This window comes from Scyliorhinus canicula, chromosome 17 (assembly GCF_902713615.1).
Source record: "Scyliorhinus canicula chromosome 17, sScyCan1.1, whole genome shotgun sequence".
Lineage (NCBI taxonomy): Eukaryota > Metazoa > Chordata > Chondrichthyes > Carcharhiniformes > Scyliorhinidae > Scyliorhinus > Scyliorhinus canicula.
Genome location: NC_052162.1, coordinates 93,569,981 through 93,642,069, shown reverse-complemented (window position 1 = coordinate 93,642,069; position 72,089 = coordinate 93,569,981).

Below are 72,089 nucleotides of genomic sequence, written 5' to 3'. Positions count from 1 at the left end.
GAGACCAGTCATGTGACGTCTCTCCGATTGGTTGAGAGGCTGAGTTAACCACGCCTCCATACCGAGGTATAAATAGTCAGAACGCCCGGCGGCATCCATTTATTGCAGTCGACCGCAGGGCTAAGTTCTAGCTTATTAAAGCCTAACTTTTGTACAGCAACTCGTCTCACGTGCAATTGATGGCTTATCAGCCACTTAAGGGCCTCAATGAGGGTTAAGAGCAGAAGGCCATTACCCGTCCAAGTGCGAAATTGCAGAGAGGTTGTGGCAGGCGGGAATTTGGCAGCAAGGCCATCTGAAAAATGATCCGCTTATCCTCTGCCTCCAAACCCGTCAGTAGGGGCACGTAAAATTCTGCTCTATATTCCCTTATTTTTGATTCTCCGGCAGAGGGAATAATGGCCAGCATTCTCTGATCGTCAGGATTTTATTTTCCCGCTGGTGGTGCACCGCTACGGTTTCCCGAGGGCGTGGGATGGCTTCAATAGGAAATCCCATTGACAAGCGGCTGGAAGAGAGAATCCCGCTGCCAGTGAATGATGTGCTGCCAAGAAACACGGTACTGGGGGACGAGAGAATCTCACCTAATTTCTCAGTTTCTGCCCTTGTGAATCCTGTTAACATTTTAAACATCCCTCGATCAACCCATCTCTTAATCTCCTGTATTGATGGAATACAAGCCACACTTGGTTCTGATAAATTAAACCCTGAAGTACCAATATCATTTAGATAAACCCCTTCCAGAGCCAATATATCTTCCAGAGATATTGTACTGAAAATCCAGCGCACTGATCAAGGACATCCTTCAGAGGGCACTTGAGACATTGGTGTGAGACTGGTGTCAAATATATACCAGACCAGGTAATGAAAACAGGCTTCCTTTTGTGAAGGTGCTGTGGCGAAGATTTGAACTACGAGAGCATGGAATTACAAGTTCAGCAACATGGCCACTATGCTGCTGTAGCCCCTACCTCAAGAGGTCCAGGAAGTGAATCCTGCGTCTGGGAATTAAGAGGCCTATTTATTCACGAAAGTCTACATTTGAGTTTGAAGGCTGCCGTTCATCAGCACAATGTAAGATGTCAGCAATGCTTCAAGTCTCTGATTTCACATTTCACATTCTGCCCTCATGCAATAGATTTGATAAAAGTGTCTCAGACAGTAGTTAGGAACACCTAAACCAGCAAATTTCATTCTGCAGCTTTGAATAAGAAAATTTGATTAAGAACCGACTGTAAGTCTACATTACAAATGCCAACCACTCATAAATGTATAATTATAATTTATTTTAATAGGGTTTTGTTAGTCCTCTCTGGCTCTTCATACATCCTACTTTCCTCAGTTTGTTCAAATAAAGCTAGCTTCCTATTTTTGAATGACTTCACGGCATTTTAAATGAAAATCTAAATTCATGACACAAACTTTTCTCACTGTTGCGAACATCAGTAAAGAAAGAATGAACAACTTACCTATAACCCCTTTAATGGGTCCAGAGGCGGATTTAAAGTTTGTGGGCCTGACACTCAACTTCATTTTGGCCCCCACACCGCCTCTGCACCCCCCTCCCCCACCCCTCCCTCCTAATGGTCCCACGACCTCACGCCCCTCTCCACCCACCCTTGCCCCACAGAATGCAAAGACGAAAGCTGCAAAATTACACAAATTGGTCAATACACGACTGTGTGAATAAGTTCTGAATTGAAATCCAGGCTTAACTCTTGTCAGAATGACAGTAAAGATGGTCAATATTGCGGTGTAACAAATCAGAGATACCAGAGGCACGTTGGAAACAGAACCAGAGAAGATTAACAAAACCTTCAAGGCCTTCTACCAAGAGCTGTACACCTCAGAGCCCCCAACGGGGAAGGCTGGGATGAACCGGTTTCTTGACGGACTGAACATACCAGTTGTGGGAGAGGGCAGAAAACGGGATCTGGAAGCACCACTAGCACTGGGAGAGATCATGGACAGCATTAGCTCCATGCAGGCGGGGAAGGCGCCGGGACCGGACGGATTCCCGGCGGACTTCTACAAAAAATTTGCGACAGCGCTGGCCCCGCACATGCGGGAGATGTTCACAGACTCGCTAGCTAGGGGCACGTTGCCACCCACGTTAGCACAGGCCTCAATCTCGCTGATACCTAAGAAAGACAAAGACCCAACGGAATGTGGGTCATACAGACCCATATCTCTGCTGAATGCAGACGCCAAAATACTGGCCAAAATCCTAGCCAAAAGGCTAGAAGACTGTGTACCTGAGGTGGTCACAGAGGACCAGACGGGCTTTGTCAAAGGTAGACAGCTGACCGCGAACATCAGGCGCCTGCTGAACGTGATAATGACCCCCTCCGGGGAGAGAACACAAGAGGTGATCGTCTCCCTGGACGCAGAAAAGGCCTTCGACAGAGTCGAATGGAAATACCTCATAGAGGTACTGGAGCGGTTCGGGCTTGGAACAGGGTTCACCGCTTGGGTAAAGCTCCTGTACAACGCTCCCATGGCGAGTGTACAGACCAACAATACCAACTCCCAATACTTCCAGCTGCACAGGGGCACCAGACAAGGATGCCCACTGTCCCCGCTGCTGTTCGCACTAGCAATCGAACCGCTAGCAATCGCGCTCAGGGCAGCAAAAAATTGGAGGGGGATCCGAAGGGGAGGTAGAGAGCACAGAGTCTCACTCTATGCGGATGATCTGCTCCTCTATATCTCGGACCCACAAAGCAGCATGGACGGAATCATCGCGCTCCTGAAAGAGTTTGGAGCCTTCTCGGGCTACAAACTCAACATGAGCAAAAGTGAGATCTTCCCATTACACCCGCAAGGGGGGGGGGGGGGGCAGCACTAAAGGGGCTGCCGTTCAAACAAGCCCGACATAAATTCCGCTACCTGGGGATCCAAATAGCCCATGACTGGAAAGGGATCCACAAATGGAACCTCACCAGCCTGACGGAGGAAGTTAAAAAGGACCTGCAAAGATGGAACACACTCCCGCTCTCCCTCGCGGGGAGAGTTCAGACGATCAAAATGAACGTACTGCCCAGGTTCCTCTTCCTGTTTAGATCCATTCCGATCTACATCCCCAAGGCCTTTTTCAAAGCGCTGGACAAACTCATCATGGCGTTCGTATGGGGGGGTAAAAATGCTAGGATCCCAAAGAAGGTCTTACAAAAAACAAAAACCAGGGGAGGGTTAGCCCTCCCGAATCTACAATTCTACCACTGGGCAGCAACAGCCGAGCGAGTAAGGGGATGGATCCAGGAGCCAGAAGCTGAGTGGGTGCGTGCGGAGGAGGCCTCCTGCATGGGAACCTCCCTCCGGGCCCTCGCCACGGCAGCACTCCCATCCCCACCCAAAAAACACTCCAGCAGCCCAGTGGTGACAGCCACCCTCCAATCCTGGAACCAACTGCGGCAGCAACTTGGCCTGACCAAAATGTCGAACAGGGCTCCCATCTGCAACAACCATAGGTTCAAACCAGCACTGACCGACGCCACCTTCAAAAGGTGGAGGCAGGACGGGGGGACACTGACAGTCAGGGACCTATACACGGACGACAGGATCGCAACACTGGACGAACTGACAGAGAAATTTCAGCTAGCTGGGGGGAACGAGCTACGGTACTTGCAGCTCAAAAACTTCCTACGAAAGGAGACAAGGACGTACCCACAACCGCCACGACAGACACTACTGGAAGACCTACTGGACGCAAGTATCCTAGAGAAAGGGAACTGTAGTGACATGTATGACCGACTGGTAGATAGGGACGACACCGTACTGGACGCAACAAGGAGGAAATGGGAGGACGACCTGGGGATGGAGATCGGGTGGGGACTCTGGAGCGAAGCACTGCATAGGGTCAACTCCACCTCCACGTGCGCAAGGCTCAGCCTGACGCAACTAAAAGTGGTACATAGAGCCCACTTAACAAGAACCCGTATGAGTAGGTTCTTCCCGGAGGTGGAAGACAGATGTGAACGGTGCCAAAGAGGCCCGGCCAACCACGCCCACATGTTCTGGTCCTGCCCCAGACTCGTGGAGTACTGGACAGCCTTCTTCGAGGTAATGTCCAAAGTGGTGGGAGTGAGGGTGGAGCCATGCCCGATAGTGGCGGTCTTCGGGGTTTCAGAACAGCCAGATCTATTCCTGGGGAGGAGGGCGGATGCCCTTGCCTTTGCCTCCCTGATCGCCCGCCGTAGAATCCTGTTTGGCTGGCGGTCAGCAGCACCGCCCAGAGCTGCGGACTGGCTGTCCGACCTCTCGGATTCTCTCCAAATGGAGAAAATCAAATTCGCCATCCGAGGGTCGGACGACGGCTTCCACAGAACGTGGGAGCCATTCATGCAACTGTTCCGGGACCTATTTGTGGCCAATGTACAAGAGGAAGAATAGTCGGGGGAAGGTAGCGGGAGGGGGGGGGGGGGGCTACAGGTTCGTTACGGGGGTTCGATGGCTAGCTAAGGCCCAAAACCAAGCTAAATAAACATGTTGAGGGGGGGAGGGGGGGGGGGGGGGCGCAGTTACTACTACGAAGATGCTTACCTGTAAATATGTATGTTAATTTTTGCGTGTTTGTTTTTGTTTGTTTTTTTTTTCTCTCTCCTAACAATTTGTAATTTGTTCAATATAAAATACGAAAACTGAATAAAAACATTTATAAAAAAAAATATTGCGGTGTAAGTTTTTGGAACTTTCTGATGAGCAACTTGATGGAAAAATCAGCCAATTACATCACTGCAGCACAGTCCAGTGCAGGAGCAAATCCTCCATCAACAAGATGCACATGCTGCCATTCAGTATATTTCACAGATTCTCACTCAGCCTCAAAAGTTAACTTCCTTACTTCCTCTCACAATATCAAAGAAGTTATTACTATAAATTCACGTGAGTGGAGTGACCAGTGAGTCCAAATCCAATATCAGTGACACTGTCTGGCAGGGTTCTGTTCTTTGTCCTGTAAGAGATTTTCTGAAGGCCAGTCTTCAGAGCGATGGTGATTAGAATTACCAGCATGTGACCAGCTGCAGCCATTTGGATTGGATTGGATAGGATTTGTTTATTGTCATTTATACCGAGGTACAGTTAAAAGAATTTTTCTGCAAGCAGCTCAACAGATCATTAAGTACATAGGAAGAAAAGGAAATAAAAGAAAATACATAATAGGGCAACACAAGGTATACAATGTAACTACATAAGCACCGGCATCGGATGAAGCACACAGGGTGTAGTGTTAATGAGGTCAGTCCATAAGAGGGTCATTTAGGAATCTGGTAACAGCAGGGAAGAAGCTGTTTTTGAGTCTGTTCGTCTGTGTTCTCAGACTTTTCTATCTCCTGCCCGATGGAAGAAGTTGGAAGAGTGAGTAAGCCGGGTGGGAGGGGTCTTTCCCCAGGCAGCAGGAGTTGTAAATGGAGTCAATGGATGGGAGGCAGGTTCGTGTGATGGACTGGGCTGTGTTCACGACTCTCTTGCGGTCCTGGGCCGAGCAGTTGCCATACCAGGCTGTGATGCAGCCAGATAGGATGCTTTCTATGGTGCATCTGTGAAAATTGGTAAAGATTAATGTGGACATGCCGAATTTCCTTAGTTTCCTGAAGAAGTATAGGCGCTGTTACGCTTTCTTGGTGGACGTGGGTGGACCAGGACAGATTTTTGGTGATATGCACCCCTAGGAATTTGAAACTGCTAACCATCTCCACCTCGGTCCCGTTGATGCTGACAGGAGTGTACACAGTACTTTGCTTCCTGAAGTCAATGATCAGCTCTTTAGTTTTGCTGGCATTAAGGGAGAGATTGTTGTCGCTGCACCACACACTAGGTTCTCTATCTCCCTCCTGTATTCTGACTCGTCGTTATTCGAGATACGGCCCACTATGGTCGTATCATCAGCAAACTTGTAGATGGAGTTGGAACCAGGTTTTTCCACTCAGTCGTGTGTGTACAGGGAGTAGAGTAGGGGGCTAAGTACGCAGCCTTGCGGGGCACCGGTATTGAGGACTGTTGTGGAGGAGGTGTTGGTGTTCATTCTTACTGATTGTGATCTGTTGGTCAGAAAATCGAGGATCCAGTTGCAGAGTGGGGAGCCAACTCCTAGGTTTTGGAACTTTGACATGAGCTTGGCTGGGATTATGGTGTTGAAGGCGGAGCTGTGGTCAATAAATAGGAGTCTGATGTAGGAGTCCTTGTTGTCGAGATGCTCTAGGGATGTGTAGGGCCAGGGAAATGGCGTCTGCTGTGGACCGGTTGCGAAGGAACATATTGAGAAACGGGATTCAAACAAGAGAATATGGAAGACGGACCGATTTTGTAAAGGTTTTCTTGCTTTATCCCTTGTTGGCATGGCAATTTACACAGCTTTCATTCTGTACTTTTTCTTTTCAAAATCATCAATTACATCATTGTAGATAAAATCTTGTAATGATGCAATTTCAATTGTCAGTATTGCTGAAATTTTTAAATGCACCTGACTCATCGTACTTCTCAAAAATTTTGTAACTTTTTTCAATACAGAAAAAGAATGTTCACTGGAAGCATTTGTGACATGAATTGCTAAAACGAAATTCAGAATAGTGTCCACATTCGGAAAAGTTGCCTGCAAACCATCGTGTGCACATCTGTACAAATCAGCAAATGATCTTGAAACACAGAGCTCATCATCATTGATGAACTGAATGAATTGCCTCACTTCATTGTCAAAATGATTTGTGTCTATGTCCCCCTGGTAGAATTCCCTTAATTTATCACTTGGGTGACTTTTAGCAATTTCATCCAAACCTCTGGCAAAAAGTATGCAAGTAAATCAACAGTTGTCTTCAGAGATTCACTTGTACTCTGCAATTACCCATTATTGTGTCACAAATAACATTGGCAGTCTCAACAATGATCTTCTCTTTCCATTTTAAAGTGATTTCATTGTATCTAGTTTAATTGAAAAGTAACCTCCGGCGTCTTGTATGCTTCTCATCATCAGATAGAACTATATCTTTTGTTAATGTTAGTGCTTCTGTTTCACCGAGCTATAGTGATTTCAAACTTCCATGTCAAAACTTTTAACTGAAGCTAACAATTGTGCAGCATTCAATAAAGTTGTCACCACATTTTGCTGTGATTTGCTGATGGCATTAATTCTTTGAAGTAAACAGTTCCACCAAAGAGTAAAATCAGCAATATCGTACTTTTCAAACTTCTCTGCTAAGGATTCTGCTTCAGCTTTCTCCCGTGGGGCTGGATTCTACCCACGGGTGAGACGGCGACAATGGAAAAATCCATTAACTTCGGGCAGGATTCTCACCCGTGGTTTTTTAAAATTTGATTTGGCTATGTCTAATACAGTTTCTTTGTGTCAGCAAAGTTCAGGTTCAAAGCCAAAACAACATCTCGAGAGAGGACCACCTGATGTCACATATTATTTTGAGTCAAATGTTTTCCATTTGCTCTCTTCAAGCGTAATTGCTACATATTCCTCCGATGCATTGAAACCGAAAAAAAACAAACACATTTTGAACGTCACACAATTCATCTGCAGCATTGCAGATTAAATTTGAGGAGTGACTAGAACATGAGATGAATAATTCACAAGGGCCTTCGTTGTTCAGTCTTCATTATAGACCTGAATACTTACCTGCCATATTTGCAGCATTATCGAAACTTCACGTGACAATTTTTGATGTCCAAATCTAAATTTTCAATGATTTCCAAACCAGTTGTCTCCAGAAATTCAGAAGTGTGGGACTTTTGCTGGACAAAACAGAAAAATCGCTCTATAACTTCACCATCGCTGATCACATATCTTAAAATTAATGTTAATTGGTCCACATGACTCACATCTGGCATTGAATCAATTATTATGGAATAGTATTTGGCATCTTTTACTTCATTAGTGAATTGGTTTCTGAGCCACTCTGCCATAATAGTGATTGAGTCATCATACATTCTGGGCATTAAAATGTTGGTCTTCATTTAGCCACAGTATTTTTTTTTAATACATTTTGTGTACCCAATTCATTTTTTTTTCCAATTAAGGGGCAATTTAGTGTGGCCAATAGACCTAGCCTGCACATCTTTGGGTTGTGGGATTGAAACCCACGCAAACACGGGGAGAATGTGCAAACTCCACATGGACAGTGACCCAGAGCCGAGATCGAACCTGGGACCTCGACACTGTGAGGCAGCAGTGCTAACCACTACGCCACCGTGCTGCCCTTCATTGAGCCACAATATTGATAACTTTCAAATGCTCTTTGAGAAGCTTGTCAAATTCACTGAGAGAGTCAAGGCAGGTGAAAATAATACTTCTTCGAGTTGACAACGATAACTCACCTTGTCCTCTTCGAGGTAGTTCCAAAGAAGACAACACATCTCAGCAATTTCCCCCAATAAGAACACTTTTTCAATCTGTGCCGATAACACAAAATCAATTCTTCCAGGTAATTTGCATCTTTGAACAAATGCACACATAGCTTTAATAAGAGCTTTGGAAGTTTCATAATCAAAAATAATTCTTCCACCATTTTTCCGATCAGAGTCCCTGCTGGCAAATGCTTGTTTCCCTTTACTTGGGTCAGAGAATAATTTGCAAACATGACAGTAGACTGCCTTCGAGGCTTCCGAAAAATATAAACTAATTTCTAATTTCTGTCTTCCCACTTATCTTCACCCTCAGAAAATGAGACTTGCGAAGGCTTCTAAACTACTTTCAGCCTCCAACCTCCAACCTCAAACTCCTTATTTAAATTTTCCAAATGTCCTAGGTTGGATTCTCCAAAAATGGGGTTACGTCCCCATTCCAGCGTAAAAACGCTGGTGTTTCATGCCAAACTTTCCTTAAAAGAATTAAGACCTATTCACCTACCTGCAGGGGGCTGGCAGGGCCCAGGAGTGCTTCTCGCAGCTTTGGCTGCGTGAACGGGCACCCACACTTCCGGTGCCGGTTCCACGCATGCGAAAGCAATGGCGGACTTGGACCAACAAAGAAGGTCCCAACGATCTGCCCGCACTGCTCCATGTAACCCGCCCAATCTCCACCCCATTTGCCCATATGGCATCCCACAGTACTTGTTTCCCCCCCCCCCCCCCCCCCCCCGCCCACCAACAGGATGGCTGCAGACTGAGTTTGCAGCCGCGCGCGAGAGTCCCGACCGGCCAGACGTGGATGGAACCACGCCGTTGGGTATTCGACCGGTCGGGACCAGAGCATCGCTGGGAGGGCCTCTGGCAATGGCACCCCAGCCACGCCGCATAAATCGCACGTGGACCGGAGAATCGCAGGAGCGGCGCCGGGCCCGATTCGGCCGTTAAAGTGTACTCTCCGCCCCCGCGCCAAATGCGATTTAGGTGCGGGGCTGCGGAGAATCCAGCCCACCTATGTTTTCTGGTTTACCCGATGTGAAATATTCTTTCATACATATTGGAACAGGATTTGGCCATAAGGCAATGTCTTCAGGGTAGAAGTCTTCCCTCATTCAAGCAATACCTTGTAGTTCCATTTCCATTTCAAATTCCACTCCTTGTTCAATATTTTCAGGCAATGGGGTTCTCCTGAAATCGGCAGGTATAAGGGGTCAGACAATTCACCTACACGTTTGGTGGATGAGGACGAATGTGCAGTTTGTGCACCGTTCAATATTTTGAACTTTTTAAAGTAAAATGATAAACTGCTTTTTTCCCTACCTTCGACCTCTTGCATCGCCTTCAATTCTCTGATTTTTGACTGCCAGATTGATAGTGTTGCTTCACGTTAATAATTACATGTCAAAAAGAGCAGGCAGTCAATCCCACATTTTCATCAGTTTTTAATTCAAGCTCTGCAAAAATTGGATTAATCTTTTAAAAATATTTTTATTCAAGGCACTTTCATATATATACACAGAATCAGAGGAACAACCAACAATTCAATAAACAACCCTGTTCCACGATGCCAGCCTCTCCTCACATTCCGCCTTCCCATTTTAACCCCCTTACCCCCCCCCCCCCCCCCCCCCCCCGCCCTTGCTGACCCTTCAAACCTGCTTAAAGGCAACAATAAATGGTTTCCACCCCTGGGTGAACCCATTCGTCGACCTCCTCAAGGTAAACCCAACCTTCTCCAGCCTCAGGAATTCTGCCAGGTCACTCACCCACATCCCTGCTTTTGGCGGCTCTGAATCCCAGCAAAATCAATCTCCAGCTATCAGGGAGGTAAAGGCCAACACATTGGACGCAGCAAATATAACCTCCTCTGTACTCAGGGCCACCTCCACACCCAGCGCCTTGAACATATGTCCGAACCCCCTCAATCTTGGACACGGCCAGAACTTATGGACGTGATTCACCCCCCCCCCCACCCCGCGCACTGTCCATCCCTACCCTCTACCCAGGCAAAGAACCTCCTCATCCTCTCCACCATCACATGATCCCCATGTATCACCTTGAACTGGGTGAGGCTTAGCCTCAAGAACATTGGGCAAATGACCGCCCAGCCACAATGACGACGATTGTAGACAGAATGAAGGAGTCCATCGCAAACAGCTCAATGTCATAGGAAATCATGAGGAGGACATGCTTATCCATTGAGTGCCTAGATATGTGGAACATCAAATGAGTTTTTGCCATAGTTCTGTGGGCAATCAATGCCAACATATCTGCCACCCTCAATAGAACAACAATATTGCCGTAACAATTTCACACTAAAATGCTCACTATCACAGTGGTGGAATTGAAACATGGCTGGCTAGGGGAAAGATAATGGCAAAAAGTCGAATTAATTGGAGCTCCCTTCAAAGCACTTCCACTGCTTATCCATTCTCCCTTCGCCTCATCAGTTCTTGATATGCCAAGTCTGCCGCTGCACGTGTTAAGATGGACAGCGTTTGTCAGGGCCTTCACAGGCTGCAAAACCCAAAGGATGTCAACTGAGGGCATCTCAGTAGATAGAGCATGCCTCTACTGCCTGCCTCTACCTCTGCTCAAGTAAGAGGGGTTGCATCATGTATGAATATTATGGTTATGAATAGTGAGACCTCATGGTTGCACCGTGTTATGTTCATGGGTCCAAACTTCACCGTTGATTAATGTCGTACAGAGCACAACCATTCTGGAGACCCTCACTTGTGTGTACTGTAGGTCATCTCTAGAAATGTGCTGGACAGATAGAATGCATTGTATGGGCTTCTATACTCTGGCTTCTGACATGTATCAACAACAGAATTTGAGGGGGGTATTGATTCGAAATGTTAACCCTGTTTCTCTCTCCACTGATACTTCCAGACCTACTGAGTAATTTTCAGCATGATTTTCAGTATTGTACCTTGGTTGAGATAGACACCCCGGTCTCCAAGCAGCTACCCCTTAAGTTTGCTTGCTGGTTCAAAGACAACAGGGAGCTTGGACTGCCACAGGATGAAGGTTTCAAGGAAGCTCCCATGGGAATCTGGCACATCCCTGCAGAAATATTGCTTTGCTGCATTTTGGTGAAACTGGAAGCCCTTGCCATTGATGCACACTCCTGATTTTTATGGGGTAATGCAGATTATGACACCATTTACCTATGAGAAGCCAGCCAAAGATGTAGGGCGAAATTCTCCCAAAACGGGAGAAATCGTCAAACTGCCGTAAAACCCGGGCTGGTTTTACGGCATCGCGCCCCTTCCCGACGGGGGACCGATTCTGGTCCCCCGTCGGGGCTAGCAGCCCGACGTCGGAGGCCCCGACAAGTCGGGCTTAACGAAAATCGTTAAGCCCGCTTGTCGGACTTAGCGCCGGCTGACGCGTCATATGACGTCAGCCGCGCATGCGCAGGTGGGAAGACTCCACCCGCGCATGCGCGGGTGACGTCATCGCGTTTTTGCGCGAAACCCGCGCATGCGCGGTCCGGGTTGCCCCTCAGCCGCCCCGCGTATTGATACTGCGGGGCGGCGGAAGGACAAATAGTGCGCGGGCATCGGGCCCGCTGCCCGCGATCGGTGGGCACCGATCGCGGGCCCATGGCACCCTTGGCACGGCCGTGGTACTGCCGTGCCAATCGGTGCCATGGTTATTTTTTTCCAGGTGGTCACGACGTTTTTACGAATGGCAGGACCAGGTGTGTTTGCCATTCGTAAAAAGGTCGTAAAGGGCTGGGACTTCGGCCCTTCTAACAGCTGTGAATCGCTGCCGGCCGTAAAAAAACGGCGGCAGCGATTCGTGTCGGGATTTCGGCGGGGGGGGGGGGGGAGAATAGCGGGAGGGGCGTCAAAAAAGTCGGGAAGGCCCTCCCGCTATTCTCCCACCCGTCGTGGGGGGGGGAGAATTTCGCCCGTAAACCTTGGCTCTCGTTCATGACGTCCAGAATAATGACGGGCAAAGTTCACCAAATGGCCACCTCTGGCAAATCCGTTGGTCACTTGCCTTAAGCTTCTGTAGGCTGTCAACTGGGAGAACCTGGATATGCTTCTGACAGAGCCCTGAATGGATCCAGAGGTAAAAGCATTGGAGGAAATGATGACTTTAAAAATTTGTTCATCGGACGTGGGCATTACAGATTGGGCCAGAATTTATTGCCCATCCCTAATTGCCCTTGAGGGAGAAGTTAAGGCACTACGTTGTTGTGCATCTGGCGTCACATGTATGCCAGGCTAGGTAAGGATGGCAATTTTCCTTCCGTAAAGGACATTAGTGAACCAGATGGGATTTCACGACAATCGGCAATGGTTTCATGGTCATCGTTCGACTATTAAGTCCATATTTTTATTGAATTAAAATATCACCATCTGCAGTGGCGGGATTTGAACCTGGGTCCCAAGAGCATTAATCTGGATCTCTGGTTTAGTGACAATACCACTACGCCACCGCTTCTCCTAAACTCATGGTTTCTCATGGTTATGAGCACAAGCAGGGAGCAGGTCTTCCAGGAGGCTGTAAATATCTGCTACCGCCTGATGTGGCAACCTGAACCTCTGGAGACACTGCCGCTCAGGCAGAGCAAGGAAACATGCACTCCTCTGGTGCGCCCCTCTCTACAGTCCAGTTACAGGTCTGTGACCAGCAGGCTGGATACTTCTGCTGCTATCGGTCATGTTACTTCTCAGCTGAAGGCCAACCGAACCAAGCAGCCAAATCACAGACCAAGCTGATGTGATCGAGCAAAGCTGCAAAGTGCACAAACCTAACCCTCGGTAGGAATGCTGTGAACAAGCAGCTCAGAAAGATGTTGTGAATATTCCATACCATTATCATTTCCCCCTGAGGTTAATTCAACTGCTGCTGTCTGCTCACCTTGTTCTCACAGGCATGTTAATGGAAGCTCAGGAAACCCATCAACCTGCTGTTAATATTGGAAGTTTACATCAATACTGGTCTAATTGAGCAATTAACCTGTCTTAATTGGCACCTTGTTTCTCCCAGAAGAATTATGCATGCATAGCTTAAAACGGAACTGAAATGCAGAAGCTAATGGCTCGGACCTGGTTTTCTGATGTGCTGACAATTTCCTCTGATTTAACCACAAAACTCACATGTTCCGCCATTTTTAAATTCTCCCCATTTGGTTTCTTGATAACAAAACAACCTCAACATTTTAAACAAAGGTGTGTGGTTTCAGTCTCCCTATTGTTCATTGGTGAAGAGTCAGGCGGACTCTAAACATTACCTCGGTTTTCTCTCCCGACAGACGCTGCCGGAACTCTTGGGTTTTCCCAGCATCCTCTGTCCTTGTTCATCGGGAATTATTTGCCGTGTGACTTTGGAATGTCTTCTCCACTTGTTTGGACTGAGTAGGGAAACTGAGCCATTAGCTTTCAAATTCTGCCTTTGCCCCTGATGTCTTTAGTAATTCCCCCGATGCACAAGCATTCCTCGATCCCAGTGTTGCCAAGGCTGAGTGGGTAAGTGCATCTTGATATTCATCCCCTCTCAAGCACCTTCATTCCCTTAGTGATTATGATGGGAATACACAGGGCAGTGATTTGGTATAACACATTTCCGTCCTCCCCCTTCCCCCATCGCTCCCACCTCATCCCCCCCCCCCTCCCCCCACCACCACCCTGGATCAGTGAGAAAATTCAAACATGCACAGGTGACGGACAAGAGAAGACCAGCTGAGGGATCAGGTCAACATGCTTCCTCTTCATCACCAAAGCCAAGGTCATCTTCTGGGAGAAGAAACATGCTTGGTCCTTGGCTTAAAACCTGCTTCATGAATAATGTCATTTGTTTCCAAGTTCACAAACCCAAGGAGGGGCCTTGTAAAAATTATAGGGATTGGCTGGATGAGAAATACTCAAGGTCCATTGGGTTCACCTTCCACCATCCTGCTTACTACATGAAATCAACGCAATAGTTTCTATCTAGGAGTGATCAGCAGCTCCAGATGTTAGATGAGGGAAACTCCACTGGTGGAGAACTATTGGAACCATGGTTCCACAATAACTAGTTCCTTCTAAACTTGTGACAAGTCAGATCTCAAATTATTCATGACCAGTATCCCAAAATTGCTAGTTTCTGAAAGCTGTCCAGCTAATCTATGTTTGATTGAATCAATGCAATCTGCTCTCACCATTTCCCTGGAGAGACTGCTCCACAGATGGAGCACTTGTTCATTGAAATGCTGGGTGGAATATTCCCAATAGAATGGCAAAGTGTCAGGTTCTGACTTGAAAACCAATATATTTATCTCCAGAAACACAGGCCAGTTTTCTGTCTAGATCTTCTGACAATCTGTTAAAAAATAAATCAGGGGACAGGCTTCGCACCGTCACTCTCGTGGGCCGGGGCCTGATAGAGCAGGCAACACAGAGTTTGGGGCGCTATCTTTAAAGGATGCCCCGTCTGTGAGAAAAATATACTCCCTCCCACCCTCCCATTGCCAAGCTTCGGGGTGACCCCCCCCCCCCCCCCCCCCCCCACCAAGAAGTATTGGAGGGCTCTTGCTCCCCTGCTCCCCTGTCTCCTCTCCACGCCCCTACGGGTTAGCCATGCACACCCCTCTCCTCCCCACTACACGGCGCCGGAATGTAGCGACTGAGGGCTTTTCACAGTAACTTCATTTGAAGCCTACTTGTGACAATAAGCGATTTTCATTTCATTTTTTCATAAGGGTAAACCCCTCCTCCCCCAATCGAGAACGGTAACCCCACCTGATGTGTTGGGCAGGCTGGGTTGATGTGGACTGCACTTGATGCAGTCTAGCGAGAGACAGACCTCCAACACTTGATAAGACGCAACACGATTTTATTTAACGTCTAAACTATTATACATGTTCAGCTGTGGGTTGACACGATGCTGACTTAACTGGAGACCTGATGCTAGCCTGACCAGACTTACTAGCTACCTCATGGTGTTTGCACTGGCTAGCTCACAAGCTCTGATTGTCTCAGAGGCTGGGTCTAGAGAACGCGGGAAACCTGGTGCCCTCTGGCTTTATAGTGGTTGTGTCCTGTCTGGTGATTGGCTGCTGTGTTCTGTGTGCTTACTGGTCATCCTGTGTGTCAATCACTGCCTGTCTGCACTCCATTATATACATAGATGTATATTATGACACCACCCTGAAACTGCCCCTGGGCACTACCCCCAGCACAGTCAGCATGCAATGCTGGGGGCACTGCCAGGGTGCCATGGGACAATGCCAGGCCTCTGGGCACTTCCGCTCTCCTGCCGTGGACATCAGGATTGGTTTTTGTTAACGGAAACCAGCAGTGAATCATGGCTTCGGGGTGGAACGTTCCACGCGGCCGGACGCTATGCGTAGTTCCATATAATGATATTGAAATCCATGTAAATGTGTGGAAATCAGTTTCAGGCCCAGGCTGACCACACCACAAGCGGGGTTTTTGGGGAGGGGGGGCTGCAGGGGTGGAATGGGGATGATCTCAAACCGAGATCTCACCAACGCAAATCCCGTCGTGGGCCTCTTGGGAGATTTAGCGGCCATAATGAGATTTACGCTCACGGCGAACGGACCTGAAAAATCGCGTCCCCTCGCATGGTAAATCTTGGTCGCCATCTCCGACCCAGCCCGACATGTGCTACCCGTGGGGGCTGCCATCTTGCGACCCCGATACCTCCGACCATGCAGGCTACCCGCAGCTCGGTGCAGTCACCCTTAACCAGTCGCGGCCAAAACACCTGAAGAAACCGATGATGGCCGTCCGGGTCAATGGGCACGAGACCCCTTGTCATTTAGACTCCGGGAGCACAGAGAGCGTCGTCCACCCCGACACGGTAAGGCGCTGCTCCCTCCACATCTACCCCGCGTCCTAGACAATCTCCCCTGCTTCCGGATCACATTCAGTGCAGATCCGGGGGTACTGTGTTGCAAACCTCGGGATACAGGGCGCTGAGTATGGCCGTTTTAAACTGAATGTCCTTCCTCAGCTCTGCGCCCAATGCAGTTTCCGAAGCCTGACTCTAAAATTCGGCGGACCCCTACCCACCCCTCACTGTCTGTAGCATTGCGACTCTTAAGGTCACCCCCCCTTCTCTCTTCGCAAACCTCATCCCTGACTGTAAGCCCGTCGCCACCAGGAGCAGGCGGTACAGTGCACAAGACATGGTTTTTATCAAGTCGGAGGTCCAGTGACTCTTGAGGGAGGGGGTCATCAAAGCCAGCAACAGCCCCTGGAGAGCACAAGTGATGGTTGTCAGGACCGGGGAGAAGAATCGGATGGTAGTGGACTATGGCCCGACCATTAATCGGTTCACGCAGCTTGATGCGTACCCCCTCCCCCGCAGAGTGGAGATGGTCAACCAGATCGCACAGTACCGGGTGTTCTCCACGGTAGATCTGATGTCTGCCTACCACCAGCTCCCGATCCGCCCCGGAAAGCGCCACTACACTGCTTTTGAAGCAGCCGGCCGACTCTTCCACTTCCTCAGAGTCCCGTTTGGCGTCACTAATGGGGTCTCGGTTTTCCAGAGAATGATGGACCGAATGGTGGACCAGTACCGGTTGCGGGCTACATACTTGTACTTGAGCAATGTTACCATCTGTGACCATGATCAGCAGGACCACGACGCCAACCTCCAGAGGTTCCTCCAGGCCGCCCAATCCCCCAACCTCACATATAACAAAGAGAAGTGTGTTTTCCGCACAACCCGGCTAGCCATCCTCGTCTATGCCGTGGAAAACGGGGTCCTAGGGCCCGACCCAGAACGCATGCGCCCCCTCATAGAACGTCCCTTTCCCCACAGCCTCAAAGCCCTCAAACGCTGCCTAGGACTCTTTTCCTACTACATCCAGTGGGTCCCCAACTATGTGGACAAAGCCCGTCCACTTATCAAGGCCACTATATTCCCCCTGACGGCTGAGGTCTTCAGCCGCATCAAGGCAGATATTGCCAAAGCCGCGATGCACGCGGTGGACGAGTCCATCCCTTTCCAGGTAGAGAGCGATGCGTCAGACATCGCCCTGGCCGCCACCCTCATCCAGGCGGGCAGGCCAGTAGCCTTCTGTTCTAGAACCCTCCACACCTCCGAGATCCGACACTCCTCTGCCAAGAAGGAAGTGCAAGCCATTGTGGAAGCTGTGCGGCATTGGAGGCACTACCTAGCCGGTAGGAGGTTCACCCTCGTCACCGACCAACGGTCGGTTGCCTTTATGTTCGACAATGGACAAAGGGACAAAATAAAAACAAAATCTTGAGGTGGAGAATCGAACTCTCCACCTATACTTATGATATTAAATATCGTCCTGGGGAGCACAACGAGCCCCCAGATGCCCTGTCCCGCGGCACATGCGCCAGCGCGCAAGATGACCGACTTCGGGCTATCTACATTGACCTCTGTCACCCGGGGGTCACTCGGCTTATCTTTATTAAGGCCCGCAACCTGCCCTACTCCACCGAGGAGGTCAGGGCCATGACCAGGGGTTGCCAAGTCTGCGCGGAGTGCAAGCCGCACTTCTACCAGCCAGAGAAGGCCCACCTGGTAAAGGCCTCCCGGCCCTTTCAGGGCCTCAGCATCGACTTCAAAGGGCCTCGCCCTTCCACCAACTGTAATATATACTTCCTGACTGTCATTGACGAGTACTCCCGCTTCCCCATCGCTATCCCATGTCCCGACTTGACCTCGGCCACTGTTATAAAGGCACTGCACTGCATCTTCACCCTGTTTGGTTTTCCTGCATATGTCCACAGTGACCGGGGCACCTCGTTCATCAGTGATGAGCTGCGTCAGTACCTGCTCAGTAACGGCATCGCTTCAAGCAGGACTATGAGCTAAATCCTGCAGGGAAACGGGCAGGTGGAGAGGGAGAACACAATGGTATGGAAGGCCGTCCTTCTTGACCTTCGGTCTAGAAGTCTCCCGATTCATTGCTGGCAGGAGGTCCTCCCCGACGCGCTCCACTCCATTAGATCGCTCCTCTGCACAGCCACGAACGAGACCCCTCATGACCGTTTGTTTGTCTTCCCTAGGAAGTCCATCTCCGGGGGCTCGCTTCCATCCTGGCTGACAACTCCGGGAACTGTCCTTCTCTGGGAGCAGACAAGGAGCCATAGACCGACCCCCTGGTTGAGAGGGTCCAGCTGCTGCACGCTAACCCCAATACGCCTACGTTGCACACCAAGACTGACGGCAAGATACGGGACCTGGCCCCTTCTGGATCCCATGCCAATGCCCCCCCCCGACTACTGCCACCCCCCAACCCTTTACCGCCCCCCCCCCCCCCCCCCCCCCCCCGGGGGGCTCCTGTACTGTCCCAAGCCTATGCTGCTGCCATCCTCCTCCCCCTTACCGCCATCCACTACCTCCCTGCCTCCATCCCCCTCCCCCCCTGCCTACCCCCATTCCTCAACCGTCGCCGACACGCCGGACTGAAGCTCCAGACGACACGCTCCCAGAGTCAACGACTATATCGGCAGCACCCGCCGCACCGCCAGGGCTGAGGAGGTCCAATAGAACAGTCCGGCTTCCAGACAGACTGAACATTTGATGACCTCACTTCACCAGTCCGGCCTCCAGACAGACTGAACATTTGATGACCCCACTTCACCCCCGCTGGACTTCATTTTTTTAACAGAGGATGAATGTGGTGAATGTATTCACCAGAATAAGTTGTCTGTGGAGTACTGTAATATGATCCTTTTTCCATGTAGTGTACTGGAACCCTGGTGGGCTCCGCCTCTGTCTCAATCCCCCCAGACGGTATATGGACCGGCCGCCTGGGGGTGGCGCTCAGTTGTTACAGCGATCTTAGATAGGCAAGTTCTTGTGTTCTCTCGCTCTCATCGTCTAGCAGTGGATTAATGGTACATCACCTAGTTTACACTTGAATTCACCTTCCTTCTAATGCAGGCCATTTCCTTCTGCTCTACAGTTCTAGAGAAGGTGAAACAGTTTGCAGTGGTCGTCATTATCTAAATCCCCTAGTTACTTGGTGAGGTAAAGATATTACTGATGAAATTGGTCCGTAGCCGTGGTGCAAAGCAATCTGCTGATTGGCTACAGAGTAAGACAATTTCACACCCAGTGTAAATGCGACTATTGCCTACATTTTATGTAATTGTATATTACATAATATATACTGATATATGGTTTGGACGGCATACACACACATGATTGTTTTATGAAAGTGTCAGGTAGAGAGGAGTCACAAGTACCGAGCATTTGTAAAGCTAATTTAGTACTAACTCAGGCGCTGTAAGCTTTCAGCATTTACAGACCATTCTCTGAGAAATCTCTACGCTGTATTAAATTTGTGGCCACATCCTTCACAAGCTGTGCAACAAATCAAGTACAAATGCTGCAAATCCCCCAGGGCCCTTTCCCTAAAAACACAATCAGTCTTCACCTCTCCTTAAACATCCGCAATAACTGCAATTGAGACGGAACTGTTTCCTCCCACTTCCAAATCTCCAAATGCGCCAGCTTGTAGCTATAATGGATGGATAAAATGAGTTTGTACAGCATTGCCAGAGCTGTAATTACACTGGTAATGCACTGAGATCACAGGAGACAGATGCAGGTTAAAGGGAAACTGTGGACAATGTAATCTGGGGAGAAAGCGAGAGGATTTATTAGGTAAGTGGGTTCCTCTGGAAAGAGAATCCCTGCTGTCCCTTGAGGAGGTGCTGCTGAGCTGTTTTCCCTGAACTGCTGCAGTCTCTGCGGTGTAGGTACCCTCCCCCTCTAGTTAGGGAAAGAATTCCAGGATTTAGATCCAGTGAAGGAACGGTGATGTAGCCCCACGTCAAGATGGCGTGAAACTCGGTAAGGGAACCTGAAGGCGATGATGCACCATTGCATCCCTTCTTCTAGATGACAGAGGTTGCAGGTTTGGGAAGTGCTATCAATGAAACCTTGGTAAGGTGCTGCAGTGCACTCTGTCAATAGGGACAACAGGAAATGTTTAGAAACCACAAATACATGCAAATCCTTTATTTCTTTCTTAAAAGGATGCATTGTGGCTGAACTTTGATCCTTCATTCTGTTCACTTGCATTCATAGGTCATATTTTTTTTCATAGAATTTACAGTGCAGAAGGAGGCCATTCAGCCCATCGAGTCTGCACCGGCTCTTGGAAAGAGCACCCTACCCAAGGTCAACACCTCCACCCTATCCCCATAACCCAGTAACCCCACCCAACACTAAGGGCAATTTTGGACACTAAGGGCAATTTATCAAGGCCAATCCACCTAACATGCACATCTTTGGACTGTGGGAGGAAACCGGAGCACCCGGAGGAAACCCACGCACACACGGGGAGGATGTGCAGACTCCACACAGACAGTGACCCAAGCCGGAATCGAACCTGGGACCCTGGAGCGTGAAGCAATTGTGCTATCCACAATGCTACCGTGCTGCCCTAAATATAGGCTTCTCAGTCAAAGAATAAGTTTATAACCCATTGCTTTTCCTTGGTGACAGCTTCACAGTAATCTACTGCGTGTTCTGTTACTCACCATTGACCACCACGCATTTTCGAATGCCCCAAAGAGCAACTTACATACCCTCAGCTAGTGAGTCAAATGAATTGTGAATATGGTCGCAGCCTTCACTTTGCTTTCAACCCACTTACTGTCATCTAAACCTCATAAAACATAAAAATCTAATGTGGTAAGGAAAGTATCTTTATGACTTATTGATACCAACCGTATGGGGAGAAATCTGAACGTGACATTTTGTTGCGTCTCTTTACTTGTTGCAACCGCTGCACGTTTATTTATGCTTTCAATTCGGGTTTTTGATTCTCTTATTTAGATCACGTGTCAAAAATTACAAAATGCTGTTTGATGTGCACAGTTACACAGAGTTTTATGCTTTCCCACCAGTGGGTTTTTAGGCTGCAGGGGCGGGGTGGGAGGGGGGGGGGTCAGGGTGGTGTTGGGGGACTGGGAGGTGAGTAGTGGTGGTGAGAAACTGAAGAAATTCCTTCCCGGTTGCTGCTCAACGTGACCACACAGAGATATTTTGGGGTGGGCAAGGCCTCAAAAGAGAAGCCTACACTTCCCCAATGAGGGCCAATTATTGACCACTTTTATAGAATTATAGAATTTACAGTGCCGAAGGAGGCCATTCGGCCCATCGAGTCTGTACCGGCTCCTGGAAAGAGCACCCTACCCAAGGTTAACACCTCCACCCTATCCCCATAACCCAGTAACCCCACCCAACCTAAGGGCAATTTTGGACACTAAGAGCAATTTATCATGTCCAATCCACCTAACCTGCACATCTTTGGACTGTGGGAGGAAACCGCAGCACCCGGAGGAAACCCACGCACACACGGGGAGGATATGCAGACTCCGCACAGACAGTGACCCAAGCCGGAATCGAACCTGGGACCCTGGAGCTGTGAAACGATTGTGCTATCCACAATGCTACCGTGCTGCCCTTAGAGCTGAATCCTGCCCAGCCTAATGTTTAGGCTGCCAGGTGCATTAAACCTTTGTGGTGAAGCCGGAAAATGCATTTATATCTTAGGAAGGAGGGCGGTGGGGGGGGGGGGGGGGGGGGGGGGGGGGTTCAATTTCTTTTGTAGCTCATTGAACTCTGTCTCAAGACTTTGTCTCTCCCTCTCCAGTTATGTAATTGCCACCAATATGAACTAGAACGTCTGGATGTTCACCATTGACCCTTCCCCCCTCCACACCTTTCAGAGTGCCCTCCGTCCAGCTGAGCATGGCTGCACTGCCCTCCAGTGAGGGGGGGGACCTCCCGCAATTGCCTTTGTCTCCTTTGTCTTCTCCATGCTATGCTGCTTGCACTGGGTCACCAGTTGCACTGTTAAGGTCCTACCAGGATGATTACCCGTACCCGTGGCGAAGGGTATGTTTAATTGCTGTACTGATGCATGCTCATCTTCCTTGACTGCAGCCGATTCTGCGACTGCGTTCTAGCCTGTGTTGCTTTTCCATCCATTTGTGGCCCTGTAGGAAATATAAGAAGTGGTCTTGCTAAATTGCTTCTGTCATTATCTGCTTCTGCAGAACTGAAGCAGGCCCCTAGAACCATTACTTTGGCATGAAGGTGTTATAACCTGCACGGGTCTTGTGGGGTAGGGATGATCCATCACTCCATGGAGCTTGCAGGATATGAGCTCCCCCGATGAGGGGGTGGGGGACCCTTAACAATGTTCACTTGACCTTATATACATAGAGTTAACCGGGAAGGCACCGGCTAGAGAGAAGACGCAGCAGGGAACTACTGGAGCTGTACATAGTAATTAATTGTAAAATAAGGTCACTTTTGTTTTCCCCTCCCAACTCAGTGTGGACTCTTTGTTGCCCCTTACAAAAGAAGGGAAGCAGGGAAGTGAGAGCTTGTTCCATATCAAATGAAGATGTTCACATCTCTCCACTCACTCTTGGATAGCTCCACTCTTACCATTGCCTCTCCCGCTTAATGCACTCCCACCCTGGCCAGCTCAAGGGCCAACTCCTCCATTGTCTCAATACGACAGGATTTGGCACTCCTGACCGGCCACTTTCTCGGACGTTATTCTTAAACCGTATTTTATGGGTTGTGGGCGTCGCTCGCAAGGGGAACATTTTGTGGCCCATCCCAAATTTCCCTTGACCTGAGTGATTTGCTGGGCCATTGCAGAGGACAGTTAAGAGTCAACCACATTGATGTGGATCTGGAGTCACACAAAGGCCAGACCAGGTGAGGATGGCAGATTTCCTTTCCTAAAGGGCATTAGTGAACCAGATGGGTTTTTGCAACAATCGGTGACAGTTGTCATGGTCACCAGTATTGAGACTAATTCCACCAGCTGCTGTGGTGGGATTTGAACCCATGTCCCCAGAGCATTAGCCCGGGTCACAGGATTACTAGTCCAATGATATTATCCGGATGCCACCATCTCCCAATGCCAGTTCTCTCAAATGCACTCTCATTCACTGCAAGGCCATGAGGATGAGTTAAGACATTGTGCGCTTCCTCACTGAACTCAGCTACACTAACACAGGTGCTGATACTGGTTACAGTTGACTCCAGCACTTCTGATAGAGAGTTCAGCTTTGCCCACAACACAGTGACGCTCATGAGCACACATGGATTGACTGTTCAGGAGGAGTATGTGTGTGCTTGTGAATTCAGGCATGAGGCCTGTCATTTGTGGGTACAGTGCTGAATTCGCTTTGGCAGTCTGCAGAATATCGTAAACATGTTTGCACCACTCTCTTCCCCTTCCACCTCCAGCCAAGATTGATTAGTTTTACTGGCAGAGAGTCTCCTGCAGCTCAATAGCAACAAAAGGTCATGATTCTTCAAACATCGCCTTCAGGAAATTTTAAGAGAGGCGTCAATCAGTCAGGAGTTCGTCGCTGGCAATGTGCCTGTCCTTCTACGAAGATACTGTTTCTTTCCCTCTGTCACCTTCCCTGTAAACTGGCAGCACATGAATGGCAGCTGGCATCTTTTTAACTCTTGTCTGCCTCACTTCTGTCCCTCCTTCACCCCACCTCCGCAGCCCCTAATTGGGCATCCAACATTCCCCTGGTCATTAACTGACTTGCTTGTTTAACATGGTGTTGCACTTCATCTGTCAATGTGACGTGGAGTTGGGACCCAGAATTAGGTTGGATCCAAAATTCTGGCCCACATTTCAAGTCGAGGGCTTAACATCATGGGATTGGTTAAGCTCTTTCTTTCTGCTTTTCCATCGAGGCCAAGATGGCAGAAGTACCCGTAAGTCCCCTTCAAACCCTACCTCCTAAATATAGCCTCCACCCAGGAAGGATTTTTGTATCTCAGAGTGTTAATGGCAGTGGAACTGGTGACCCAGTTCAAGCAGCACAGCATGGAGAAGATGAAGGAGACAAAGGCAATTGCTGGAAGTCCCCCCCCCCCCCCTCACTGGAGGGCAGTGCAACCATGCTCAGCTGGACGGAGAGCACCCCGAGAGATGTGGAGGGGGTTAGAGTCAATGGTGAACATCCAGACATTATGGTTCATGTTGGTGACAATTACATAACTGGAGAAAGAGAGAGACAGAGACTTGAGACAGAGTTCAATGAGCTATAAAAGAAATGGAACCCTCCCCCGACCGCCCCTCTCCGCCGCCCTCCTTCCCAAGGTATAAAAGATTTTCCGGCTTCACCACGAAGGTTCAATGCACCCGGCAGCCTAAACATTAAACTGGGCAGGAAACAGCCCTTACGTGGTCAATAATTCGGTCTCATTAGGGAAAGGGTAGGTTTCTCTTTTGAGGCCTTGTCCACCCTAAAATATCACTGTGTGGTCACGGTGGGCAGGAACCGGGAAGAATTTCTTCAGTTTCTCACCACCACTACTCACCTCCCACCCAACTTTGTGTCGTCTGCTAGTTTTAAGATATTGCATTTAGTTCCCTCATCTAAAATCAGTAATTAGTATGTATATATATATATATATATATATATAGTGAATAACTGGGATCCTAACACTAATCGCAACAGTACCCCACTTGTCAGTGCCTGCCACTTGGAAAAAAACCCGTTTACTCCTATTCTTTGTATCCTGTCTACCAAACAGTTTTCTATCTATCTCAACACACTACCCTCAATCTCAAGCGCTTTGATTTTACACACTAATCTCTTATGTGGGACCTTGTCAAAAGCTTTCTTAAAGTCCAAATAAACCACATCTACTGGCTCCTTCATCGTCTCTATGAGTTATATCTTCAAGGTATTCCAGTAGATTTGTCAAGCATGATTTCCCTTTTGTAAATTTATGCTGACTATCTCTGACCCTGCCACTGTTTTCCAAGTTTTCTGCCAATAAATCTTTTATAATTGACTAGTATTTTCCGACTGCTGACGTCAAACTGATTGGTCTATCTTCCTTTTTCAATACTGGAGTTACATTCGCTTTCCTCCAATCCATATGAATGGTTCCAGAGGCAAGAGAATCTTGAAAGAAGACCACCAATGTATTCATTGTTTCTAGGGCCACTTTCTTAAATACTCTGGGATTTAAATTTCAGGCCCGAGGGGATTTATCAGCCCTCAATTCAATCAATTTCCCCAACACCATATCCGTTCTACCACTGATTTCCTTCAGTTCCTCCCTCTCACTGAACCCTGTGTTGCCCAACATTTCTGGTACATTATTTGTGTCCTCCTTTGTGAAGACAGAACCAAAGTATGTAACACTCGGTACTACTTTAAACAACCTAGGATGAAGTCGATCAAGGCCCGAGGATTTGTCAACATGCAGTTCCGACAATTCACCCAATACGACTATGTTGGTGATTGTAACTTTCCTGAATGTCTCCCTCCCTTCCATTTCTTGCTTTACAGCTATTTCTGGGCTGTTACCTGTATCTTTTATAGTGAAACCTTATGTAAAATACCAGTTCAATTCCTTTGACATCTCCTTATTTTCTACTCTTAATTCCCAGACTCGTCTTCTATAGGACCAATGCTCATTTTGTTAATTATTTTCTTCTTCAAATATCTACAGAAAGTCTTAATGAGGGATTTGCCATGCAACCCGTCATGGGGTTCGCTGGCCCACCATTAACCAGCAGGTCCCACCATTTTCAACGGGCATTTCCATTGAATGCACCTCTCATTGCCCGGAAACCCGAGGCAGGGGTGCATCATCGGTGGGACCGTAAGTTACCACCAGCGGAAACGGGCCGGAACGTTCTGGCCTTACCATCTGTCTCTACATTTCTGGCTAGTTTTCTCTCATATCAGCCATGATAGAATGAGGGAGCAGCCTCGATGGGCCAAATGGCATAATTCTGCTCCGATATCTTATGAACTTGTATTCCAACATTTCCCTCCTTGTTAATCTTTGAGTCATTCTTTGCTGTTTGTTTTTATATTCTGTCCAATCTTCTGTCCAACACTTCTCTTTGTACAATGATAGGTTTTTTTCTTTTAGTTTGATGCTGTCTTTAAGTTTTAGTTAACCACAGATGGTGGATCCTGCCCTTTAAATTTTTCCTTCTCGTTGGAATGTATCTATACTGTGTGTTCTGAACTGCCCCCTTAAGTATTTGCCACTGCATCGCTATTGACCTATCACTTAACCTCATTTGCCAGTTCACTTTAGCTAGCTCTGCTTTTATGTCTCATAATTGCCCTTATTCAAGTCTAAAATACGAATCTTTCTCTCTCAAACTAAGTTTCAATAATATTTTGATCACTGCTCCCTCGGGGCCCCTCACTTTGAGATTATTAATTAATCCTATCTCAGGACTTCCGGTGGCAGCCATGGAGTAGGAGGTCTCACATTTGGTAGCTCCCGCTCATGACGGATCTTTTGGACCTTTTCCCACAACTTTTTTCGAATTTTATTTGAAAAATCGGGAATGGATGGGACAGTGAGGAGGAATTCCCCACCAGTATATGGAGACGTGGACCAGAAGTGGTTGTATAAGAAGGAAAAATCGAGTAGAGAAGGCACGTGTAAAACCCACAGCACAGAAAACATGGCGGAGATGCAGGGTACTGGCGCAGTGGCCCAGTGGTCAACGGAGCAGCTGGTAAAATTTATCCAGGACGGTTTTGCCAAGCAAAAGGAGGAAGGTCGAGGCCTGGTCAAGGAATCGATCGACCGGGTGGAGCAGGGGCTGGAAGCCCATGGTCGGGTGACCCAGAAGGTTGAGGAGTAGGTGGTTGAGCACGAGGAGCACTGGAGCTAAAGGTGGGACTGATGAGGGATCAGCAGAAAAGGCTGCAAGAGAAGATGGAGGACCTTTAGAACAGGTCCCGTCGACAGAACTTGAGGATCATCGGCCTCCCTGAGGGCTGCGAGGGAACGGATGCAAGGGCCTATTTGGCGAATATGCTCGAGAAATTAATGGGTGATGGGGCGTTTGCTTGACCCTTGGAAGTGGATAGAGCGCACAGAACGCTTGCAAGGAGACCGCGTGTGAACGAGCCGCCGAGGGTGATGGTGGTGCGAATGCACCGGTTCCTGGATAAGGAACAGATTTTGCGGTGCGCCAAGCAGTCACAGAGCTGCAAGTGGGAGAACAGCATGCTGTGCATCTACCAGGACCTGGGTGCGGGTCTGGCCAAAAGAGGAGCGGGATTCAACCGAGTAAAATCTGCCCTTTTCAGAAGAATGTGAAGTTTTGGCTACTACATCCAGCTCGTTTGTTTGTCACTTTTGAAGATCAGGAATTCTATTTTGAGTTGCCGAACGAGGCGATGGACTTTATTAAAAGTAAAGGGCTGGCAGGTGACTGAGGACACTGAACTCTTGGGACGGGTAATGCTGTATCGATTTTGTTAAAGTTATTCTCGCTTTTGAACTGTATGTGAAATGTATTTTATATTGATTCTTGGGCTGTTGCTCAGTTTAGTAAGTTGGTGCTGGTGGGGGAAGGGTGGATGGATCTTCTTTCTCTTTTCTTTGTGTTTGTTGGAACTGTGCTTTTTGAATATGTATGGCCGAGTGGGGTGGGGGACAATAGTGTGTGGGATGTATGGTCATGGGGGGGAGCTACCAGGCTAGCTGAGCGGGCTAGCTCACAGAAGCGCAGTGGGGGTTGAGCAGATGATAAGTTTGTTAAAGGAGGTTGGAATTGTTGTGCTGTTAATCGGGGGGGGGGGGGGGGGGGGGATTGCTCTGCTGATAGGGGAGGGATTGTTGCAGGGGACTAGGGACTATACATAAACTAAATTTGACCCGGCTAGTAAAACAGATGAAGGTGGACTTTCGAATGTGGGACATGTTCCCGCTGTCACGGCAAAGAGAGTACAGACCGTGAAAATGATGGTCTTCCCGAGGTTTCTGTTTGTTTTTCAGTGCCTCCCCATCTTTATCCCAACGGCCTTTTTTAAACGGGTAAACAAGGTGATTTCAGGTTTTGTGTGGGCGGGTAAAACCCCGCGAGTGAAGAAAGTGTTGATGGAGCGTGGCCGGGGGGAGGGTGGGTTGGCGCCGACGAACTTTAGCAACTATTACTGGGCGGCAAATATAGCCACGATTAAGAAGTGGGTAGTTTGTGGGGGGGGGAAGGGGGGGGGGGCGGTCGGTGTGGGAGCTCCTACCGCCACGGGGGATACAAGACAGGATAGTTTCAAAACGGGGGTGGGAGAGGGGAAGGTTTTGGATATTTATAAAGAACTCATGGAGTTGGAGGAAACGCAGACAGAGGACCTAAATTGCAAATGGGAAGATGAGCTGGGGGGGAGATAGAGGCAGATCTTTGGGCAGATGCGTTAGGCAGAGTAAACATGTCCTCATCATGTGCCAGGCTCAGCCTGATTCAGTTTAAGGTAGTTCACCGGGCACACATGACGGTGGCCCGGATGAGTGTTTTGGGATAGAGGATAGGTGTGTGAGATGTGCGGTATCATAATATATACCAGCATATCATGGTGCAGACACACACTGATGGATACACACAGGGATCAATCAACATGTATAAACACCGCAGCCAATCACCAGTTAGAATACACACAATATAAAGACAGAGGGCAGCACGGTTCCCGCTCATTCTGGGTGCTGCCTCTGGGTGTAACAGGAACTCATCCAGCCCAGCACAGACTCACACCACGTGCTGAGAGAATCAACTGGTTCGGACAAGGCTTAAGTCTCTAGTTTAAGTTAGCATTATTTAGACCCACAGTCATGGTGTGTTAGTTAGTTAGAACTAGTTAATAAAATTGAGTTGAACCTTCATCAGTGTAGGAAGTGTCTGTTCATCTCTCAAGCCTACACCAGCCAACACATCATGATACCAGGAGTTGAGGAATGCTCGCACTTCTGAGACCTACCCTTCAGTGATCTGCCTTCCACCAGTCTCCAGCCATCCTACAGAATGGACTCCGTTCGCCCGCCGCCGCCTCTCCGCATTGCAGGGAATCTGGGCTCCAACTGGAAACGTTTCAAACAGCGCTTCCAGCTGTACCTCGAAGCCAGGGACCTGGAAGCTGCCTCGGATGCACATAAGATTGCTCTCTTCCTCTTCACAGCCGGTGACCATGCTCTGCACATTTACAACTCGCTCACCTTCGATGAGTGGGAGGACAAATCGAAGTTCAAGAACGTAATTCTAAAGTTCGACAGCCACTGCGCGGTCGAGGTCAACGTGAGCTTCGAGAGATACATGTTTCAGCAGCGAATTCAGGGTAAGGATGAGCCTTTCCAGTCCTTTATCACCCACCTCCGCGTCCTTGCGCAGTCCTGCAACTACGGGTCCACCTCTGACTCCATGCTCCGTGTCCAGATTGTTTTTGGTGTTCAATCAGCCCCTGTGCCAGCAGCTACTAAAAGTAAAGCAGCTCACTCTCGCTACGGCCATTGAGACCTGTGTGCTTCATGAACATGCCTCCACGCGCTACTCCTGCATCCAGGCTGCTGAAACGGCGCGGCAAGCCCCTTACGATGCAGAACGGGTCCAAATGATCAAATCTCTTCAGGCTCTGGATCTGAACGATGGTGGCTATTTTGCTCGCTTTTCACGGAGTCCCGCGCTCACACGCAGCGAGCGTGCTGACGACACGGACCGCTTCACGCAGGTGCACACTACGCTGGATCGCCCCGCGCATGCACGGTGGCGCGACGAACATCCCTACGCTCCGGCGTGCGGCAACTGCGGCTCCGCCCACTTAAAGCGACAATGTCCCGTGAAGTCCTGACGCTGCCAGCAGTGTGGCAAACAAAGCCACTACGCTGCAATGTGCAGATCTTCCATGCCTGCTGCTTTTCGAAGGTCCACCCAGCCCCACAGAGATGTCAGGGCTATCCAGCCTGCCATCAATGAACCTACTCTGCACCTTGATTCCGATTGTGCCTGCAATGACCCACAGGTCCCGTTCTAAATCGCCGTCGTTACTACTAACAGGATGTCCCCCAACCATGCCACTGAACCTGTCCATGTCCACAGCATCAACCAGGATGATGAGTGGTGTGCCACCCTTACGGTCAACCGGTCCCCTGTCGGGTACCGCCTGGACACTGGCGCTTCTGCCAATCTCATTGCGTTGTCTGATTTTCGCAAGCTCTGCGTACAGCCTGCTGTCCTGCCATCTGCGTGTAAAATGCTGGACTACAATGGCAATGCCATCGCCGCCAGCGGCTCCTGCCGCCTTGAGGAGACACACCGTGCTCACACAGTCATTCTCCCGTTCGAGATTGTTGCTGCCTCAAAAGCCTCCTTGCTTGGTGTGCAGGCATGCAAGCTGCTCCATTTAGTGCAGAGAGTACACTCTCTCTCTTCAAGCGATGTGCCTGCATCCTCTGACACAGACTTCAGGGCGCAACTCGACTCCACCATCTAGCAATAACATGAGGCATGGGCACGATCCCATACACGTACAAAATCTTACTCAAGCCAAACGCCACGCCTGTCGTTCACGCACCTTGCAGAGTCGCAGCGCCCCTCAAGGACCGCCTCAAGCAACAGCTCCAGGACCTCAGGGACCAAGGAGTCATTTCCAGGGTCACGGAACCCACAGACTGGGTAAGCTCCATGGTCTGTGCCAAGAAGTCATCCGGCGAGCTGCGGATCTGTCTTGATCCTAAAGATCTAAATCAGAATATCATGCGGGAGCACTACCCGATTCCGAAACGTGAGGAGCTCACATCTCAGATGGCCCATGCCAAACAATTGTCAAAACTGGATGCCACGAAGGGTTTCTGGCAGATCCAACTAGATGAGTCAAGCAGGAAGCTGTGTACGTTCAACACACCCTTTGGCAGGTTCTGCTACAACTGGATGCCATTCGGCATCATCTCTGCGTCCGAAGTTTTCCACCGTATCATGGAGCAGATGATGGAGGGGATCGACGGCGTCCGGGTATATGTCGACGACATTATTATCTGGTCAACCACCCCCCAGGAACACATTGCCCGCCTTCAGTGTGTTTTCAGGCGCATCCACGAACACGGCCTCCACCTCAATACGGCCAAATGCTCCTTCGGCCAGTCCAGTATCAAGTTTCTGGGGGATCACATCTCCCACCAGGGGGTGCGTCGAGACGAGGACAAGATTGTAGCAATCACGTCCATGAAGACGTCCGAGGACAAGAAAGCGGTTCTCCGGTTCCTAGGTATGGTGAATTTCCTCGCGAAGTTCATCCCGAATCTCGCATCACACACCACGGCCCTCAGAGACCTGATTTGCAAAACCACAGATTTCCGATGGCTCCCTGCTCACGAACGTGAATGGCAGGAGCTGAAGGCCAAGCTTTCCACGGCCCCAGTGTTGGCTTTTTTCGACCCGACCAAAGAGACCAAAATCTCTACTGATGCCAGTCAGTCGGGGATTGGCGCCGTGCTCCTCCAACGAGACGAGGCCTCACCATGGGCCGCCGTTGCGTATGCGTCGGGGGTGGCGACTCCCACAGAGCAGCGCTATGCGCAAATCGAGAAAGAGTGTCTCGGCCTTCTCGCTGGCCTTCCGCAGTTCAATGGACTTCTGCAGTTCACGGTTGAAACCGACCACCGCCCCCTTGTAAATATTATCAAAAAGGACCTGAATGACATGACGCCTCGCCTCCAGCGTATCCTACTCAAGCTGCGCAGGTACGACTTTCAACTGATCTATACCCCTAGCAAGGACCTTGCCTTTGCCAATGCCCTCTCAAGGTCGATCACAACTCCATGTGATCATGACGGCTTCATTTGCCAAATAGACGCTCACATTCAGTTTGCAGCCTCCCATTTGCCAGCTACGGATACACGACTGATGCAAATTCGCCGCGAGACTGCGGCTGATTCACTTCTGCAGTGGGTGATGCACCTAATGTCAGACGGGTGGCTCAAGGGCCAATGCCCGTAATTTTACAACGTCCGCGATGACCTGGCGGTTGTCGACGGGGTGCTCCTGAAATTAGATTGCATCGATGTCCCACAAAGCTTGCGCCAGCTAGTGTTGGAGCAACTCCATGAAGGGCACTTAGGCATCGAGGGCCAGAGAAGCCGCCTACTGGCCGGGCATCAATGAAGACATCGAAAGTGTGGTGCTCAACTGCTCCACCTGCCAGCGTTTCCAGCCCACCCAACCATGGGAGACCCTGATGCCCCATGAGCTCGTCACATCGCCTTGGACCAAAGTGGGCATTGACTTGTTCCATGCATTGGGCAGGGATTGCGTCATCATCATCGACTACTTCTCCAGCTACCCGGAGGTCATCAGGCTGCACAACTTCACATCCTCGGCTGTGATCAGGGCTTGTAAGGAGACGTTTGCCCGACATGGCATTCCGCTGATGGTCATGTCAGACAATGGCCCCTGCTTCGCGAGCCAGGAATGGGCCGGCTTCGCCCGGCACTACAATTTTGAGCACGTTACATCCAGTCCCCTATACCCCCAATCCAATGGGAAGGCGGAAAAGGGGGTCCACATCGTAAAGCGGCTCCTCAGCAAGGCCGCCGACGCCGGCTCAGATTTCCATCTTGCTTTGCTGGCCTATCGCTCCGCCCCGCTCTCCACCGGCCTGTCGCCTGCTCAGCTGTTAATGAACAACACCCTCAGAATGACGGTGCCATCAATTCTTGCTCCCAACCTCGATTATGTCCCCGTGCTCCACCGCATGCACATGTCTCAACTGCAGCAGAAAACTTCTTCACGGGCTGTTGACCTTCTCGACATCCATCCACGCGACAAGGTTCACATCCACCTCCCGGTTGGTGGCTGGTCTGTGCCTGCTGCCGTTTTAAGGCAGGTGGCCCCCCGCTCCTTCATGGTCTGCTTACCGGATGGATCCATTCGGCGCCGCAACAAATGTGCTCTTCGCCTGGTTCCAAGGTCATCACGGGATCCTCCGACCAGCTCTTCTACTGATCCCGCCGTGGACTGTGCAGTGCTTCCGGTCGCTCTGCCTGCCCCTGACAGTGCTGCAGCCCTCCCAGCTCCTGGGGCGCCAGCCATTGCCCCACCCTTGAGGCGGTCAACCAGTGGTCGTCGCCCACCTCAGAGACTGAACCTATGAACTCTGTACACATGTGGACTCTCTGAAATGTTCTTTTTTCCTATATCCTTTATTGTTGCATTCGTTATCCAGTAATTTGTAAATAGATTCGTTGGTTTTTCCAGTTCATGGTAGTTATCTGCACCAGGCACCTTCCTCTGTAAATAGTCTTGTTCCCTGTATATAGCTTTGTACATATGTCTTCGCACCTCACACGCAGCTAGGTACATTATCCACACACCCACACTATTTATTATCACATGCCTAGATCAACATTTTTATAAAAGGGGGGATGTCACAATATATACCAATATATCATGGTGCAGACACACACTGATGGACACACACAGGGACCAATCAACATGTACAAAATCCGCAGCCAATCACCAGTTAGAATACACACACTATAAAGGCAGAGGGCACCACAGTTCCCGCTCATTCTGGGGGCTGCCTCTGAGTGTAACAGGACCTTATTCAGCCCAGCACAAACTCACAACACGGGTTGAGAGAATCAAGTGGTTCGGACAAGGCTTAGGTCTCTAGTTTAAGTTAGCATTATTGAGACCCACAGTCATCGTGTGTTAGTTAGTTAGAAGTAGTTAATAAAATTGAGTTGAACCTTCATCAGTGTTAGAAATGTCTGTTCATCTCTCAAGCCTACACTAGCCAACACTTCATGCGGGAGGACCAGCAAACCACGTCCATATGTTTTGGGCATGTCTGAAGCTTAGGGGATTTTGGCAGGGTTTTACAGATATCATGTCCACGGTGTAAAAAACAAGGGTGGTGCCGAGTCTGGAGTTGGCGATTTTCGGAAAGTCGGAAGACCCGGGAGTCCTGGGGTGAGAGAGGCTGACGTCTTGGCCTTTGCCTCCTTGGTAGCCCGGAGATGAATATTGTTAACATGCAGGGACCCGAAGCCCCCAAATTCAGACATCTGGCTTAGTGACATGGCTTGGTTTCTCAGACTGGAGAAAATAAAGTTCGCCCTAAGAGGGTCAATGCTAGGGTTCGTCCCGAGGTGGCAGCCGTTTGTCGACTTCTTTGGAGAAAACTGTCAGCAGAGGTGGGAGGGGGAGGAGTTAGATTATTGTTTAGAAGAGGTGGGACTTGTGAGGAAGGTGGTTGTCTTTGCACTTTGTTTATATTTGTATTTGTACTGTTATGATTATAAAATTATAAATGCCTGAACAAAATGTTTTCAAAAAAAAAATTTATCCTATCTAAATACCAGTTTCAGGATCGACTACACTCTTATTCTCTCCGGGATTTGCTGTTCTTTTTTAAAATTTTAAAGTACCCAATTAATTTTTTTCCAATTAAGCGTGGCCAATCCACCTACCCTGCACATCTTTGTGGGTTGTGGAGCGAAACCCACGCAAACACGGGGAAAATATGCAAACTCCACAGGGACTGTGACCCAGGGCTGGGATCGAACCTGGGACCTCAGTGCCGTAAGGCAGCAGTGCTAACCGCTGCACCACCATGCTGCCCCAACAATGAAACCACTGTCGTAAAAACCCATCTGGTTCATTAATGTCCTTTATGGAAGTAAATCTGCCATTGTTACCTGGCCTACATAGGTCTGCAGACCCACAGCAATGCGGGTCTTAACTGCCGCCTCAATTAGGGATGGGAAATAAATGATGGCACAGCCTGCGACGCCCATATCCCATGAACAAATTTTAAAAGTTTACCACTGATGACCAACCTGTCAAATGGGCCTTTCAAAAGACTCCCTTTTTATCTGTGCCCGAGTCACCCAATCCATTCTGGGCCTGCCTCCAACCAATCCACTATTACACTCGCATCACCCTCCCCGACGTCTAACACAGCCCGTCCCACCCCAGCCCCCAGCCATTGGGCTTACAATCAGAAGTTTGAGTATTTTTAAAAGTCGCATTCACAGAGTTGGGAATGGGAGAATTCCTCCATGCACATGACTCGGGAGCAAAAGCCTGGGCCTCAGAACTGTCACTTCAAATCGGATGGAGGAAAGTGTCGCCTTGGCTGTTCTGCACTTCTGTGAAATGCAAGCAAAGTGTTCTCCGGCTCTTGGTTCGCAGGGGGGAGTGGGCGGGCCATTTGAGTGAAGCTGGGGAAAGGTCAGATGGAATTCAGGAATCTGCTTGAAGTTTTTCCACTCCTGACCGTTTGCCAAAGTTCTTTCTAAACTGTGCGGCCACTCAGCACCCCAGATGTGCCAAGCGGGCAGAACGTATATCCACCCCTTTAAGTTACTGCAATTGAACAAAAATATTTCAAGGGCCCATGGCCCTAAATGAATAGACTGCCTACAATACCAAAAATTAGAGAATTTTGACCCTTGCACCCTCCTGATATTTTACAAAAGGAAGCGCAGACAGCGAGTAGAATGTTCTTTTTTCTCGTCCCAAATTTAGAAAGACGTTCATCCCTCTCTTTATAACTAAAGTAAACCCTGTGGGAAAGCTGGAGAGCTGAGCATGATGACTCCAGGTTATAGAATTCAGTCTGAAGTTCATTGTACTGAGGTGATTCCACTAAGTAGTGGACTCGCCAACATTAAGGGCATTTAAATGGTCATTGGATAAACATATGGATGATAAGGGATGTAGCCACCTGGGGTGGCCACGTCCCGATTCAAAATGGACACTCGCAAAGAGCGTAGGGAAAATTGGACAACACCAGAGAACACAAGCAGGTGCAAGGTTTCCTGTGTATTAAGATTTGCAGAACCCAGACAGAACTGAAACCAATAACCATTAACATATTAATGAGCTATCTCCAGGGACAAAATGCAACATTAAAACAATCGAGACCAAGCCAGACTCCCCGGTGCCAGCGGGAGCTAAGACAAAGGCAGGCCAACGACCACCTAGGACCCGCCCAACGATCAGGGAACAATTCCGGTATTGGAGAAATCGATAAGAACGATTGGGACATGTCCAATTAATTGGGGCCAAGTCCGGGTACCGCCCAAAAGGGCGCGAAACCCCTGGGGACTATAAAATAGAGTCCCCAAGTTCAGTTCGCTCTCTCGGCAGCTCTCAAAGAACTCTTGACCTTGGCTCTCAGCGAGGAGAGACCTGCCTAGCAGCTGCACCAACCAAGTAAGTCCCAAGTCAACGCACGCTACGAGATAGACGCTCCTAGCTACTATTCCGTACCTGTTCGAAGCCAGCAGAATCAGAACCAGACAAAGGCCATTGTTCCCCTGACCTGGTGGGCCATTCGAAGCTAAGTATAGGCTTTAGTGGTAGCGATAGTTTAGTAAGTAGAGTTTATGCATGAGTAGTGATTGACTGTGTGTATAATAAATGTGTATTGATTTCAAACTTACTAACTGGTGTATTGAGTTATTGATCAGTACTTGGCTTTGAACCTCGTGGTGGTATCAGAAAGATACCTGGCGACTCTAAAGCGAAGGTTATTAAAACAGAGATGATAAGGGAATAGTGTAGATGGGCTTTAGAGTGGTTTCACAGGTAGGCGCAACATCGAGTGCCGAAGGGCCTGTACTGCGCTCTAATGTTCTATGTTCTATGTTCATGCCCTGAAGACAAAGCCCACCTCCATACATCTGCAGCTGAGACAGTACTGGGCAGTATTTTCCCCTCTGCACATTACATTGAGCGGCGAACAGGAAAAATTGTGTTTTTCACACTGGCTTCAATTACGTGTTTTTGTGCCGAATTGTCTGCTTCCTGCCTTATTAAATATGCATGATCAGGAAATTCATCTACTGTGGGCGAATGGCCTCTGCTTCACCTGACCTGCCATGACCTCAGCGAATCATCACTTTGGGTACCATATTTAAACCAGACACACGCGCTGAGCTTTCCGAATGTCTGCAGCCAGAATGGCTTCAGAACTCAGATGAAAGAAGAAAACGGCTTCAGAACTCAGATGAAAGAAATATGCAGCTCCCAATGGGCCACTGTAGTGATATCATGGTTGTGTTGTAATTCACCGATTGACCATTAGGAGCCTCACTAGTATATAAGTGAATGTTACAGTCAGCTAACCTCAGACTGGCTGGAGGAAGGTGAAGAGAGAGGTTGCTTGTGCATGATTATTCTCCACATCATGATTATTCTGTTACTCATCTCTTATTTTGTATATAGTTTATCCACAGTTAATGTTAATAAATTGTTCATAGATTTAGCTGCAAGTGTTCTTGTAATAAATCAGGCCATTCGACAAGAACATTATAGCCACCTTCGCCATGCTGCGGAGGCCGGCTGCGGAACTGCTCTACTCCAGTCATGGCTGGAGGAAGTACACAATCCTCTCAATTGCAGCTTGGCAGGCGGTGGCAGCGGTGGCCAGTGCCAACACCGCACCGAGGATGTCAACTAAACAGTGCAGAAAGAAGATGCTTGATCTCATCCGTTCATAGAATCATAGAATTTACAGTGCAGAAGGAAGCCATTCAGGTCATCGAGTCTGCACCAGCTCTTGGAAAGAGCATCCCACTTAAGCCCCACGCCTCCACCTTATCCCCGTAACCCAGTAACCCCACTCACCTTTTTTGGACACTAAGGCCAATTCATCATGGCCAATCCACCTAACCTGCACACCTTTGGACTGTGGGACGAAACCGGAGCATCCGGAGGAAACCCATGCACACACGGGGAGAATGTTCAGACTCCGCACAGAGCGTGACCCAAGCCGGGAATTGAACCTGGGACCCTGGAGATGTGAAGCAATTGCGCTAACCACTGTGGTACCGTGCTACCGATCGACCAAGGTAAGTTAACCAGTCTCATCACTCTTAACTCACACAGTCACAAGCCCACCAGACATTCGCAGGATGACACCCCACAGGGATCTCACATGTTGCCAGCTCAAGGGACATCATCACTCACCTTCTCACACACACCTTCACATCTACTTCTGGAACTGTATCCTGTGCACCTCAAATCCTCAGCCCGTTTGTGGGTTCCACTCACCACCCATGCAAGGCCGGCATCCCTACTTCTGCCTTGGCATGCATCGTGCTCACACTCTCTCCATCGCTCTTTATGAAGGTCATGTTTGCTCACATTAGGAAGGAAAGGCCGAAATAAAGTGCCTCACTCCCTTTGAGCAGCAGGCTATTGAGTTGACTGGAGAGGACCGGGTCCGGTCATATGGCAATGGTAAGGTTGGCGGTGTACACCCAAGTGAGGATCATGCACTAGCTCAACCCTCAGACAATGAATCTATGAGTGCATTGTTCTGTTTTTGAATTGTCTGAAATGCATTAATTTTCTCTGCCCTCTTTCTTTCACTGGCACCTCTGGAAAAAGCATCAGACGAATCATGAGCCAGCCCCTCCGCTCCAGCCCTGAGGACACCTAAAGGGGATTCAAGACACTGCAGTGAGATGAGCTCTCCCAATATCAGGAAGAAGAGGACAGCCTCTCCAAACAATCAGGTGTAATTGGAAATGACCAAACCAGTCAGCAGCCAGATATGTGGTCCCTTCTGCCTGGTGACTGTGCGCCAAAGGGGTCCAGGACCTCAGGAGGGTGGGAAAGGTGAGTGACATAACACTTCCAGGTGTAAGGACCCAGGGTCTGAGTTCCCAGTATTCTCCTGCACAGCACTCCACAGAACAACACATCCCTACAGCTCCGCACATTCCACTCTATCCAGGCCCGCGGGATGTAAGGTAGTTCCCCACAGATCGCGATGGCCCAAATGTGGAAGATGTATAAGCCGTCTCCACATTGAAGGTTTGGATAGGTGACACGATTCCCAGAAGTTGGTGATCACCTGTCAACTAACGATAGTACATTCTGACACAAGAAGACCCTTGAATTGATGTTTTATCTGTGTTGGTCTAACATCGACTGCAACTGGATGCAGTAAAACGAGAAACAGGCTTCCGACACAGGAGATGGTCCAACACTGTTTTATTGAACCTGTTGATTGCTGTACCTAATCTTCTGTGGGTTGACACTCTATTAACCTAACTGATAACCTCCTACTGGCTTGACCAGACTAGCTCTCTATCACATGGTGATGATGTTCATTGGCCTGTGAACTGCGACTATCTCCCGAGCCGTGTCCTGTGAGAGAGAGAGAGCCTTAATGCCCTGTGGGCTTTATAGTGGTGGTGTCCTGTCTGGTGATTGGTTGTTCTGTGTCGTGTGTGTTCATTGGTTATCCTGTGTGTCAATCACTGCCTGTCTGCATCTCATGATATACATGAGTGGATATTATGACATGAATAGCAGCCACTCACCTGGCCACGGCTGGAGCGCTTCCCAACTTGACAGTCTCGCTGAAGGCCTGCTGCCAGAATGCTAAGTTCAGGAGCTCTGTCTGTGCCAACTTTAGAAAGGGCCTGGTGCATTTGGGGCACCAGTCCGTGAATCTCCGGTGGTTTGATTGAGGGGAATGTCCAATCAGGAGTAAGTGAAATCGGTAATAAGTTATTTCTGTCTCTGTGGGCACGGAGGGTGATGGGGATATCGGGGGAGGGTGATGTCCAGTCCAGTGGGCCCCACTCCCTGAATCACTGCACTGTCATTGGTTGACACCTTTCCAGCTCCCTGGACTGGACATCACCATCCCCCGATACCCCCATCACTCTCCGAGTTCACAGAGATAGAAAAAAGAACTCACTATTACAGATTTCGCTCACTCCTGATTGGACACTCCTTTCAGTCAGAACCACCAGCTTGAAGTTTCGGTAGCCCCATTGTGTGTGGGGGATCTAAAGTCAGGGCTCTGGCCCTGCCCAGCCACGGCCTCCGAAACTACCATTCCAGCAGCAGGGGCAACCCCCTGCTTGGTGAGTGTTACACTCCCAGCCATCTAAATGGATATCCCTCCCTGCTTTGGGCTCCAGGCACCAGAGCAATAAGGTCGCCATATCTCTGCCGGCCTCGTGGGTTTTGGTTTAACGTAGCCTCCGAACCTACCATACATCAAAAGCATACCGACCTAGAAGCCTGAGGAAATTCTCATTAACATCAATACTGAGTCAAATGCCAGGCAGAACCTGCAGAGACGGTAAGGTTAACATTGCAATCACACAATCACAGAATTGTTGCTGTGCAGAGGAGACCATTTGGCCCATTGTGTCAGCACTTGTTCTCCAAACGAGCATTGTGGTTTCGTCAAAGTGCCATTCCCCTCTACCCCTGCACATTGTTTCTAATCAATTAATCATCAAATGCCCCGATTGAACCTGCTTTTTTACTGAGAATAAAGGAGGACAAAACAAGCAGGCACAGCAAAATTGACTGTCTCCACATTTCTTTGCTGGGTATATTTTATTTCCGCTGATCTAAGAAGAAATGGATATGTTTGTTGTTAAAAGAGGCAACGGAACATCTGAGCCCCAAGATAAAAAGGCAGAAATGTTCAGAGACAGTACAACGGGAGCTATCTGGCCTCTGAATTTTCATGGCCAACAGATGCAGTTTGCCCCTTGCCTGAATGACTAACCTGCAGAGAGAAGTTGACAAATGCTGCGATGATATCAAGCAAATTTAAATAAAATTTGCAGACACAACTTCCCATCTCTTGTGAATAAAGACATTCAGTACTTCAAGCGCTTTAAAGAACAAAACATGAAACAGTCCGCAAAGTCATCAGGGATGCAAGAGACAATATCAGGCGAAGCTGGAGTCACAGACGAATGTCACGGACACTCGTCGGTTGTGGCAAGGCTTAAACACCATAACGGGCTGCAAAGCTGGCAGCAGCTCACCCCTCCCCGATGAACTCAATGCATTCTATGCTTGGTTCGAGCAGGAAACCATGAAACCATTGTCAACTGCCCAGCAGCCTCAGACACACCCATACCTACCGTCACAGCTTCCAAAGTCAGATCGGCCTTCTTGAAAGTGGGCAGCACGATAGCATTGTGGATAGCACAATGGCTTCACAGCTCCAGGGTCCCAGGTTCGATTCCGGCTTGGGTCACTGTCTGTGCGGAGTCTGCACATCCTCCCCGTGTGTGCGTGGATTTCCTCCTGGTGCTCCGGTTCCCTCCCACAGTCCACAAATGTGCAGGTTAGGTGGATTGGCCATGATAAATTGCCCTTAGTGTCCGAAATTGCCCTTAGCGTTGGGTGGGGTTACTGGGTTATTGGGATAGGGTGGAGGTGTTGACCTTGGGTAGGGTGCTCTTTCCAACAGCCGGTGCAAACTCGATAGGCCGAATGGCCTCCTTCTGCACTGTAAATTCTATGAATTCTATGAACCCTCGGAAACTGACAGGTCCTGATGGGGTCCTTGGTTGTGTGCTCAGAGCCTGCGCGGACCAAACTGGCGGGTGTGTTTGCAGACATCTTCAACCTCTACCTACTCTGTTCCGAGGTTCCCACCTGCTTCAAGAAGACCACCATCATACCGGTGCCAAAGAAGAACCAGGCAATGTGCCTCAATGACTACCATCCAGTGGCCTTGACATCGATCATTATGAAGTGCTTTAAGACGTTGGTCATGAGACACATCAACTCCATATTCCCAGAATTCCTTGATCCACTGCAATTCACATACCACCACAACTGGTCCATGGCAGATGCCATCTCCCTGGCCTTGCACTCTTCCCTGGAGCATCTGGACAACAAGGATTCCTACTTCAGACTCCTATTTATTGACTACAGTTCCGCCTTCAACACCATAATTCCAGCCAAGCTCATATCAAAGCTCCAAAAGCTAGGACTTGGCTCCTCCCTCTGCAACTCATCCTTGACTTTCTGACCCATAGACCACAATCAGTGAGTATAAACGACAATACCTCCTCAATACCGGGGCCCCGCAAGGCTGCATACTTAGTCCCTATACACACACTGCTGTGTGGCAAATTGTGGCTCCAACTCCATCTACAGGTTTGCTGATGACACTACCCTAGTGGGTCAGATCTTGAACAACAATGAGCCAGAGTTCAGGAATGAGATAGAGAACCTAGTGGAGTGGTGTAATGACAACACTCGTTCCCTCAATGTCTGCAAAACTAAAGAGCAGGTAATTGACTTCAGGAAGCAAAGTTTTGTACATACCCCTGTCTGCATCAATGGTACAGAGGTGGAGATGGTTGACAGCTTCAAATTCCTACATGTACACGTCACCAAAAATCCATCCTGGTCCACCCACGTCGACGCTACGACCAAGAAAGTTCAACAGGAAACTATGGAAATCCGGCATGTCCACATTGACTGTTACCAATTTTAACAGATGTACCATAGAAAGCATCTTATCTGCCTGCATCACAGCCTGGTATGGCAACTGCTCGGCCCAAGACTGGAAGAAACTACAGAGTCGTGAACACAGCCCAGTCCATCACACGAACCTGCCTCCCATCCATTGACTCTGCCTACATCTCCCACTGCCTTGGGAAAGCATGCAGCATAATCAAAGACCCCTCCCACCCAGGGTCTTCTCTCATCCACCTTCTTCCATTGGGCAGGAGATACAAAAGTTTCAGAACACACACTAACAGATTCAAACCCAGCTTGTTCCGCACTGTTACCAGACTCTTGAATGATCCTAGTACGGACTGATCTAATCTCTTCAAACATCTTCTCTACTGAGTAGTACTGCACTGTTGTATGCTTCACCCGATATCTGTGTCTATGTATTTACACTGTGTATTATGCCCTATATTTTTTTCATGTATGGAATGATCTGTCTGGACTGTACGCCGAACAATACTTTTCACTGTACCTCGGTGTACGTGACAATAAAATAAATCCAATCCAACAGATGTCAACATCTGGTGGGGTGTGTGCGGATTTTGGAGAAAGCTCAAGCGGTTAGTTACCTGGTGGCTGAGCTTGTAGCGAAATCAAAGAAACCCCATTCCATTGCCAAAACCTTAATTGTATCCACATGTAAAAATATCGTCGCTGTGATGTTCAATGTTGATGTTACAAAAGAGATCGACAAAATTGCATTCTCTGATAATACACTTAATCGATGAATTGACAGAATATCAGCTGACATCGAGGTGGTGCTGCGAGAGAAGTTAGCGATGGTGGGAAGTTTTCATTTCAGACTGACGAGTCCACCAATATAAGCAGACACTACCTGTTGCTGGCCAATGTTTGGCACGTTGACGGTGGCTTCATTCAGAAGATTTTCATATTTTGTAAGGAGATACCCAGCCCTGTGACTGGTGAGGAAATATTTAAGGCAACGGGTACTTACTTGAAGGAAAACAACTTTGCCTGGACCATGTGTTGTAGCATTTGCATTGACAGAACAGCCTCCTTGATGGGCAAGTCAGGTGAGAGACCAAAATCCTGAAATTCGTACCGACCATTGTATCCTCGACCGTGAAGCTCTTCCAGCCAGAACACTGCCACCAGAGGTAGCTGCAGTATTAGGGCAAGCCATGAAAATCATGAATTACTTAAAATAGCGGCCATTGCAATCACACTTGCTCACTATTGTGTGTGCAGAGATGGGGGCTGAGCATCAGTGCGATATACTGACGTGCGATGGTTGTAATGTGGGAAGGCTGTGTTCATGAGAACTAGAGAGAACTGACAAGAGTTTTGAACAATGCATGAAGTGCCTTATAAAGAGTTAATATCTGCTAATTGCTGGTAGGCTAACCTTGCATATCTCGCAGGCATTTGCAGCTATCTGAATGAGTAGAATACTAAAATGCAGAGGATAATCCTGAACCATCACAGATAAACTTCAAGGTTTCAGGTCAAAACTGGACCCTTGGCAAGAGACTGTAGCAGGGAGTTCATCGAACCATAGAATTCCTACAGTCAGAAGGAGGCCATTGGGATCTTCGATCCTACACAGACCCTCTGAAACGCACCCTACCTTGGCTCACTCCCCCACCTTCCCCCCGTAACCCCACAATCCAGCCAGATCTGCACATCTTTGAACAGTAAGGGGCAATTGAGCAGGACCAATACAGGATGGCATGGCAGCACGGTGGTTAGCACTGTTGCTTCACAGCACCAGGGGCCCGGATGCCATTTCTGGCTTGGGTCACTGTCTGTGCGGAGTCTGCATGTTCGCCCCGAGTCTGCGTGGGTTTCCTCCAAGTGCTCCGGTTACCTCCCACAAGTCCTGAAAGACGTACTTGTTAGATGAATCGAATTCTCCCTCAGTGTGCCCGAACAGGTGCCAGAGTGTGGTGACTAGGGGGGTTTCACAGTAACTTCATTGCACTGGTAATGTAAGCCTACTTGTGGCACTGATAAAGATTATATTATTATTATACATAACCTGTACATCTTTGGGCTGTGAGAGGAAACCGGAGCACCAGGATGAAACCCACGCAGGCACGGTGAGAACATGCAAACTCCGCAAAGTCACCAAGAACAAAATCGAACCTGGGTTCCTGGTGCTGTGAGGCAGCAGTGCTAACCACTGTGCCACCGTGCCGCCTATCTCACTTGAGATGTTTTCGCTAACATTGTTAGCGGCAGATGTAGGGTTCACATTCTCATATTCCATCATCTTAAAATGTTGCAAGAGAAGTTTGAATGCTACTTCCCCTCTACAAATGTGGAAGCCTATAACTGGGTATGTGATCCATTTACTTCACTTTCTTCCACTTTATCGCAAAAGCTGACATTTAGAGAAAAAGAGGAAAGCAGAGAGCTATGGATGGGTCGTACACTGTAATTTGGAGAGGTGTTCTGAACATGTTTGGGTTGACTGCGGTACATGAATATCAGCGATCTTTGACCACACTGTTGCTGTTGTGTTTCCAACAACATACCTCTGCGAGTTAGCATTTTCAACACTGACCTACATGAAAAACAATAGGAGGAAGCACTTGTTAGTGGAGCAAGATTTGGTGGTCCTTTCATCAACTCCTCCCTGGATCAAAATGTTCTGTGCTCACCGGCAGCCCCAGGTTTCCCACTAACCTGGTAAATTGCTATTTACTCAACTTTGCGTCTTACTCTGATCCATTGAATTTTTTTTTTTATTCAGGGTGCCCAATTATTTTTTTCCAATTAAGGGGCAATTTAGCATGGCCAATCCACTTACTCTGCACATCTTTGTATTGTGGGGGTGAGACTCAGGCAGACACGAGGGGAATGTGAAACTCCACACGGACAATCACGTGGCCGGGATTGAACACGGGTCCTCGGCGGCGTGAAACAGCAATGCTAACTACTGCGTCACCGTACCGCCATTGATCCATTGAATTTCAATTGTATGTTGCTAATCTTTCCAGTCAGACCGCAACCATCGTAGATGTAAGTAAATGTGACATTTATGAGCAATCAATTCAGCTGAAAAGAAGTGGGTGTGCCATGGAATTGTTTGTCTCATTCAAGTGTGCCATGTTACTGAAGAGGTTGGGAACCTCTGAACCAGAGACTAGACAGGTTGGGATATTTCTCATTGAAGCAAGGAAATCTCAGGGAACCAAGGGCTCACTGATCCAACCTGATCAGCAAAAGTGGCAGGTGGGAGATGAAGAAGAATTTCATTGATAATGCAGCAAGTTGTTTTAATCTGGAATTCACTGCCTGAAAAGTCGGTGGAAGCAGAGACAACAGTAACTTTCAAAAAGGAATTGAAATATTTAATTTGAAAGGAGTATTTTGTACAGCTATGTTGTAAGAACAGGGGAGTGTGACTAATTGGGTTGTTCTGTCAAAGATCTAACACTGACAGCTGAATGAACATAGCTGTATAACGGTATGATTCCATCATCAATCTGATCTGGTTTATTTAATATGAATTAGAGGCAGCCCACAAGTTTTGATCGCTAAAAGCCTATTTCTCAAAACATTTTTAAAAACCCTTTTTGGGATTTGGGGTAAAAAAGATACTAAAGATTCATCAGATACTCTTTGATTCTCTTAAGGTTAACGTGTAGGTTCAGTCGGCAGTTAGAAAGACAAATGTAATGTTAGCATTCATGTCGAGAGGGCTGGAATACAAGACCAGGGATGTACTTCTGAGGCTGTATACGGCTCTGGTCAGACCTCATTTGCAGTATTGTGAGCGGCTTTGGGCCCTGTGTCTAAGGAAGGATATGCTGGCCTTGGAAAGGGTCCAGAGGAGGTTCAGAAGACTGGAATGAAGAGCTTGTCGTATGAGGAACGTTTGAGGACTCTGGGTCTGTACTCAGAGGGGGGAATCTTATTGAAACTTACGGGATACTGAGAGACATAGATAGAGTGGATATGGAGGGAATGTTTCCACCAGTAGGAAAAACTAGAACCAGAAGACACAATCTCAGACTGAAGAGATGATCCTTTAATACTGAGATGGAGAGAAATTTCTTCAGCCAGAGGGTGGTGAATCTGTGGATCTCATTGTCGCAAAAGGCTGTGGAGGCCAAATCACTGAGTGTTTTAAGACAGAGATGGATTGGTTCTTGATTAATAAGGGGATCAGGGGTTTTGGGGAAAAGGCAGGAGAATGGGGATGAGAAACATATCAGCCATGATTTTTTATGGGCCAGGGTTTAGAAAACTCCAAAGTGTATCATGGAGTTCACCTGACCTACAACCGTTTATCGATTTTAGTTACGATGAGCACAAGGGCCTGCCTTTCAGGTGTTATTCAACAGAGGCCGTAAGCACTTTTAATCAAAAAAAAGCTTTATTCTACGAATTTAGTTAACATTTTTATAAACACACATAGTAAACAATTTATCAACGACAAACATGAATACCTCATACAGCTACAGTAATCTATGCACTGCCCTTAATAAATTCCGTCCTTTAACTGTTCCAATTTAATAACAAGATCCCATAAACCAGAAACCCCTTTTCAAAGGTGTGGCAACACATGGCATTCTTACTATCTTTAAGGCTCGGTATGGATACACCTGTTTCCTTTCCAAAACAACAGGTTTGAATTCCTTCCAGAAAACAGTTATCACTTTTAAGTTATCAAGTAATCTGGAAACAGCTTTTAAACTGAAGATAGAGAGGCACTTCTCTCCAACCTATGCAATACAAAACCAGGTCAAAGTCAAAGCGAAAGTAAAACTCTGAGCCACAGCCAGCTCTCAACTCAAAAACTAAAGTGAAAACTCAGAGCCACACCCAGCTCCACCCACACAATGACATCACTGAAGCCATGTGATAAGACAAAACATTTCTTAAAGGGACACTCCCATGACAGATTGAATGGCAGAGCAGGCTCGATGGGTCGAATGGCCTAATTTTGTTCCTTATGGTCTTATTCCTCCTTATTACCAATCTTAACAACAGTAACTTGCACTTATATGGTGTCCTTAACATAACAAAAGATCCCCAGAAGCATTAACAAGCAAGGGCCTAATAAAGATATATTAGAATGATGAAAAAAAAATGAAAGAGGTAGATTTTAAGGGGGAGAGAGAGGCAAAGGGTTAATGGAAGGAGTTCCAGAGCATAGAATCTAGAAGGTTAAAGCCATGCCCACCAATAGTGGGCAAAGGAAGTGGGCGATGGAGCTGAGGTCCGAATTGGAGTGACCCAGATTCGGGATGGAGGGAGTTAAAGAGATAAGGATGGGTGCAGTGCACAGTTTTTCCATACACTTTTTGAATCAATGTATCAAAACAGTTTTATGTCAAGTTTCAGCTACAGAGGAAAAGAAAAGAAAAGAGAAAAAGGATCAAAAATGATATGGAAATAAGTGTGTAGTCTGCAGTAATAATCTAACTGAAATTTTCGGGCACTATGTATGTGGAATATATGATTTTGAGGGCTTTGACATGCTGTAAGTTTTTAAAATTATATCTAGGTGATGAGAAGGTTGGCACCAAAAATCGAACTTTGTCAGAAAACTGTAACTTTTTAACAGGCCAGATACAACCTTTCATGTGTTTGTATTTGTAGCACTGAGTGCACCTGGGAGGATGAACAGGGGAAATATGCAAACATTTATTTTTCACATTGCTCTAAAACTTACAGACACCAACATGACATTTTCTCTTGAATTTGAAACTGTATTAATAAAACATATCTATCCCTAGGTGTCCATGAATATTAAAACTGAGAGAGAGCGAGTTCTGCTTCACTGGTGGGAAATGTGGCTCACACACGACAGCTTCACAGGGATGTTCAGCTGTTTGCGCCGGCAGCAATCCGGCAATTAGAGATTAGCATGGAGAATTATTCCATAATCGATGCCACAGATATCTGGAAAATGGAGACTAAGTTATGTTGAATTTGGCAAAGGTTTGTTTGACCCGACCAAATAGGCAGAGGTTATGCACAGGCATCTAAGTAGCTCATGTTTTGACACAAGCACTGAGCATCTTTTCCAATTGATTAATATCCATGTAAAACTAACCCAAGGGCAATAAACAAATATATAGCCATTATATCCTCTGTGTATTCTCATAGGGTTAACAGCTTCATTGTGAAATCATTAAGTTTCCAAGTTGTAACAGATTTTTGTGACAAAGTCGAGGTGGTTTCGACGTGAACGAAAGAGGACTAAGATGTAAATACCCTTGGCACACTAACACAAAGGGGAGAAGTCCGGTATTGAAAATGGAATGCTACAGATTTATTTCTAAACTAATTTCCCTGACTAGATTGGATGATGTACCTGAAAGGTAATAATCCCGCAGATAGTAACGCTGAAATTAATCAATAAATGTATTGCTTGGTGGTTTGAACCAAACAGAAAGGGTTTGTGATACACATCTCATATGTATTTTGAAATTAGATCAATTAAAAAGGTTGAATCACACCGCATAGCTTTTTTCACTTTGATCAGGGGGTACAATTTTGAATAATACCATACAATTATACCAGGTCAATATTATTACCATTTTTTAAATTTAGAGTGCCCAATTCTTTTTTTTCCCCAATTAAGGGGCAATTTAGCATGACCAATTCACCTACCTTGCACATCTTTGCGTTTATGGGGGTGAGACCCATGCAGGCACGGGGATAATGCATAACCTCCATACGGACAGTGACCCAGGGCCAGGATTGAACCCAGGTCCATGGTGCCATGAGGCAGCAGGACTAACTACTCTACCACCATGCCACCCGTACCAGGTCAATATCATTACTGAATAATAAGACAAGGCACCAATTTGCCCAGGGGCATGTTATTGGACAACACATTATTGTCCCCATGATCCTGGTCTTGGAGAGATAAAAAGCATGCCTCTCTTGCTAAAACTACCTGCACCTTTCTCATTGTCTCAAACGTCCTCTGTCCAACCCATGTTTCTGGGTTCCCATCCCCAATCTCCATCCCCATCCACCGGCATGATTTTCGGAAACGGACTCCATTATAATAAAAATCTTTATGGTCACAAGTAGGCTACATTAACAATGCAATTAAATTACTGTGAAAATCCTCTGGTCACCACAGTCCGGTGCCTGTTTGGGCACAATAAGAATTCAGAATGTGAATTCACCTAAAAACATGTGTTTCGGGACTTGTGGGAGGAAACCGGAGCACCTGGAGGAAACCCACGCAGACAGAGGAGAATGCGCAGACTCCGCACAGCCAGTGTCTCACGCCGGGAATCAAGGGCGCAATTCTTCCATCGGGAGACGAAGTCCCGACGCCGGAGTGAAAACCAGAGTGTTTCACTCTGACGTCGGAGGCTGCTCCCTGCCCCCTATTCTCCCACCCCCGGGGGGCTAGGAGTGGCGCCGCGTCATTTACGCGCGCCGGGCCTTGGCGCTGCGTAAATTACACGGCTGGCGCCACGCAAATGATGTCACCCGCGCATGTGCAGGATGGCGGGTGTCAACCCGCGCATGCGCAGTTGCCGTCCTCCCCGCGGCCACCCAACAAGAAATGTTGGATGGATCTTGCGGGGCGGCAGAGGAACGGAGGTCCTCCTTCAGAGAGGCCGGCCTGCCGATCGGTGGGCATCGATCGCGGGCCAGACCCCTTTTGAGCCCCCCCCCCCTCCCGGTGCAGGATCCCCGTCCTCCCCCCACAGGCTGCCCGCTCCCAGCATTCCCGCGCTGTTCCTGCCAGCAGCGACCAGGTGTGGACGGCGCCAGCAGGAACCTGTCGTGTTGGGCAGGCCGCTCGGCCCATCCGGGCCGGAGAATCGCCGAGATTCCCGGGCCGGAGAATCGGCGCTTGCCCGTTACAAACGGTGAGCGGTGATTCTCCCAGCGGCCAGCCGCGAATTTCGCCACGCCGGTTTGGGGGGGTGGGAGACTCGCGTGCGGGTGCCGGGGCGGTGTGGCAGGACTCCCAACAGTTGGGGAATTCCGGCCTTTGGGTGAGATCTACTGGCCACATTGCACCTGAAAAGCAGCGCAGCACTGCCGGTAGATGCCAGGAGATCCCTCATCCGGGATCTACCCAGCTTGCCACCCCATGCAAGATCTAACGTGATCTCGCGAGATGTTGCGATGTGAATCCCACCCATGGTGGGTGGGATTGCTTTCTGGTGAATCTGCATAATAGAGTGGGACAACTAGTCTCACTGTGCATTCCCGAGGTCTAACCAAGGCGTGGGATCTAACCCCCTCGCTTTGGAGTCCTCGGGCGCGCACCACTCAGTGCTGGTCTCCACAAGCAGGAACCAGAAAGAACGGCACTCCTGTGGGGTCTCCCGGGGGATTGGAGGCCCCCAGGTGCTTTCCCTTTAGGCAGGGTGGCACCCTGGCAGTGCTGGTTCTAGTCTAGCACCCTGGCACTGGAAGCCTGGCACCAAAGTGGCACTGCCAGGGTGCCAAGCTAGCATCTTTTGCATGATGAGGAATGGGCAACTGCGCATGCGCGGGTTGACACCCGCCACATGATGAGGAATGGGTGTCCTGTGCAGGTGGAATAATAATATAATAATAATAATAATCGCTTATTGTCACAAGTAGGCTTCAATGAAGTTACTGTGAAAAGCCCCTAGTCACCACAATCTGGCGCCTCTTCGGGGAGGCCGGTACGGGAATTGAACCCGCGCTGCTGGCGCTGTTCTGCATTACAAGCCAGCTGTTAAGCCCATTGTGCTAAACCAGCACCCTAAACCAGCAGGGGGCGTCCGAGGATCCCTTATAGGTGAGTTGGGGCTGGGGGTGGGTTCGGGGTGGGGGTCACGAGATCGGGACTCCATTTTTCAGTACAGGAAACGGGACTAAATGCCGCTTCAGCCGCGCATGACCCGCTGAGGCCCAATCTACCGGAAAGGCCATTCGATAGCGTGCTGATCATGCTATGGGACTCTGTCCCCATTCGGGTAGATTGCTCCCTATATCTCTGATCTGTATTCGGCTGAACTCTAGGATTACTATACCAGCATTATGCTTCCATTTCCTTTGGAAGATCATTCGGTCTTTTAATCAACTGCAGCACTTTAAATGTTGGAATGCACTGAAAAGTCAGGATTCTGAGTGGGCTTGATAGAGTGGATGCTGAGAAATTGATTCCATTGGTCAGGGACTCTGAAACACAGGGGTAAGGCCTCAGGATGAAGAGGTCAATCATTTCGGACTGAGATGAGGAGAAATTATTTCACTCAAAGGGTTGTGAATGTTTGGAATGCTCTACCCCAAAGAATTACGGATGCTCCATCATTGAACACGTTTATGGCTGGGACAGACTGATTTTTGGTCCCTCTTAAAGGATGTGGGGAACGGGTGGAAAATGGAATTGGAGGTTGGTGGAGGGGGGAGGGGGGGGGAGGGGGGGGGGGGTGGAGGGGTGGAGCCCGGCCCGATGATGAAAGGCTACCCAATGGAGTTCAGACTTTCATCCCTCAGGGGCAGGAAGTCCTCCCTCAGACAGCTGTCAAACAATCAGATACTTGCAGCTTTCCAGCAGTGCCAAAGGGAGCGGTGACCACTGCATTCAGGGCTTGAAGAGACGAGCTGCACTGGATCACAACTTTGTAAATATTTGGGGATCTGCCAGGGTCATGCACGCAGGCCGTGGCTGAAGGTGTGTGGGGAGAATGGTGGCGGTGTGGATTGAGAGGCCATGGGATGAGGGGAACTTGGAGGGACTAATACCTTGGGTCAAGGGGATTGCATCCAGTGTGCCCAGGTGGCACATTATGGAGGGGCACCATTAATTTGTGCAGGGGAGCCTGTCAGGATGGCTGCTTGGTGTGGGCTGAGATGATACCCCTAAGTAGCCTTAGTTAGCCCACTACCAGGTGGGTTTGCAAATGCCATGCTCACCCTTGGTATAATTGCAGTGAGGGCAGAGGCAGGCGGGTAGGTGGTGGCACCCCCTCACCATCAAAATCACTAAATGCAACCTGTAGTTATAAGAGAGGCTTGGAGATTGTACAGTGATGAGTCCAAATAATTATTTGGATGAATTGCTAAGATCCTTTCCATAATCTTTGTCATAACTCACGTTCAAGCAACATCTCAGTGTCAGATTGATATTGTTGACTCTGCTTTGTAGAATCAAACAGCTGGCAATCAATAAAGCAAATCAATTAGCTTCTCTTTCTCTAACATGTCAAACCCTGCTCTGTGGCCTGACTAATCACTTGACATGTCCTACTTAAATGAGCTGGAAAATATCTCTCAGTGTATGTTAGATTGCTCTACCTTTGTTCTTGGTGGTTTGTTTATTGTTCTCGGACTACAACCAGATCAGGCTCTCAATTTGTCTTTTGCTACACAGGCCAGAAAGTAAAGTGATTGGAAAGATGAGGCAACTGAAATGTGTAGAGAAGAATATCTCCATGCAACTGAACCACTGCTGACACTTTGTTGACCTATCAATTGAAATCGAAGATTGAGTAACAAAAGGCAACTGCAATATTCCCCACGGGACTTCCGGGTCAACCACAGTGACTTACAGGGCCACAGGCAATGGGTGACCTCCCAGTCCATGTGATGCCAAATTTTGCATCATCTGCCAAAGATGCTTCACCGTCCCCAAGACAGACGCAGTCTCCTCCGGCACTGGACCCGCCATCTGGAGGTAGGAAGTTCGATGTCAGAATACACTTGGCCTGTAGTGTCTCCTCCATGATTCTTGATAGCCCCCCCCCCCCCCCCCCCCCCCATCCCCGCTGAGGGGTGGGGGAAGCATTGTATAAAAAGTCGGCCTGTAAGGCACCGACCAGGGATAGATGCAATAGGGATCTATCGGGAAGTGTACATACTGTAATTATGAATGAATCAAAGTTCTTTATTTTACTCAGTGTGGGCTCCCCGGATCCTTATTAGAACTTCTACCTTTCTTCAGTTCTGTAGAAGGACCATTTGGATCCGAAATGCAAGAACATGCTGCAACATTAGAAAGGCAACCATCTGTGATCTGGTCATGAGAAGCAGAACCGCAGAATGAGGCCATTCGGTGCATCCGGAGTGATTTCAGGCCTGCCTTAGCTGTCAGCGATTTGGAGAACGGTGAGCATCAGGAAAATATTAATAATAATTTATATTATTGTTACAAGTAGGCTTGCATGAACAGTGCAATGCTGTTACTGTGAAAATCCACTTGGCGCCACACTCAGCTTGTTCGGGCACACAGAGGGAGAATTCAGAATGTCCAAATTACCTAACTGCAAGTCTTTCGGGACTTGTGGAAGGAAACTGGAGCACCAGGAGGCAACCCACGCGGACATGGGGAGAACACTCAGTGGGCCAAGCCTGGAATCGAACCTGGGACACTGGCACTGTGAGGCAGCGTGCTAACCACTGTGCCACTCATAAACCTCGAGGCTCACAGCCAAGAAGGGCCTCAAGGGCTGCGAGCGGCCGACACTCCGAGAATCCAAGAATGAACTTCCACCCTGACGGCAATCCAAAGTTGCACTTATCCAGGTCCCCCATGTGACATTGATGTGCTGCTGCAGGCCGAGTGCTCTCTCGACGAGGGGAAGGCAGGGTCCATTGACTACCCTGTTATATTTTAAATAATTACTTATCTAAAATATATTGTTGTTGAAAACTCACCACTATTCATAGAATTCCCCTATACCAAAAATAATCACTATTCTAAATGGTGAACAGGGATTCTGACTCCCTGACTCCGATGCAGGCTTCAGTGGGTGCTATTCAGGTCAAGCTATATTTTCAAGTTATCCCCCGGTATAACCCATACCTTCACCGAAGATTTCACCTACTTACCACTTAGTAGCATCGATCCTGGGTCCCGCATTGCTAAGTAAGTAAAGTAGACTTTGGAATAACCACTGTTTCAGGTTAAATTAAGTTATTTTATTATTATATTTTTTATTTTAAAAACTGCAATCACTTTCTTTACAGAAAGGTAAAAAGATCTTGCTTCTGGATCCTCCTGGTTGGTTGAAGGGACCTTCAGGCCCACCTTGACAATCAGTCTTCTTTAAAGTCTTGTCTTCTTTAGATGTATTCGCTGGTGAGCTTGGTTGCTCTCTCCTATCTTTCCCATGTACCGAGCTATGAGAGCTGGCTCTGCTGGCTATCTCTGAGCTGACTCTGACTCCTCTATAAATTCTAGTCTTCCTTAGATGTATTAGATGTATTAGCTGTTTTAGCTCGGCTGCTTGTCTTATCTTTCCCATGACCGAGCTGACTAAGCTGAATATGCTTGCTTCTCTTGTTCCTTCTTTCCTTCTCCCTGAGTTCTGGGTCTGGTTCTGCTTCTGCTAGTTCCTGCTCTGGTCTCTGGGTTTATATTCTCTTTCTAACAGTTATTCAGATTTTATGACTTTATTGTTAAGTAACTATTATTTCATTTTGATTGTAAAAAGTATCTTTGATCTAAACATTCTAATACAACTAAGTATTCATTTTGGGCATGGCCTCAGCCCTCAGATCTGATTACATTGTCCTTTGTGATGTTCAAAGTTCCTTTGTGATATTCAAAAATGCTTTGGTTTCAAGAGGTGTTACTTTTAATTCCTATCATTTCTATAGTTTTATTTTCCAATTGTGTCCCCAGCTCATAACTTTGACTTTGACTCTAAATTATGTTTCTCGTAGACTGATAGCCTCCAATTTTCTTTAATTTACTTGGTGTTAGTAGAATTTCACACCCAGAATTGTAAACAAATTCAACTGAACCTCATTCTTTCCTTTCCAGTTGCTTACTGAGAGAATTAATTTAAATGAAGGTGTGAAACATTGCTTTTAGCTGTATGCTAAAATCCACTTGGTTATAACTTGAAAGACCTGCCTGTTTTAAACATTCATCACTTAATTCACTGAAACCTTCATCCATGCTTTTCCAGATGCTTACTAAGATAGTTACTTTCAATGAAGGTGTGAGCCATTGTTTTTAGCTTCATACAAAAATCCTGTGTGTTTGTTTGGGAGAAGGAATCTGCATTTTATAATCCTGCTCTTTGCAGCTGCTAGTAACCCTTCAGGGGATCTTTCCCTGTATTCTCTCATGTTCCATCAGACCAGATATTGCCAGACTTCCATGTTTCAAATGACACATCTTTCCATGTTATGAATTACAATATATATTACTCTTGAATTCACCAGGATGATAAAATCACCAATAGTCTTCTTGTTGAAAGATGAACTATTTAATGAGTGATAAAATAATAAACTGAGTATTTTTACTCAATACTAAACTAACTATAAAGAAATAAAGTGCAATACAGATAACTATGTAACTATACATTAATATAACAAAGTAGTTCTAATTTCTCTCACTCTGGCTATTCTATGGCTTGCTTGTTCACTGTTGTGGATCACACTCTCTAACATCATCTCACTTAAAGGCAGGAATACAATTCTTATAGTATCTGACTGTGAGACATCTAGTGCTGAAATGGCTGTACTACATTTACATATATTGATCATGTGTATTGATATCTGAATATCACCACACACCCGTGGGCAAGGCCACAGACGGCGGAGCCTCAGAGGAGACACTACAGGCAAAGGGTATTCTGACATCGATCTTACTACCTCCAGATGTCGGGTCCAGTGCCAGAGGATACTGTGTCTGTCTCGGGGATGGTGGAGCACCTTTGGCAGATGATGCAAGAGTTGACACCACATGGATTGGGAGGTCACCCATTGCCGGTAGCCCTGAAAGTCACTGCTGCTTTGAAAGTCTATGCCAGTGGCTCGTTTCAGGGCTGCATGGGTGACTTGTACAGCATAGCCTAGTCAGCCACGCACAACAGCATAAAGGAGGTCTCATGTGTGTTATTTGCGAGGGGGACACATATACATCACTTTGGATCAGGACCAGGTGAGCCAGGGCACAAGGGCCATGGTCTTCCTCCACATAGCAGGAATGCCCCTGGTGCAGGGTGTCATTGACTGCAACCACGTGACTCTGTGCTCCCCATAGCAGTACAGGGAGCCATTTTTGAACTGCAAGGAATTTGACTCCCTCAATGTTTAGATCATCTGTGATCATGCGATGTGCATCATGTCTGTGAGTCCGTTTCCCGGGGAGCATCCATAATAGTTACATCTTGCAGCCCTTGCAGATCCCAGCCATTTTTTAAGGAGAGTGCGGCTGGAGGGATGGCTCCTCGGGACAAGAATTACCACTCAGGAGGTGGCTGATGATGCCAGTGCGGGGGCCACAAACACCCTCTGAGACTTACTATAATGAGGCTCATGCATCAACTCATGAGCTTGTCGAGCAGGCGATTGGACTGCTCAAGATGTGGTTCAGGTACTTGAGCAGTAGGCGGTGGGAGCCCTCCAATACAGCCCCTAAAGGGCATCGTGCATCATCGAGGTGTGCTGCACACTGTGCAACCTGGCACTGCAGCGGAGAGAGCAGCTGGACCAGGAGGAGATGGAAGAGCATCACATATCTTCGGATGAGGAGGATTAGTAGTGTGGCGACAGGCGGAGGAGAAAGGACCTTGGATGATGGCCAGGGCCTGTGTGGGGCACAAGAACATGGACGCTCTCATTGACTCAGTTTGGTGACAGCCAGGACTACGGTGTGAAGACCTCTCTCAACATGGGGTCCGACATCCCCTCATTACTGTGGTGTCTAAGGAGGCCATTGTGACAATAGGTCAGTTCATGGGCAAGACGCCAAAGTAATTGGCTGGACACTGCAGGAGAATATGATGATTTATAGTGATGACAGAGCAATGACCCTCTTATCCTCTGCAAAATGTCTGACTCCTGCCTGACAGAGAGCTGAATCCGACCTGCCAATGAACGGGGTGATCGTGGGGCCCAGAGAACCTGAATGACACACCTCAGCTGCTACGGCCTCCTGCGAGGTTAGGATCCCAGTGTTTTTGTCCACCTACTGCCGAGGTAGACAGACTCCCAACACGTATTTAGCCATTGGCATCCTCATAACGAGAGAATACTGGCACACTTCAGAGGCCTGTGCGTTGATGTTATGGGGGATAGTAAACTTTCCATGGTTGGGGATGAAGCGCCACATCTGTTTGCAGTGAATGACACAATGGCATGACATAATTAAGGATCTGTATGGGTGAACAAAGTGATTTTTTTTTCAATACAAGTGCGCCATTACAATGGTGTCTTACCTCTATCAGTGCCTAGATTCAACCATGTCCATTAGGCGTCTACTGTATCTTCCCACTGAGTTTGAGGCGGCCTACTTTCTTGCACACCCTGTTGCCTGAGATCATCTTGGTGGGAGTCCCCTGCTTTCGGACAGCACGGGTGCTGCGTCAAATCTGTTTTCTCGTATCTATTCAACTTCTGATCCAAATTACTTTAAGGCTGTGCCCTCTCGTTCTTGACCCTTTTACAAGTGGGAACAGCTTCCTTGTTTCTACTCTTTTCAGACCCCCCTCATGAGTTTGAACACCTCGGTCAAACCTCCTCCCAGCTTTCTCTTCTCCAAGGAAAACAGCCCTAACTTCACCAATCTATCTTCATAACTGAAATTCCTCATTCCTGGAATCATTCTTGTCAATCTGTTCTACACTTTCTCTGATACCTTTACATCCTTAATTTTTCCCCGCTGACAAAAGTCTAGGTCCCCAGAATATTGGAAATGAGTGCAGATGCTCCTGTTACAGTACTCGGACCAGACCCCAATTTTTATTCGGAACCCCAAGAGTTTTTCAATTTGTAGACAATGAGGGGAGGACTTGGCTCCAGGAGTGATTCCATTGATAACTAGGAACTTTTATATTAAAACAAGCTTCATTATTATTAGCATAGGTTTAATGGCATTAACATCCAAGGAACAAACAGCTTTTCGAAACCCGTCGTGAACTCAGCGTGGCGGCTGCGGACTCAGTCTTGCGCCGCCACAGTCGGGGGAGGGCAGGTCCGCGGGCAGGGGGGGGGCTTCATTCGGGGCTGGGGACACTGTGGGTGGGCAGTCCGGGGCTCGCGAGGGGCTGAAGGGGGGAACTGATTTTGCAGTCCGGGTCCACCATGAGGGGCTGAAGGGGGAAACTATTTTTGCAGGCATGGTCCGCGGGTGAGTCCACCATGAAGCATGCCGTGGCCACTGCAGGCCGCCACCATGTGCATGCACGGCCACGGACCCGGAAATGCTCTGGGCCATATCGGCAGCTCGAGCTGGTAGCTCTACGCTGCCACCCTGCTAGCCCCCAGCAAACGGCAAATGGGTGGCCGTTTTGCGCCAACGCTGCCGGGAAACCTACCTATCCCCCTCGTCATGAATAAGGGCTGCCAATGGGATAAGAGAATCCCAACAGCTGGAGAATTCAGGCTAGAACTCTAAAAATGAAACTAAAAACAGCAGAGACAGGACAGGACTGAAAAAGAAACTAAAATAGGCCCAGCCTCTCTCATGAGTGACATTACAGCCTGTCTTGCAATTAACCCCAAAATCAGAGCTTTAGCAGACATATAATCTGGATGGATACCTTAACCTATGTCATTTTCATAACATTACTGCAGCAGACATATAATACAGAACACATAAACATTTTCTATATTCCTCACACTCCTAAATTCTGTTGATCCATTTAGAGAACATGAAGCTGTGTTTCCAGCAATTCCAGTTCATTTCTAATGTTTCCAAAATTCTAAATGCTCTGTGGATTAAAATAATTAACAGTATTTCAGTTTTTGGCATCAATATAATCTCTATAAATATCTATGATTCAGTGAAGATAATGGAGCCTAATTTAAAAATCATTGTGATCCGTTCCTTAGAGACAAAATGGGTGAAAGGGTTACCAATTAAATAGGGCAGTGGCCCACATCAATCTCTATGGGCTGCCAGGTCAGCTCTAATTTGATCACATTCTTATAGGCAGTCCTGGTGAGGGCCTGAAATGGATGAAGACCTCATTTTGACATTGAAACCAGGCTGCTGTACCATTTTCAGATCCAAACTCCTAAATTAGTTTGGACTAATTATGATGCACAGGCTATAACCACTATTTTTTATTTTCTTAAACCTCGACAGTCCTTGAGGTGTAGGTACACCCACAATGCTGTTAGGGAAGGAGTTTAAGGATATTTATCCAGCAACAGTGAAGGAATAGCGATATGTTTCCAAGTCATGGTGGTGAATGACTTGGAGGGGAACCTCCAGGTGATGGGGTTCCCAGCAATCTGCTGTTCTTGTCCTTCTAGATGGTAGTGGTCATGGGTTTGGAAGGTGCTGTCTAAGGAATTTTGGTGAGTTACTGCAGTGCATCTTGTAGATGGTATACAAGGCTGCCACTGTCCGCCAGTGATGGAGAGTTTGAATGTTTGTGGAAAGGGGGAGCAATCAAGCGGGCTACTTCGTCTTGGATGGTATTGAGCTTCTTGGGTGCTGTTGGAGCCACAGTCACTCAGGGAAGTGGAGAGTATTCCATTACACTCTTGACTTGTGCCTTGCAGATGGTAGACAGGCTTCGGGGTGTCAGAAGGATTCCTAGCCTTTGACCTGTCCTGGTAGCCACAGTATTAATATGGATCAGTTTCTGATCAATGGTAAGCCCCAAGAGAAGGATTGTGGGAGATTTAGTGATGGTAATGCCATTAAATGACAAGGGGCAATAGTTAGAACCTCTCCAGTAAAGAATGGTGATTACCTGTCACTTGTGAGGTGCGAATGTAACTTGCCACTTGTCACCCCAAGAATGGGTTCTTTTAAAGAATAGGTTTTAAAAATAAAACCTCATTTGTTGCGGCTCCGGTTCAAATGGGCTTGAATTGACCGTGCATTAGCCCAGTGTGTTGTGACACTATATTTTGCTTCTTGTATTGTTGGAAGGGGTTGCAGTATTGCTGCCTTACCTAATCACCTTTGTCCCTTTGGACTGTAGACCTCTGTGCCAGCAGAGATTGGTCAGCTCCAAACAGGCACACTCCACGGTGACTTCTGATTAGCACTTTGGTTGATGATGTGAGGGATTTTGTTTAGGCCCTGGGCCTTTTCATTCCAATACACTGCCACTATGCAAAACTGGAATTGCTAAATAACTTAGACTCCAATTTTGCTCCTAGTCCCTCGCCATGAGTAATGGCTGCAATATTTTCCCTGAAAATCTGACAGACCAATGTTAGTGGAAGAAGTGATTTTCATTTACTTTGTACAAATGGATAATCTGAAGCTAATTCATCTGACAGGAAACTGTTGGAATGGGAGCTGTTAATGGAAAATCAGCCAATCCTTCATGTTTCTACTGGCTGATTTTGATTTAAATTGCTCTCAAGGACTATCAAATGTCACACATGTGCAGTCCCATTTCTGTGACCCTGTGCAATGAAATAATTCTGATCTCAGAAATAGCTTTGTTGAGGGCAGTCCGGTGGCACAGTGGTTAGCATTGCTGCCTATGGCACTGAGGACCCGGGTTCGAATCCCAGCCCTGGGTCACTGTCCGTGTGGAGTTTGTATATTCTTCCCGTGTCTGCATGGGTTTCATCCCCACAACCCAAAGATGTGCAGGATAGGTGGATCGGCCATGTTAAATTGCCCCTTAATTGGAAAAAATAATTGGGTACTCAAAAATATTTTTAAAATTATTTTTTAAAAATAGCTTTGTTCCACTGATCACAATCCTTGCAATGCATTAGTAGTCATCTCAGGGTATTACAGCTGGGAGCTGAATGTTGCGGTGCCCAAGAGTGCAGTCTCTTGGCTTAAGAATAAAAATAATCTATTGGAGCACACATAGATGTATTCAGAAAATGCTTTCGTTCCCATGACTATATGTACCAGACTCCAATTAAATGTGATTAAAGAGTCACATTGAACACAAGTGTGTTCAATGTAATGTAAATAAGTCTGGCTTTGATTATCTTGCTCCCAATTATGATCACACAATTGTGGCAGAGTGATAAAAGCAGAAAACACATTTATTTCCTTTTAAAAAAATAGAGAAAGGTTTTACCAAAGCAAGAGCTTTTACAGTAGCCTGCGATTTGTCTTCACTTCCCTGTTGTGGGAATACAATCAAAATGCATTTGAAAAATGTGTTCTCCTTTGTAATTGTGTAAAGCTCCAAGAAACTGAAGATAAATCACTCTTGAAGAAAGATATCACAGGAGGGACTGTAGATAAGCACAGGTGGGAGTGGGAAGTTAGGATGGAGCACAGGCAGCGTAAATGAATGGGCAAAACTTTTGACGAATGGAATTCAATGAGGGAAACGTAAGGTCATTCACTTTGAACCCAAGGAAGATAAATTGGCCTATTCTCCCACATAAAATAATTCAACTTATCTCCCTAAATATATAAACAGGATTATCGCTCCTGCTTCTGAATGAACAAAATTAATATGAAGCTCCATTCATGTGCAGAGGCTGGGGTCCCGTGATGGAATTGAGAATTGGAAAGGAGCTGGATGTTCGAGTGAGATTCCAAAAGTGAACCTCATGAAGAATTTTGCACCCTGATTATATTTTTCTCCACTCAATTTTTCAAGGTTCTAGACTTGTGCCTCGGGGCAGTTTTTATTTTTGGACACTCGAGATCTAACAATGTCTCAACAAGAAGAGATTTCTCACACGTGAGCCTAAGATATTGCTGGGCTGGAATGTATTGGCAGGACACCCCTCATTCTGATCGCTGAGACATGTACCTTTATCTCACTCAGCAGCCTCAATTAATTTTGCGGCACAACTTGCTGGAAGTGCAATGGTAAAGTGCCCTTTAAAATGTAATTGTTGTGCGGTTTTCTTCAGTGCACTGTTCCTTTGAATTATGTTGCATGGCGATGCACATGGCATTTATCACAGTTCATGGTCTGTGTGGTATCTTTCAGGCTGCTTCCTGATGTGAATGCCTGTAACTCAGTGGGAACATTGGTCAACAGGTACAATGGGCCTTGGTGAACAATGAGACCAATAGTGTATCTTGTGAACTAATTAACTTTAAGGACTGAGAAAGAAACAAAAGAACAACAGCGCAGGCAATAGGACGAACTAGAGTAATAAATTAAATACTGCTGCAATCCGAACAGGGACCTTTAACTTTCAAAGAAAAAACCCAAAGCCCAGTAGTTAACTGTAAGACTCCCAACAGCAGATTTCACCTCATGAAGCAAACTTTATTGTATATTGAAAATATACAAAGCATGCACTACTAACTTAACACTTTGGCAAGACTCCAAATCTAAAACTAATTCCTTTCCTTCTACCCCTGCCATCCCGTCCTTATATATTCCAAAATCTTGAAGTTTCATTCATTTTTTGGGACCAGCCCAATAGTATGCCACAGCCCTGCATAATTCACTTTGATTTGAAATGAAATGAAAATGAAATGAAAATCGCTTATTGTCACGAATGAAGTTATTGTGAAAAGCCCCTAGTCGCCACATTCCGGCGCCTGTCCGGGGAGGCTGGTACGGGAATCGAATCGTGCTGCTGGCCTGCTTGGTCTGCTTTAAAAGCCAGTGATTTAGCCCCGTGAGCTAAACCAGCCCCTCAGTATCCAGTTTTCTCCTCAGTATTCCAGCTACTCTTTCAATGTACCATATTTTGGGGGGATATTTCCATTAGCTTTTAACAAAACAACCCTCCAAGTTTTCGTTCAGGCTTTATGACTGAAGATTCCTCAGTGCAAGCTTGGACCTCATACCTTCTTGCTTTGACTTTGGACAGACTGTTGTCTGTCACAAGGATAACTGCCTTTCATTGACTTTTCACATATCTAACTCTGATTTTGTAAGATAAACACAAGTTACCTTTTGTAAGTAATCCAGGCTTGTTTGATCTGCATTCCCATTCAGGTAATCACCAGGTTCTTCATCAGTTTTTTTCCAATATCTGCATCTTTTAAAATCCTAATTCCGAAAACTAAACGTTATATACTAAAACATGAATTACGGAACTAGACATTTGCAATGACTGAGGAAGAGTAAAGAAAACGACCAGATCAGATTAAAAGAAACAGACAGAAAAGAAATATAAGGAAATTATTTGAAATTAATTGCTTATTTTGAAATTAATATTATTGCTTACAGGATACTGCGAGGCCTGGATAGAGTGAACGTGGAGAGGATGTTTCCACCAGGCGGAGAAATTAGAACCCGAGGGCACATCCTCAGACTGAAGGGACGATCCTTTAAAACTGAGATAAGGAGGGATTTCTGCAGCCAGACGGTGGTGAATCTGTGGAACTCATTGCCACAGAATGTTGAGTAGGCCAAATTACTGAGTGTCTTTAAGACAGAGATAATAGGTTCTTGATTAGTAAGGGGATTAGGGGTTATGGGGAGAAGGCAGAAGAATGGGGATGAGAAACATATCAGCCATGATTGAATGGTGGAGCAGACCCGATGGCCCAAATGGCCTAATTCTGCTCCTATGTCTTCTGGTCTTATACTCTTGCTATGTACAAAATGGCTGATGAGCTTTCCAACATTACTTGGGTGAGTTAGGTACAACTTAGCCTCCAAATGAAGCATTTCCTGGTGTAACCTTAAAATGTACTTTATTCATTGAGAAGCATTTTGCGCTGACCCAATTCATGAGAATGCATTCTTAAAAATGCAAGTTCTGTTTTTGTAATTCAGTTTGTGAAGCTAATTTCCCTTGTGCAGCTACAGTGTTATGCTTGCTCTTGAAATACCTTTAACAGATAAGGGGGAAATGTTTTCCCTGCTGCAGTGTTTGACTTGCGGCTTCACCTCAATCCTTAATATGTTACTTCAGAAACTATCCTGTAGGAAAGAATGTGCGAAAATAGGAACATAGAAATTAGGAGCAGTAGTAGGCAATTCAGCCCTTCGAGCCTGCTCCGCCATTCAATCAGATCATGGCTGATCTCTTCCTAGTCTCAAATTGACCTCCCCGCCTGTTCCCCATATCCCTTTAACCTGTTTGTCTTTTAGATCAGAAATGTATCTGACTCCTTCTTAAAACCATTTAATGACTGATCCCACTGCACTATGGGTCAGCGAAAAATTCATCACCCTCTGCCTCATCTCAGCCCAATATTTATCCCTCAACCAATATCACTCCCAATAACTGACCAATGATCATCAAATTGCAATTTGTGGGATTAGAAAATGGCTGATGTATTGCCCCTGTGGGAGGGAGGCAGAAGACAGGAAATTATAGGCCTGTTAACCTGACTTTGGTTGTTGGTAAGGTTTTAGAGTCTATTATTGAGGATGAGATTGGGGGTGGCATGGTGCTTAGCACTGCTGCCTCACAGCGACGAAGACCCAGGTTCGATCCCGGCCCAGGGTCACTGTCTGTGTGGTGCCTCCTCATCTCAGTTCCACACGTACCACCTACCAACTATATCTGTGACCCCTCATTCTAGCTTGCCCCACAAGGGGAATATTTGGTCTGTGTTTAGTTTACCAATCCATTTTAGTATAGTATACATCGATCAGCTCCCCTCTCATCCTTCTAAACTCCAGCGAGTATAAACCCAAACTATTTAATCTCTCCTGTCAGCCCTTTCATCCCTGGAATCAATCTGGTGAACCTCCTCTGAACTGCTTCCAATGCCACCACATCTTTCCTCAAATAAGGAGATCAAACTGGACACAGTACTCCAGATGTGGTCTCACCAACACCCGATACAATTGAAATAACACTTCTCTACTTTTATTACTCCAGTCGTTTTGCAATAAACGCTAGCATTCCACTTGCCTTTTTAATTACATGCGATACCTGCATACCAACTTTCTACGATTCATGAACAAAGACACCCAGATTCCTCTGCCCAGACACATTTTGAATCTGCTTTCCATTTAGATAATAACTTGTCTTTCTATTTTTTCAGCCAAAATCGATAACCTTACACTTACCTACATTAAACTCCATCTGTCTAATTTTGGCCTAACCACCTAGCCTATCTATATCCATCTGTAAAGTGTTATCTCCTCTTCATTGTCTGCTTTTCAACCTATTTTAGTACCGTCTGAAAATTTTGCTGTTACATTCTGTTCCTGCTTGCAGAGCATTTATATAGGTTGTAAACAGTTGACGTCCGAAGACTGACCCCCTGCGGCACCCAACTATTTACTGTTTGCCAGCCAGAGAAGAACCCATTTATCCCAACCCTCTGTTTTTTTGTCAGTCAGCCAGTCTTCAATACAATCTGGTACTCTACCCCCAATCCCCTGCAATCTCACCTTCTGGGTGTGTCACCTTATCAAAAGCCTTCTGGATGTCTAAATATACCACACACACAGGTTCCTCATTACCCACCTTGCTGGTTATGTCTTCAAAGAACTCAAGCAAGTTTGTCAAGCATGACTTACCCTTCATAAAACCATGCTTAAAATGGTGGATTGAGCTTTGCCTTTCCAAATGTTCAGTCACTTCCTCCTTAATGTTTGATTGCAGCAACTTCCCCACCACAGAGGTCAAGCTAATGGGTCTATAGTTTCCTACTTTTTGCCTCTCTCCCATTTTGAATAGGGGCATCACATCAGCATGTTAAAGACACTCAGAGATTTGGCCATAGCCTTCTGTGGTAAAGAGTTCTACAGATTCACCACCCTCTGACTGAAAAAAATTCCTCCTCATCTCAGTTTTAAAGGATCGTCCTTTTAGTCTGAGATGGTATCCTCTGGTTCTAGTTTTTCCTACAAGTGGAAACATCCTCTCCACGACCACTCTATCCAGGCCTCACAGCACCCTGTAAGTTTCAATAAGATCCCCCCTCACCCTTCTAAACTCCAATGAGTATAGACCCAGAGTCCTCAAACCGTTCCTCATACGACAAGTTTTTCATTCCAGGGATCATTCTTGTGAATCTCCTCTGGACCCTTTCCAAGGCCAGCACATCCTTCCTTAGATACTGGGCCCAAAATACTCCAAATGGGGTCTGACCAGAGCCTTATACAGCCTTAGAAGTATATCCCTGGTCTTATATTCTAACCCTCTTGACATGAATGCTAACATTGCATTTGCCTTCTTAACTGCCAGCTAAACCTGCACATTAATCTTAAGAGAATTGTGAACAAGGATTCTCAAGACCCTTTGCGCTTCTGATTTCCTAAGCATTTCTCCATTTAGAAAATAGTCTATGCCTAAATTCCTCCTTCCAAAGTGCATAGCCTCACACTTTTCCACATTGTATTTCATTTGCCATTTCATTGCCCACTCTCTTAGCTTAGCTTGTCCAAATTCTTCTGCAGCCCCCTTGCTTCCTCAATACTACCTGTCCCTCTACAGATCTTTGTATCATCTGTAAATTTAGCAACAGTGCCATACGTTCCTTCTTCCAGATCATGTATGTATATTGTGAAAAGTTGTGGTCCCAGCACCGACCCCTGAGGCACACCACTAGTCACCGGCTGCCATTCTAACTCCTTTATCCCCACTCTCTGCCTTCTGCCAGTCAGCCAATCCTCTATCCATGCCAGGATCTTACCCTGAACACCATGGGCTATTAACTTATTTAAATGTCTCCTATGTGGCACCTTGTGAAAGGCCTTCTGGAAATCTAAATAACTCACATCCACTGGTTCTCTTTTGTCAAACTTTCTTGTTACCTCCTCAAAGAACCGGTGCTTTGGTTTCCTTTCACAGTCCAAAGATGTGCAGTTAGGCCACTTAGTGTCCAAAAGTTTAGGTAGGGTTACTGGTTTGCAGGGATAGGGTGGAGGCTTGGGCTGAAGAAAGTGTTCTGTCCATGGGCCGATGCAGACTTGATGGGCAAAATGGCCTCCTTCTGCACTGTAGGGATACTATGATATCTATGAAGACAGAGGCAAAATATTGGTTCAGTGCCTCCACTGTCTCTGTGTTTCCTATTATTACCTCAGCAGTATCATCCTCTAACGGACCAACATTTACTTTAGCTATTCTCTTCCTCTTTATATACTTATAGAAGGTTTTGGTATCAATGTTTGATTTCCTGCTAGTTTCCTTTCATACTTCATCTTCGCTCTTCTGACTTTATTTTTAGTAGCCTTTTACTGAATCTTAAAGTTCTCTCAATCCTCCACCTCACCACTAGTGTTTGCAGTATGGTATGCCTAGTTTTTGCTTTTATGTCTTCCTTGAGTTCCTTATTTAGGCATAGAACATTTTTCTCAATTTTGCAATTCTTCTCAGTAATATACTTTAATTGAGAGGTATTTAGTATCTCCCTGAACATCCACCATTGTTCGTCAACTCTCCCACTATTAATTATATGTGCCCAGTCTACTTTGGCCAACTCTTTCCTCAGTCCCTGAGTAACCTTTCCAGAGTTGGGACCTGACTGCTAATTAGGTTTAATTAGCTGTCCACAGGGTAAAATTGATGATGCTGTTAGGACCTTTCCAATGGTGGTTGGGCGCTCGCTGAGGCAGATGCCTGGAGATAGCCACCCGGTGGAGGGGCATTGTTACAGGCAGGAGAGTGTTTAATTAAAACCTTGATATCTCCTCCACCCTCCGTCCGTAATCAGAAAGGTGTTTTTGATTTTTTCACTTTCCACTTTATGTGAGGCAGTGTCTTTTTCCAACCCCTCCATCCAGCTGTGATCCAATTCCCTATTAACATCAACGACAAACTTGAGATAGGATGAACTGAAAGGGTTAATTTATTTTCATCCACTCATACGTAAGAGGAGAGTTACAACGTGGCCACCCTTTCATTCATACAATGAGGGTGGGATAGAGACTAGAAAGAAGTATGGCAACGAGCACAGACAAAATGAGAATGATTGTTTCAGGTGAGTCCAGAATCAAAGACCCCAATTGTGTATTCTTTAACAGAGTCAGCAGGTTGAAGATAGATACTGCATAATATAGTTTTCCAGTAGGGATGACTTCCACAATGGGATAGGCATATAAAAATGATTTAGTCGTGTCGGCAATAATACAAAGTTCCACTTGTTGGGGTGGGGGGGGCAATTCTCCAAAATGGAGACAAAGTGTTCATGCCGTCTTGAACGCCGTCGCGTTTCACCATGGCGCGAAACGGGCATGGGGACGACCGATTCTGTCCCCCACAGGAGGCCAGAACGGCGCTGGAGCGGTTCACACCACGCCAGCCTCCCTTCCCGGTGCCACAAGGGCGCCGCACCAACCCGCGCATGCACATTTGGACTGCGCCAACCTGCGCATGCGCGGGGGACTTCTTCAGCACACTGGCCCCGACTCAACATGTTCAGGGGCCGGCCGCGCAGTAAAGTAGGCCCGGGGGGGGGGGGGGGGAGAGGCCGGAGCGCCGATCGGTGAGTCCTGAACGTGGGCCAGACTCCATCGGAGCCCCCCCCCCACCCCTGGGGACGGAGCCTCCCTCTCCCCCCACATGCCGCCGCCCCCCCAACCCTTCGCGCAGAGTACCCGCCGGCAGCGACCAGGGGTGAACGGCGCCGGTGGGACTCTGTCCTAGCCGCACGGCCGCTCGGCCCATCCGACCCGGAGAATCGGCATGCGTCAAACGCGCCAGCGCAAATGGCGCTGATTCTCACGATGGCACGGTTACGGCGATTCTCCGGCCCGGCGTGGGGCTCTCAAAATCGCCCCTGTGATGTTATTAAAAAATATATTTTGGGGAATATGGTTGTATTCTGAAAAGAAGGCTATGAGTCTGTGTTTGTATATAACATCATTAATTAAAGCGGCGGAAGGTAATAGAGGCAGCTTGTCTGTGAGAGCTGAGAGATAAAATAATATGGTGAGATAGGATTTTCAAGTATAGGTTGGACTTCGATTTTCATCTGTTTCATTTAAAAGGGGGAGTTTAGAAGCAACAATAGACCTTCAAAACGTATGAAGGTTTCAGAAGTAAACAGGGAAGTTATTACATTTTATTGACCCAAGATTTGGGACAATCGGAAAACATTAAATATTTTTATATTTTAGAAAAGTTGAGTTCAAAGAGGGCAATGAATTCTAAGACTGCAGGGAAAAGGATGTTGAAGGAAAAATGTTGAACTGAGTTGAGGTGGCTGTGTGGGGGAAATTGCCTGAGACCAGCTTTGTGCTGGGAGAAGGTGTCAAATTTGAAGTACCCATCCAGTTTTCAAGCCAGAAACTCTTTGTTTCAGAAAGCAGTTTGTCCCTGAACTTTCTTGGATTGCCCCAGCTGAGTAGAAGTGTTTGAGGAATTCTGTAGTATACATTTTTCAAGTGTCAGCAGTTTGTGCCTTGGGTAATATCATTGGATTTTTCTAGATAAAATATAAGAAAAGTGTTGCCAAGAAGGTATTGCTTGTGTGTTTTAATCAAATGTTTTTTTGGGGGAATGTTTTGTAACACTGTTTTAACTGTGTAATTTAAATCTAATGTGCTTAAGTTTTTTCTTCTAGTTAGTAAATCTTTTAATTTTTAAAATCCTAAAAGTGTGACTGAAGTTTCTTTCTTCTAGTGTCAGGAGCGTTTCCCTCTCATTTTCACAATATGAAAAATAAGGTTATAATAAATGTGCTAGGTTTCCCTTTGGGATCTGGTTTGCTCAGTGAATAACATCTTCTGCGGGCACAACACAGTACAAAATAACATGGAGTGAAGCCAGACACTCAGATATGGAACAGAGCTTTGGTTCTTTTGCTGCCTGCTAGATGGTAAAATGAGTCTGCCTTTTGCAGATTCACAAGGCAGGATAAATGGTGTTAGCAAAGGATGTATAGTCCTTGTCTGGATTCTTGAGATGGTTATTTTTTCGCTCATTAATAAATTCAATGTAGGCTTCAGTGTCATTTTGTCCTGATCATCTCTGCTGGCTAGGGCTTGGCCTGAGAAATGTAAGTGGCCTTTGTACAATTCCTTGGGCTTTGATCTTTGCAGTCACAGGACATTAGCACATCTTTAGAGATAACAAGGTTGCTCCTGTTCTGAAGGCCAGGAATTCATTTTGTGTGAGTCTTCAGTGATTTTAACGCCTTTATCCAGGTAAAAAATGTTTTTTTATAAATTAGCCTGGGTGATATATTATAAAAATATAAACTGAGGTCTTAGCTCTGGGACACTAGGGTACCAATCAAACCTCCTTTAAATTCTCCCTCTCTGAGCTGTGCTGGTCAGAGGGGCACAGCTGTGGCTACAGATAAGCCAATGAAAGGGTGTCCCTTCCATAATGAAGACCTAAGAGCTGTGGCCATGTTTATTTGTTTACACTTCTTTAATTCTTTGATGGGCTCTTCCATCTCGAGGCTCCCTCATGTTTCCCCGCTCCTCCCGATGAGGCAGTTTGCTGGACAATGTTATAGGTCCTCCTTCTCTGGTCCGCCCACCACCCATTTTTGGATGGGGCTCTTAGAAGCAACCTTGGCCGCATCTGGGAAGACTTGACCAATTGGACTTTTATGATTTACCTGACCAATTCTGGCTTCTCAACTTGGAATTGAACCCAAAGTCAAGGATCTCAAAGATCTTTATGAAATAAAGCTCTCAGTGTCCTCCGCGTACCTGAAGATTAGCAACTGGACGAGGTGCTGAAGGACAATCACAATCCTGTCAGGAGTCTTGTTCAATAGCAGAAGATACCATGACTAGAAGCCTCAGAGATATTACCCTTTCTGCGGTGCTAATATTTTTGCACAAACTATTTGACAGACATGGAATATATTGCACTGAAATATATTAAGTTTTCTACATATTGATTGTTCCAAATACAGAATTTTTCTTTTTACGGGCCACTCATTGATTAAATTGAATAATAATCCAATAAGCAAATATTGCAAAGCTGATACATATAGATGATCTTCATTAAAAAAGATACTGAAGCAGATTCAACTAGACAGCATCAAGTTTAAAAACATGAGTCATTTCTTTGATTAGTGGCAGAAAAAAACTGGAAATTAAAGTCCTAGTGATCATAGAACTGTTGCAAATGCCACTTTTTGGATAAAATGTTAACCTGAGAACCAATTTTCCCACTCAGTTGGTTATAAAAGATTCTAGTGCATTTTCCGAGGAAAGCAGAATTCCCCTCCATATTTAACTCTCAACTACTCACTAAAACCAGTTTAATTGGTAATTTATTTAATTGTTGTTTGTGGGTCCGTAATCTGCCATTTTCCCTATATTTAAACAGTGATCATGCTCCATCAGTTGTCACCATAACCTTAATGGGTCCTTTGGCATCATCCTGCTCCTTCTCCAGCTTTCTTCAATCCTCCCTCAGTCCACTTCTCATATTGTCCACCCATGAAATTTTTATTCTTCCTTTCCTGATTTTACCTTCAATTTTTCCGTCAATTGTTGCGATATTTATTTCCAATGTCAGTCCTTGGCTACCTTGCTCTCCAACTTCTCTTGATTCCTGAACTTCACTTGGATCTAATCAACTCATAGAATCATAGAATTTACAGTTCAGAAGGAGGCCAATTGACCCATCGCGTTTGCACTGGCCCTTGGAAAGAGCACCCTACTTAACCCCACACTTCCACCCTATCCCTGTAACCCAGTAACCCATCTAACCTTTTTGGACACTAAGCGCAATTGAGCATGGCCAATTCACCGAACCTGCACATCTTTGGGCTGTGGGAGGAAACCGGAGCACCCGGAGGTAACCCACGCAGTTAACTTTCTGCCCATCCAGCTGGTTCTGAGCATGACACCCGCATTTCACAAACTGTCACCCTCATCCTATTATCTTTCTTCAGAGTCTGACCCTCATATCCAGAGAGTCCAACACTGCATTCACTCAAGTCATTGGTTGCAATAGTTGTGAGGCTCAACAACTACTCGGCAGGTGAAAGTTAACAAATTTGTTCATTGAAGTTTAACTACAGGGGCAGCATGGTAGC